This window comes from Ruditapes philippinarum, unplaced genomic scaffold (genome assembly GCF_026571515.1).
Source record: "Ruditapes philippinarum isolate M1 unplaced genomic scaffold, ASM2657151v2 ctg2584_1_1_1_1, whole genome shotgun sequence".
NCBI lineage: Eukaryota > Metazoa > Mollusca > Bivalvia > Venerida > Veneridae > Ruditapes > Ruditapes philippinarum.
In genome coordinates this window covers 5,871-77,959 of record NW_026857148.1, presented here as the reverse complement: position 1 = coordinate 77,959, position 72,089 = coordinate 5,871, and the positions used below count along the sequence as shown (strand labels likewise).

At 33.0% G+C, this 72,089-nt stretch overlaps 2 protein-coding genes across 2 annotated transcripts; both read right to left on the bottom strand.

Annotated features, from left to right (window-relative positions):
* Positions 1-13,451: 13,451 nt before the first annotated feature.
* LOC132748937 (lon protease homolog, mitochondrial-like) lies at positions 13,452-28,011 on the bottom strand. The gene is given in 9 exon segments (XM_060738608.1): positions 13,452-14,071; positions 17,627-17,791; positions 18,989-19,200; positions 19,593-19,758; positions 20,262-20,402; positions 20,716-20,832; positions 21,245-21,367; positions 25,683-25,859; positions 28,003-28,011. Coding segments are annotated over 9 exon segments (1,230 nt in total). The 3' UTR covers positions 13,452-13,951.
* Positions 25,994-55,766, bottom strand: LOC132748934 (lon protease homolog, mitochondrial-like). The gene is made up of 22 exons (XM_060738605.1): positions 55,208-55,766; positions 53,416-53,504; positions 49,529-49,648; positions 48,972-49,042; positions 48,267-48,371; positions 47,694-47,803; positions 47,277-47,338; positions 46,994-47,058; positions 44,778-44,836; positions 44,267-44,350; positions 43,826-43,957; positions 42,992-43,080; positions 38,350-38,488; positions 37,713-37,835; positions 37,016-37,159; positions 33,043-33,165; positions 32,514-32,630; positions 32,057-32,197; positions 31,385-31,550; positions 30,771-30,982; positions 29,421-29,585; positions 25,994-28,301 (listed from the first exon to the last, which is right to left on the bottom strand). The coding sequence occupies exons 1-22, from the start codon at positions 55,763-55,765 to the stop codon at positions 28,140-28,142; spliced, it is 3,036 nt and encodes a 1,011-aa protein (XP_060594588.1). The 5' UTR covers position 55,766; the 3' UTR covers positions 25,994-28,139.
* Positions 55,767-72,089: the final 16,323 nt, after the last annotated feature.

The following is a 72,089-nucleotide window of genomic DNA, read 5'->3' as shown; positions in this document are numbered from 1 at the left end:
TATATAAACACGCCGTAGGGGGTAATAAAAAGATGGGAAATTACTTTTATTCTTTTAATTATATTTTTAATTTTTGCATTTATATGACTATGTTTATAAACTAAATTAATATATACATTTAAAGTACCATAATATCATACATTTTAACACGGATTTACATTACTACATGTAATATAAATCCGTGATTTTAAAAGGATATATTAAACAGCTTTTTATACCTCTAAAGATATGCAAAAATTTGAATTAATGTTTTATGAAGAATTATGATGTTATGAGTTTTATCAAAATCTTTTGTTAGTGATATTTCAATAGAAAAATCTTGTAACGGAAAAAAAATGTATTTTCAAAAGCAATAATTGCAATTTGAATTAATATTAAATAAGTCAGCAGTGTTTTAACTTAATTAAATGTCGACAAAATTTTATACAATATATTGAATTTCGTACATTATAAAATGAATTAAAATTTCACGACAAAATATATTTTTTTCTATATTTCTAACTGGTCAGCAGTTTCCCTATATATCTAACTGGTCAGCAGATTCTACTACATGTGTATATGTTTAACTGGTCAGCATTTTTCTCGCCTGAATGTAAAAGAGCGTTAAATTTGCTAACCATATAGAATAAGAAGAGTTTTACGGCTTAAATCAATTTGAAATAACATTAAATTGGTAAGCAGTGTTTTTACTTAATTAAATGTCGACATAATTTTATAAAAATAAATTGAATTTGCATACATAATAAAAAATGAATTACAATTTCACGGGCAAAATATATTTTTCTCTATATATCTAACTGGTCAGCAGTTTCCCTATATATCTAACTGGTCAGCAGATTCTACTATATATGTTTAACTGGTCAGCATTTTCTCGCCTGAATGTAAAGAGCGTTAAATTTTGCTGACGCATATAGAATAAGAGAGTTTTACGGCTTAAATCAATTTGAATTAACATTAAATTGGTCAGCAGTGTTTTTACTTAATTAAATGTCGACAAAATTTTATACAATATATTGAATTTCGTACATTATAAAATGAATTAAAAATTTCACGACAAAATATATTTTTCTCTATATATCTAACTGGTCAGCAGTTTCCCTATATATCTAACTGGTCAGCAGATTCTACTGTATGTTTAACTGGTCAGCATTTTCTCGCCTGAATGTAAAGAGCGTTAAATTTGCTGACCATATAGAATAAGAAGAGTTTTACGGCTTAAATCAATTTGAATTAACATTAAATTGGTCAGCAGTGTTTTTACTTAATAAATTGTCGACATAATTTTATATAATATATAAAATTTGCATACATTATAAAATGAGTAACAATTTCACGGCAAAATATATTTTTCTCTATATATCTAACTGGTCAGCAGTTTCCCTATATATCTAACTACAACTACAACTACAAATATTTTATTGCATTAAAACAACATGTTCCATAGCAATACAATTTTTTATACAAAGACATGGTTTAAAGAAGAGCACAATAATATAATATATATATGTATCTGCATTAAAGATGACTAGTTATTTCGCAAGTTTGCATAGTATATATATTTTGCTAAATTATTAATTATTGCTTTTGATTTTGCACATATGAGATTAACAAATTTCTGTTTAGTAGGCCACGTATAATAATATCTCTTTATATATTTTGATCTTAAGTCCTGGAATTTAGAACATATTAATACAAAATGATACTCATTTTCTATAAGACCCGCATTACAATTACTACACAATCTTTCATTTCTTGGTATATTTCTATGCCGTCCACGTTCAATAGCCAAACTATGAGAAGATGAACGAAATTTGGATAAAGCTACCCTAAATTTCGGTTCAACGATAAAATCCAAATAGTTTTCAAATTCGAATGAATGTTTAAATAAACAATATGTATCTAATCTAGACGAGTTATTAATTGAGGAATACCAACTTTGATAGAATATGTCTAAAATTCGTTGTTTAATAATACTAAAATCTATATGTATAGTAAACTGATTTTCCCACATATAAAACAAGCCAGTCTGCTCTAAAATAGTCTTAACAGTACACTTAACAAATCTTATAAGTGTGCACCAGTTATGTCCTTATAACTTTTTCGTTTATCAATATATTTTTACAAAATTTTGTGTTCTGACTATTGGCTGCATTTCCACATTTTCCCTGTGCTCAAGCATGCCAATTTCAATTATAAGGTGGTTCAACCATGAATGAACAAGATTCACACAATGCACGAAATAATTGTGACAATTGGTGAAATAAAATTGCAAGTGATATTCTCGGATACGATAGAGATCCACATATCAGAAAAACACCACATGGGTCATAATCTATACAACAGCGTGACCCAGCCGTAGGACTGGTCAACACAGGGGTACACCAAACAGAGGTGGGTAACAAAATTTATTTGTTCGAATGACTTTTAATTCCTTTGCATTGTAAAAGCCGAATATCATTTAAATTCAGTTTCTACCTAAGACGAACATAAATGCATATTTATTTATTTACTTATTACATGTCTATATCATTTGTAGGTTGCGCTTCGCATGGGTGTACACCGAAATATTATAGAAAGGCTAATCATTGAGTACAGAGCAACTGGCATCGTTGGTAACCTTCCTCGCCGACACCCAAATTATCTACAACGTTTTGTAAGACACTGCCAGGCTGTAATACACAGTAAGTGTGGGTACATACGGTATTATGACATCCTTTTGCAACATCGACTTTCGACACGCAATTACATTTTTGAGAAATACATCTTAAATTTGTATTTTGAAGGAAAAATAAAGAAATAAAAATGATACCGTGTCTCTGTTCTGTATTTATTGAAAATTTCAGCATGATCGGGCAAATATTGACACATCTATGAAACAATTTATACATGCACACTTATAAGATTTGTTAAGTGTATATGCCCAGTTTTTACCACTATAAGTTACACCATTGTCGGCATCTGTTTTTAACATAATAAAAATTTTATACAATATAGTTCTTTCATTAAGTTTAAGAAGTTTTAACCAGTATTTGATCAATATTAGTTTTCTATGAATGGACATTGGTGTACACGACCAAGTTCACCATATAACACATCTACATTGGTTGATTGTTTTCACACATAACAATCTTCTACAAAACTTTGTATGTATAATTTCTAATGTTCGGACCAGCATGATGCCCCACACTTCTGCAGCATAATTTAATGTTGGTAAAACAATACTATCAAATAAACTTATCATTTGGGAAACTGGAAGTTCCAACTGGTTACATACAATAAAATAGATTGTGTAGTGAATATGACGCATGTTGCGCAATATATTTTTGAGTTCTGTTCCAGTTCCCATTTTTAAAAAGATACACACCTAAAATATTTTAAAAGATTCTACAATTTCAATTCTAGTGTTATACAAAAAGAAATCATAAGATGTATGTCTACCATTTTCAAAAATCATTACTTTTGTTTTAGATACATTTAATTTCAGATTCCACACATATTGCAATAATGTTCTATATCATTCAAGATTGTAATGAATTTGGATCATGTGTGAAAACTACAGCGTCGTCTGCAAAATAACAACAAAATACCTGTATATCATCAATGTTAACAATACCAGGAATGTTCCTATTTATATTATTTAATATATCATTGAGAAAAAAATAAACACAATATGCTACTTGCTGGATCTCCTTGTTTTACTCCAATCTTAGAATTAATTAGATCACAATGCATGTTTTTATATTTAACAAAAGATTTAACAATACCATACATTGACTTGATTGCAGTAACAAATTTTGTACTTATATTTTCATTCAGTAACTTTCTCCATAATAAAACCCTATCAATACGGTCAAACATTTTCTCCCAATCTAGAAATGCTACATAGAGTTTCTTCTTACTCGACAAAGTCTTTGTTATTATAGCATGTAGAACAAAAATACAGTCAATAGTTGACTTATTCCTTTGAAAACCATATTGATTATCAATAAATTTTTCATGTTTATCAGCCCATTTAATAAGTCTATCAACTAATAATTTTGAGTATATTTTGGACAAAATATTATTTAAGGTAATTCCGCGAAAGTGTTTTGCTTTATGAGCTCCACCTTTAAAAATTGGTACTATAATACCTTTCCCCAGCATTCAGGAAATACGCCATCATTAAATATTTTATTATAAAAGCGTGTGAGAAATGGACAAATTATATCAATTGAATTTTTAAATACTTCTGCAATCAGATGGTCAGTACCTGGGCATTTGAATTGTTTTGCGAAAATATTGCATTTTTTATCTCCATCGATGTAAATTCAACATCTAAAATCATTATCATATATGTAATCATTATGTACATCATTATTTTCATGATCATACAGTGGTGTAGAACCGTACAAACTATTAAAATGTATATACATATCATCAATACTTATGTTTCTATTTTCTATAGTAGGTTGCCTGTATTGTGTTCTCACATTTCTCCAAAAAGACTTTGGGTTACATTTTGCTAATTTTGACACTCGTTTCCCCTCTGTCTTTTTGAATAAACGTTTACATCTAAGTTTTATATTCTTATATACCTTTCTTTTATTTATGAAAATGCTTTTATTCTCGTTCGTTCTATTTCTCAAAAATACATTTCTTGCTCTATTTAATGCTTTTCTGGCCTCATAGCATTCTTTATCAAACCATTTTTCTTAGTTTTTAAATTTGTTTCTCGATTAGTATTTTTTGCATTTGCAAATACTTTTAAATGCATTATCTTGCATGTATGTCGTAAAAGATTTTATTGTTTCATTTACAGAAACATTATTTAATTATTGCTTATCTGTGTAAGCCGTTCTATATCGACTGATAAATAATTTCGGAATATATCAACTTTTGAGTCATCCCACGCTAAAAATAGTTCATGGGTTTGAACTTGGGTCACGTGGATTTTGTTGTGGGCGTATTCTCTCAATACAAAAATGAAGAGCATTTGTGATCAGATAAATCATTTGGTTTACATATTTCAAATTCTTTAATATATTGAAAATCTTCATTACTTAATAAGAGATAATCAACTACGCTCATTCCATTTATGACCAATAAATGTGTATTCACCTATAGATTTATCAAGGTGTAAACGACCGTTTGCTATTAATAGATTTGTCGCCTTACAAAATCAATTAAACGTGTCCCATGTGCGTCAAGCACGTGGTCTTTGTTTACCCTTGTACAATTGTAATCATTCGCTAATAATAATTACATTACTATCTAAATAACGATCAAATTCAATAAAATCTAATGCCAATGCCGTGCGACTATTCATGTCACCTGTAACAAGGACTTTTCCTAACATTTTATACTTTTCTATATCTATTTCTAATTGATTAAACATATCAATATCAAATCTGTTCAATACTTGTGAGTCACGTGGAAGGATATATGTGCAACAAAGATAAACGTCCTGTTAATCACAAGTAATCAATAGATTTACAAATTTTTAACCAGCATGTCTTATACCACTTTATTTTTTGCTTAATAATACTTAATTTTGTCTTCAAACTACATTATAATAATTAGAAATCCCACCAGAGTGTGCTCTTCCTTTCCTAGAATTTATTAGATTTGTATCCATATAATGTTTCCGTACAATAGCCTCGTATTTAAATTATAATGGGACAGTTGTTTTGACAGCAGTTTCGTTAAAAAACAATTAATTCATTATTTCCTTTAGGTTATTTCTATAAAGTCATGGATCACATAAGTTTTCGAAACCGTCCATTTATTATTCAATAAAATGTTGCAATTGCCTCTTCTTGACACCTCTTAAAGAAGTCGGCCTATGCTGGAAAACCACCTGTTGTAATCTACGTGTTATTCACGTATAATTTTCTCCCAACGATCGGAACATATTTTCCTTTCTTTTTTCACTCCTGGTAGACTGTACTAAGTTCTTTCCTCGCATCTCGCCACTCTTTGGGTATTTGTACTCCAACAACATATCTATGTTGCTTAAGGACATCCTTCATATGGAAAGCTGTATTCCTTACTACAGTGGAGCCTTGCTAATCCGAACCTTTCTAATCCGGAATCCTTTCTAATCCGAACGAAGTGTCCGGTCCCAATTTTATCCGTTCTATTTTTAATAGTAAAAAATCTTTCGGATCCGGAACCTGTCTACTCCGAATTCCGGACGATTTTTTCAATTTGTGTTCTTATTTTACTCTTAAATTTACCTCTCGGATCCGAACAGATTTGGCCAAATGTCACACCTTCATTCAAAATATCAAATTATCGCACATATTGCAGGTGTAAACATACACCAAACTGATAAGTGTCATTTCGCTTGATTAATGGGTGAAACGTATGATCTGCGAAGGTGTGAAAATTACACTTAGCTTGCCTTGATATCTCCTATAATTGCTTAATTGATTGTTTTTCGTCAGTTTTTCGTCAGCTTCTATTAATATTTTTGATATAATGCAATAGAAATATCTTTTAATCCTTTGTATTTGGATTCAATGATACGTGATTAAGTAATGAAAATTAATGTAAACTGTCAGTAAATTCGGATAGTCGCTGAATCGGATAAGAGTAAACAACAACTGACAAATGCTGGTACGAATATCTAATCATGTTCTCGGCCTCCTGTTTTAACATCGTAGGTTAACTTACCCTAGAGGACATAATATTTTTGCTTATTTATTTATTTTTATTTCTTTATTTTTGTATTCAGATGTATTAAAATGAACGATAAGAGACTGCAAAAATAAAATATCTAAATTGCAATTTCAAATACATTCCCGTTTTCTTTCCTTAAACTATTTTGCAAATAACATGAAAAAAAAAACATGTAAAAAAACCTTCTAATTAGGAAACCTTTCTAATCCGGAAACCTTTCTAATCCGAACTTTTCTTCTGGTCCGGACGAGTTCGGATTAGACAGGTTCCACTGTATTTCTCTGTGACTATACTTGTGAAATTTCACAACAATCGGTCTTGGATTTTCGGGTTTGGTTAGTGTACCAAGGCGATGGGCTCTATCAAACTCTATCTCAGTACTGATTTTTAATGTATTTTTAATAAATTCTTTTACAATAGAGGCACATGAATTAGGGTCTGTTGCTGTATCATATGTTTGTGGCGAAACATTAATATTTTGGTCAGTGTTACTTGTAGAGGAACTTGTTAATAACATGGATGCTTCGGTGAGGTGGTATGTACTTCGGTAAGCCATAAAATATTAGATTTGTCCTTCATATTTCTAAATTCGTTGTCCAAGATGCGTGTTCTAAGTTCTTCCTGGGTTTTACTTAATGTTTTGATTGTAGAATTTAACGTGTCACGTGATTTTTGCATGGTCTTTACACTATCTTTAGTTGACGCTAATTCTGTTGTTTGCTTATCATACTTTTCACTGATAAATGTACTGTTGTTTTCTACATCGCAAACTCGCGACTCTATACTTTTTTACCTTAATATATCTAGATCATTGATTTTCAAGCACATTGAGTTTACTACTTTTTCAATATTGTCAATTTTATCAAGTCGGGAGTCGATTTATCAAGACGGGAGTTTCATAGTTTCCATCATAGCTATTCAGCCATGGTGGAGTTTGGTTTGTGCCTTGATTCATCATTGGTGTACCTGGCGGGTAGTGGACCAAGATTTGTTGATTATACTGATACGGAGGTGACTGCAATAATTGGCCAGTAAATGATTGTTTGAAAAGTTCCATTAGTACTCATTTCACTATTTATTTTACTTACTGTTGGTGTATCGTATACAAATATGTCACTCACGTTGTTTCGTTTCGTTTGTTTTGATTGTTTACGTCATCACTATCTCTGTTAGTTAACACAGGTAAACTGGTAGGTAAACTGGCAAAACCGGTTTGTCCATTGTGTACACGCTCTGTGTTATGTGTACATGTCTGTTCTAACAAAGGCGAAAATCTCTTTACGTTTATTTTTTCTATTTTCCTTTTTATTTTTGTTGCTTTCCTTTCGGCGGCATGTGAAAAAAACACAATATCTTACTAATCCATCAAAAATTTAGTCCATACAACTTTTAATTTGCATTTTATTTCCACAAAAATTACTGACTGTAAAACCCATGTCTTCATACTTTAAGATCACGTGCATATATTTTTCTCTATATATCTACCTGGTCATCAGTTTCCCATATATATCTAACTGGTCAGCAGATTCTACTATATGTTTTAACTGGTCAGCATTTTCTCGCCTGAATGTAAAGATTAGCGTTAAATTTGCTGACCATATAGAATAAGAAGACTTTTACGGCTTAAATCAATTTGAAATAATATTAAATTGGTCAGCAGTGTTTTTTTACTTAATTAAATGTCGACATAATTTTATAAAGTATATTGAATTTATACTTATAAAATGAGTAACAATTTCACCAGGCAATATATATTTTTCTCTATATATCTAAATGGTCAGCAGTTCCCTAATTATCTAACTGGTAGCAGATTCTACTATTATGTTAACTGGTCAGCATTTTTCTCGCACTGAATGTGAAAGAGCGTTTAAATTTGCTGACCATATAGAATAAGAAGAGTTTTACGGCTTAAATTTCAATTTGAACATTAACATTAAATTGGTCAGCAGTGTTTTTTACTTAATTAAATGTCGACATGATTTCTATATAATATATAAAATTTTGCATACATTATAAAATGAGTAAACAATTTCACGGCAAAATATATATTTTTCTCTTATATTTCTAACTGGTCAGCAGTTTCCCTATATATCTAACTGGTCAGCAGATTCTACTATATGTTTAACTGGTCAGCATTTTCTCGCCTGAATGTAAAGAGCGTTAAATTTGCTGACCATATAGAATAAGAAAGACTTTTACGGCTTAATCAATTTGAAATAATATTAAATTGGTCAGCAGTGTTTTTACTTCATTAAATGTCGACATAATTTTATAAATATATTGAATTTGCATACATTATAAAATGAATTACAATTTCACGGCAAAATATATTTTTCTCTATATATCTAACTGGTCAGCAGTTTCCCTATATATCTAACTGGTCAGCAGATTCTACTATATGTTTAACTGTCAGCATTTTCTCGCCTTAATGTAAAGAGCGTTAAATTTGCTGACCATATAGAATAAGAGAGTTTTACGGCTTAAAATCAATTTGAATTAACATTAAATTGGTCAGCAGTGTTTTTACTTAATTAAATGTCGACATTATTTTATAAAATATATTAAATTTGCATAATGAGTAACAATTTCGTAGCATTTAAATATATTTTTCTCTATATATCTAACTTTTCAGCAGATTCTACAATATGGTCAGCATTTTTGATAACATATTTTTTGACTGTTTATTGTATTTTGTCATAGATAAATCAAGAATGACACGTCGCGTGTGAAATCGATTTTAATATGACCTTGGGGCATATCGATCTCGATAAATTATCAGTTTAATGGATATCTGTGGAAACATTTGTTTATAATGTAATAAAAGCTTATTAACTATAACAATTAGCACATTATTAATTTTTGTTCAATATTACTTATTACAATTATACGAACAACAAATAAGGAAACAGAAATCACTTTATTTCATATTTGCACTAAATACGACATAATATAATTATACATAAGTACCATAATTATATTTTGTTAAAATATACATTACGTATATGTACATGTATATATTTTAACCTATGATGCATAGTTTTATACATACTTGAAACAAATTATGATTTTTCGTACATCATATTTTGACTACATTTTTAAAATTTTAACCAATATATAACACATAGAAGAAAATCATTAAGGTACTTAAATAAAATATTATATCAAAATAAATTGAGAATATACAGTATATATCAATTGAATTTTTTATAATTAATATGTATCATTTGTAATATTGACATCTTGAAAAAAACATTTTATCAAGTATTTCTCGACCTCGCCTGTAATATCACCAACGGCAATTTGACACCTTCATTGTTTTCCCTTCTTTATCTAACTGGTCAGCAGTTTTCGATAATCCTTCTTTATTTAACTGGTCAGCAGTTTCCTATATATTCTATATTGTCAGCTAATTCGTCAGCAGTTTAAAGCGACCCCTTCCATGATCGCACCGTTTGTCGGTGAGTTAGTAAATTCTGACCAAGCGCCGGTAGACGCACGACAATGCGATACGATATTATTCCAATGTCGCTTCGCATTGTCAAGTGTCGCTTCGCGTTTGTCGAGTATCGCTTCGCGTTGTCGAGTGTCGCTTCGCAATTGTCGAGTGTCGCTTCGCAATGTTGAGCGTCGCGGTGTAAAAATCATAAAAATAACGCGACATTTTACTCGACATTTTAAAAATGTCGCTTCGCGATGTCGAGTGTCACTTCGCAATTGTCGAGCGTTGTATCGCATTGTCGCGTTGTCGTTTCGCATTGTCGAGTGTCGTGGTATGCACTTCTACCAACCTCGACACTCGACAATGCGAAGTGACAATGCGACAACGCGAAGTGACATCGCGACAACGCGAAGTGACATCGCGACAACGCGAAGCGACGCTCGACAATGCGAAGCGACACTCGAACAAACGCGAAGCGACATTTTCTTAAAATTGTCGCCCTTTTTTACCGCGACATTTCTAGGCGACAGTGCGACATATCGTTTGACACTGTCGAGCGTCGCTTCGCATTGTCGCATATCGCTTCGCGTTGTCGAGCGTCGCTTCGCATTGTCGCGATGTCACTTCGCATTGTCGTGTGTCTACCCTTAGACGCGACGGACGACATTCTAAATGGCACGATAAGGACACCGTAGGATCGCTATAGATCTCTTCTATTCTTAGTGCAAACTATCCAAGTTGCATAGAAATATTCATTTCTTTGGAAGGCATTATTTTCTGTCATATTCTATGATTACTGCTCAAAACTTTGCGATGTTTCGAGCACTTTGCCAGAAATACCATAAACCATCAATATTAGTCTGGTCTAGACTGCTTACCGATAGCAAAAAAGAAAATTAATTCATGCATTTTCATATATTCCAAAACCTTCAATTATGTATTCCAAGCACAAATGAAAAATATCACATCATAAAGCAGACAGCGAAAGACGTACGTTGTATTTCTAAACGAAATTTTCGTGAAATATAACTGGGGTATAAAATGTTCCCGACTATAAGCCTTACCGACATACGCCAAAAAACAAATGGATTTTTTTTATTGATTAGCATTAGAAATAATTGGTTTGTGTTTCGCAAAGCTTTTTAATTTTCATATTTAAATTGTATTTAGATGGGCTTTTTGGTGCTATAGTTGGTAGCGCAGGATTAAATGGCCTTGCTATAAATCATAAAATTCGGTTATATCTTTGTAAGTTATTCTTTTAGTAACTTATGAAATTGATAATTTTTCATTTGAGCGTCAGATTTATCATATAAGATAAATTTTTGAGGTACCTGTTGCCATGGAAACAGATAGCAATAAATAACATGAAAATTGTTAACTATTATCTATTTTTGATAAGTAATGCACAATATTTTATGTGAAATGAAAATTGGAGCATTTCCAGTATAATGTATTACGTCTATTGGATTCTGAAGGTATAAATCTTATGACAACCGTCATGACAAATAATATGAAATGGGTCCCATGTCAAAAATGTTTCTTTACATCTATGCAAAGTGTGGAGATTTTTTTTCAATTTTCCCTTTGTTATAATCGACTAGACTAAACTGTGCCAACTTGCCAATTCTATAAACATGTTTTAAAATAACTTATTCTTTTCTTTGAATGAGGACCAATTTCTTCAAACTAAATCATTTTCATGTCCCCTTCTGAACGAGCGACAAGATAGCAACCTCAATATGTTAAAGTGCAATGAGAATTATAAACTCTCCTCCACAGATCTTGTTAAAGCTAGTACATTTGTATTCTTTTTTATTTTCATTTAAACTTTGAGTGTTTCATTATTGATAACGATAAATCTGTTCCAGAGATTTTCAGAAGTAATTTCGAGACGATTCTTCGGTGAAATATGGGCATAATTATTTTAAAATTGAACTATCTCGCGTCACCTCACAGATCACGTGCATGTCATCTTGTAGTGTATACAAGTTTAAAGACATTTTGCATACTGGTTTAAGAGGTATTTACAAAAACATATTTAGTCAAAGTACCCAAAGAAAAAATTAGGTTTCATTGCAACTTTCAATGTTTGTCTCCAATCTCACCATCATACCAGATCTAAAGATAATGGTAGATACATGCCTGAAACAATTAACAAAGGAAAACGGTCTGCGAATTAAGGTCTGGCCCCGAGATTATCCGAGTAGCTAGCCAGACTGAACAGTGATACGGACCTGAAAATGAAATGATTTTCATTACAAAATATTTGAATAACTCATTTTTAACTTTCCACTTTCAAAGTTAAACTTAAAAAAACAACCTAATTGGGCTAGTATATACAATGTATTGCCAACCACTAGCCCGAATGACTGGTTGTTTTCTAGTCCTAAATGCTTTTAAAATAAATTCGACAGATCGCCTTCACTATTTTAATGCGACGTAAAACCAAACTGTGCTAAAAGAAACTCAATTTTGAACATTGCATAAGCTTGGAAAAGGAACCAAGTCATGAAACTTTGCTTAAAAATAGATCAGTATTTCTAAACCTTTGATTTTCAGATTCCTTCCCTCAACTATTTCTTGTTCATACTTTGTTTAATTGAAGAGAACAAGTGTTCCTTAGTATGTTTTCTTCATGAAATAAAGTGTTTATTATTATTAGTATTATTATTATTATTAGGATGCATGGCAATTTTTGCTCACCAGTAAAATCACTATTGATTAATATAGAAGATGAAAGGAATGACAAAGCAACACAGTTTTGAAAATCTTTATATTTCGATATTCAACCATTACATCTCTAAAACATTTCGACTAAACAACAAATAAACGTATATAAGTATCACATTATTAAAGTTATTTATGTGTAACACATGTCTAAAACTTGGTCCCATAGCTAGCTAAGATCTGTGCTACATAATTCTTGATTCTGATAGTAACAATATGCATCACATGGATCGTAAAAAAATGAAAACTATTTCAAAATTTCGCTATTAAATATGTAAATAGTTGAATAAATCCGCACATGAATAAATTCAACAAATTTGAGCAGATCCATCACTTATATCAAATATATCTTGACCTTTACTGATCTTAAGATCAATACATTTTAGGTAAAATACTAATGATTTTTGTTCAGAAACAAAACTGGGCACCACCCTCTTCCCCAACCCCTTTGTATAATCTATTCTGGTAAAACCCCCCCCAACCTTAATTTGTATAATCTATATTGGCAATACCATGTTCCTAAGTAATATCTTTAACTGTTTTTTATAACTGTATTTTCAAACTATGGCACTTAAACATAGCCTTGTACTAAACATATCATATTTCTCCATTTTGCGTTTTGAATCTTGAAATTTGCTGTCATTATGTGACAATTATCAACCTATTTGTGTGTATTCTGTATGAGTATAACTTGCCTGTATTCGTATTCGTATGTCAAGTCTTCTATTTTTAGCAAACCAAATCAATGACGGAAGAATTACATGTGTTATACTATCAAGATTCAAACTGTGATTGTAACACATACTGTACCAATACTGTGCCAAGCCTTATATTTATTTTAAATTCATGAACATGAGCACATAAAGACTTAATGCCCTTCCTACAGTGCTCACAAAACAGACCCAACTTGTCACTACCATTCTCTTGTTAAACTCACATACTCTCATCATCTCAGATCTCAACTAAAGGCATGACCCTTAAACATTACACTTAAAATCCAAGTTGGATTTCCCACACTTTACATTACACAAACAGTTTCATATATGTCTTTTTCACTCTTTCGTTGCCACTAGCAAATATCAACTTGGTGGTATGAGATCAGGAATGCAATTCTAAAAAACATCAGTGTAATTGTCTGCAAAATAAAAATTCTAAGTCCTTTGTGATACAGTCAGGTAGGTCTGCAAAGTCTTTACGGTTTTCTTCTGGCAGAATGACACATTTCATACCTGCTCTCCTTGCCTGCAACAATAAAATACAACTTTAATATAACTCTATATATACTACCCTTGTCTATATAAATCTGGAACAAGATTGCATTTGAGAAAAATGCTATGCCACCGCATTAATACAACACTAAATAGTAGTGTAGGAACAGATTTTTTTTGTTTCTATACAATTTTGAAGATTGTCATAATGCATAGATCCCTGACCTATCTTATTCTTATTATCAGATTAGTGGTTAAATCTGTTGTTAACTCAATAAAAGATCAGAGTAGGAATATATCAATGCACTCGAGTCTAGTGAATTTGGTGGTGAAGGTCATATTTCACACAGCCTAATTTCATGACTACATCAAAAAGGACAACACAGTAAGACACTTGTCAAAATCTAGGTCAGCTGAAAATCAAAGTTTCACTTTACATTTAATCTGTGCACATGGTTCAAATTTCATAGCTGTACATAAAGGACAAGAAAGTAGGTCACATCAATCAAAATCTAGGTCACCTGATATCAAAGTTCAAATTTTACAACTAAAACTGTGCCACATGGTCAAAATTCATTGCTGTACATCAAATGACAAAAAGGACCCAAGGGTTTAATTCAAAACAATTCTTGATACAGGTCCACCAAAACAACATTTCAAGCAATTATCTAAGCTGTAGCTTCTCTCCATTCAGAAAACATTTGTTTTTTTTCTGTTTTTACTATTGTACATGAATTGAGAATCACTGCCCCCCGGGCAAGGGCAATTTTAACACCAGGGGAAAAATTTGACAACTTTGTAGAAGGGATAATAGACTGATATTATATACTGAAAATCAAAGTCCTATGCCTGGTAATGTGCAGACAAAAATATTTTTTAGTTTTTTAACTAAATCTATGGTATAAAGAATCTAATTCAAGTGTATTGCCTTACCCAGGTAAGCATTAATGTCGATAAATTCTGACAGATCTTGTAAGTTCACTTCGCAAAGTTCAATATATATTTATACGCTCTAGCCTTCTGTCAACCTTCTAGAGAAGAGAATTTTCAATTCAAGAGAAGAATGAATTTTTCAAGGTTCTTTATCTTTATAATATAATACAGGAAAAATATGTGACCTACCATGAGGGCTAGGGAGACAAATTTTAACACCTTTAGGGCATATATTAAAACAACTTTAGTAGAGGACCCATAATGATGATTATTAAGGTAATATGTCAAACATATCAAAATAGCTCTAAGCCTTGTACCGTCAAAAATTCAGAAACGAGTAATTTTAATTTTTTACTATATGTACTTCAGTTAACAATCAATGACCCCTGGGGGTAGGGCAAAATTTTGACCCCCAGGGCTATAATTTGTACAATCTTGCTAGAGGTTCACTACAATTAATGATTCATTGCAAAATACATTTGTATCTTTAACTCTAGTCTTTGGTAAATTTAAAGAAGATGATTTTTTAAGTTTTTACTATATAACATATAAGCGAAACCTATGGGCCCCTGGGGCGGGCTAATTTTGACACTAGAGGCAAAATTTGAACAACTTTAGGTCAGATTCATATAGATGATATCATTTAACAAATATTAAAGCTCTAAGCCGTTGTACCTTTCAGACAAGATTTTTACTATATATATATTATATATTGAAAAACTCAATGACCCCCGGGGCGGGGCAATTTTGACCTCGCAGGGCTATAATTTGAACAATTTGCTAGCGGTTCACTTCACAATGTTTCATGAAAAATATCTAACCCTCTAGCATTTGTCAATTGCTTAGTAAGAATTTTTTTTTAAAGTTTTTACTAATATAACATATAGGGAAAAACCAATGACCCCCACGGGCGGGGCCGATTTTGACCCAAGGGCTATATTTGAACAATCCTGGGTAGAGGTCTACCAGACATGCCTTATGCAAAATATCTAAGCTCTAGCCTTTTGGTTCTTTTACAAGAAAGGTATTTAAGTTTTTACTATATGTACATATTGTGAAATCAATGACCCCGGGGGGGGCCCGATTTTGACCCAGGGCTAATAATTTGAACAATCTTGGTAGAGGTTTACCAGACAATGCCTTATGCAAAATATCTAAGCTCTAGGCCTTTTCAGTCTTTACAAGAAGGTATTTTTAAGTTTTTACTATGTACATATAGTGAAAAAAAAAAAAAAACAATGACCCCCGGGCGGGGCGATTTTTTGACCCCAGGCTATAATTTGAAACAATCTTGGTAGAGTTCTACCAGACAATGCTTATGCAAAATATCTAAGCTCTAGGCCTTTTGGGTCTATACAAGAAGATCTTTTAAAATTTATTCTTATAATTCCTTTTGGTTGCCATGGCAACCAGATTTCTGCATGGAATGAAATTCTTTCAACAACTTTGGAAGCCCTTCACCCAAGGAAACAATCCTGCCAAGTTGGTTGAAATTGGACTAGTGGTTTTTAACAAGAAGATTTTTAAGTTCACTATATAATCTATTAACACACACACACACAAACAAACAAACAAACACACACACACACATACACACAGGTGAATCGCTATATGCCACCGCATCGCAGATGCTGCGGTGGCATAAAAAACGTGATCACTCAGACGCAATGTAAACAAAAAATGTTATATGAAAATTGCAGACCTAGTGTCTACAATTAAAGCTATGGTCCAGTTTCAAGTTGCACTGACACTGATATGTTCATGTGACTTTGCAAAGTTCCAACAGAAGATATATACCTCAAATTTTGCTTCAAGCATTACTTAGACAAGGAAAGGCACAAGAGTAGTAAAATAAGAATTACAGGTACATAATTTCTTACATACATTGTCTAGTTGATAACAACACTCATTTTATGAATCAATCAACACTTCCTCATAAATGTTCATGGTTTCTTAACTAAGCCTTGTGGTTATAAAAGTTTTTCATGAGCTCTGCCTCTAACCCCCAGGATTTTCATTGGTCAGGGTACATTCTGTGCTTGTTTGTAACAATTCAAATACCTGAGATCTGAGTTTGAGCTTAGAAAAAATCTGTATAACCTTGTGCCCTGTACTTAACTGTTTATAACTTGGACCCTGTACTTAACTTTTTATAACTTGGACCCTGTACTTAACTGTTTATAACTTGGACCCTGTACTTAACTTTTTATAACTTGGACCCTGTACTTAACTGTTTTTAACTTGGACCCTGTACTTAACTTTTTATAACTTGGACCCTGTACTTTACTCTTTATAACTTAAACCTGTACTTAACTTTTTATAACTTGGAAACTGTACTTAACTTTTTATGACTTGGACCCTGTACTTAATTCTTTATAACTTGGACCCTGTACTTAACTGTTTTTGCCTGAATAGATGCCAACCTCTTTGAAACGGGGGATCAAGAACAAATCATTCTGTGTCATCGCCAAAGTTAAGTTTAAGCTTTACATATCAAACAACATTATGTTTGGCCATTAACCTTCTGAATTTCTTGATCAACTTACCAAATATGGGTGTATTAAGATGAAATTTGAAGTTAGTCAGTCAACAGTATAGAGCAGCAGAATAAAAGTAAGGTATAACAATGCAATCACTATGGCCAAATAAAACTTACTGCTAGAACTTTTTCTTTCACTCCACCTATAGCTAGAACTTTGCCTGTAAGAGAGATTTCTCCTGTCATAGCTAGATCTTGTCTACATGGCTTATCAAGACCTAGAGACAATAATGCTGTAACTATGGTAACACCAGCACTTGGTCCATCTTTTGGTGTGGCTCCCTAGGAGAGAAAAATAACTTGTATAAATGTGATGTGTTATTTATTCAAAATATATGTCTTTTTTGTGAATTTACATATTTCTATTACAGCTTTCACAAAACACAAAAATATTTCAAGGAATTGTCAAATACAATGTAACCATAGATCTATTTCTTGTAAAGTGAAACTTTTCTTTATTCCATGAACAATGAATTTTGACTCTTTTTCTTTCTTTTTTTTTACAAAACCTTGAGAGCAGAAAATTTATACCTAAAGCAATAGATGTTAACTATCAAGATCATTGCAATAATCATATATAAGTCTGCTACTCCTACACTAAGCACTGAAGAATAATAGGGACATTTAGTAAGATGGTTAAATCCTTCCCGCAATGCGAGTGGATTTAAGACATTAAAACAAAACAATCATAAAAGAGGTAAATACTTGTTTAAACCCTCTTTGTGTTACCATTGACTGATGCAGAGACTACATTTATATTGCAAAAGCCGAATTTATAACTAATTATCTTTATAATTTCATTGTCTATTGTATCAGGGGAGATAAATAAAATTTGACTGAGACTACAGAACATTATCAAAGAAATTTAACTAAAATTCTAAGACTAGGTAGCTTTCATTTTATTTCATGCAAATGTCAAAAGGTTGGTGTAATACAACTTGATAATTGAACAGAATTAATTGTTTTAATGCCTTTGAATGATTGCAGCTAGAAATACACAAGTATAGCCAGGTAAGTCTGTATATCTCTGCACACAGATTCTATTCTAATAGATTTATCATTTTGATACTGAAATCTCTTAAAATATCAAGCAACAAGGTAAGAATTAATTTTCTGTTCAATTCATCTTGTTCAATTAATTAAAAGTAAATCTTAACATATGTATTAGCCTTATGGTTAACATAAAATTATCAAACTAGAAATGTGCCCCCACGCTCCACTGTTTTGTCAGTCTACAGACAAACAGACGGAGAGAAGAACGGACAAGGGCAAACCTTTATGCATCCCTTCCAAAAGCAATAGGGGGATAAAAAGGCCCAACAAAGCAAAACTGTTAGGGTCAAATATGACTATGCCAGTGTTGCCGACATGTTAAACCAACTAAAATTACCAATTTTTTTAACATTTTATTTCTTTTTCTTGTTTTTTCTTTCTTTTTCATAAAAGATTGAAATTTTGAGGTTAATATGAATGGATTACCTCTGGTATATGAAGATGTAATTCGCCCTTTTCGAGTTGTTTGTTTCCTGGATCTAGTTTATCAAGTAACAACTTAGCCTGGGTGTATGCTATATGTACACTCTCTTCCATCACTTTACTAATGTTACCTGTAATCTCTAGAGAACCTTTCTTTTCCGGGTCATTGTCAACTGCTTTCTTAATGATTGTCTCTATATATAATGATGCTCCACCTAGCACAATAAATCCAGAGGAATGTGTTTTTATTGTTGTTTTTTACTGCACTACATTACGAAAACAGTATTGTCTGTCATAAAGACCACACAGAAAACTTGACCTACAGCATTTTATCAACCCATTTAAATAATTTAAATTTACAAATTACCTCTTTAAGAAAACTGCTTTAAAAAACCAACTGTAGACTAACATTTGTCAACATAAACAACTTTCCAGATCATTATTAGACGGTGCTGGCTGATCTTGGTCTGCTCTATATAGTACAGGTATTTTATGATGCCTCTAACAGTAAAGAACTGTCTAAATGAAATATGAAAAGTTGGCATTTATGAACATTCACTCAAAAGAAATGAACTATCTAATACAGTGATATTTTAAAACTATATACCCATGGACGTCCATGCCAGGCCTGTAACAACACCAGCAGGAGTTGACTGGTACATCCTATCCTTTGTAAACAGGGGCTTGCCAACAAAATCTTGTAGTTCATTTAAACCAACTATAACATTCGTGGCATCTCCAGATACTATTTTAAATGCAGCTTTCCTGTAAATCTGAAAGGAATATAAAGGAAAATTAAATTTTATTTTATTGCCATATTATAGGAAAGGCCAGTTATAGATTACTTGTGTCTGTTTTTTTAAAATTCAACATAAAAATGAAATGGTTGCAAAAATGATCTGATGTTAATGAGAACCCTGGTTCATCATTTTGATGAGTTTTTCTTGTGGTAAGTTTTGCAGTCTAAACCTCTACACAGACCCAACACACTGACCTTGCAATTATCATTGGACTAATGCTACATTTAGTAGCCTCGGGCACTTATTTTCTAGAATATATACTTGCACTTAAAAGTCTTTGCTAGTTCTATTTTGCTTTGTAAATCTTGGGGCTGTTGTTTAATCCTTGTTACTTTGTTATTGTTCTATTGATTCTTTACAAATATGAATAAATTCATACATTGTTTCAGTAACTCAAACAGAAATATTTCATAATCATTTCATAAAGCATAGCATATACATTCTGAAGCTAGAAGTTTCCATTTATTATCACATACCTTTTCTACATGTTTCTGTAGATTTCTCACACCACTCTCTCTACAATAATGGTGTATTAATTCCTGGAGGGCATTCTGGGATAGCGTCACCTGATCTGCCTTGATTCCCGAGTGTTCCTGAGCTTGAGGCACCAAATGTTTCTATCAAACAAAATTAAAGAAATATCTAGTAACATAAAAATAAAGCAAGGGAATTTTTTTCCAAGGCAAAAATACTGACCAAGAAAAAGCTTGACAAAATCACTTAGTTTTCAATTAAAGTATAGCACATTTTCTTACTCTCATAAAAGACTGTAACACAGAGGGAAAACTTATGTGTCAAATATCCTGCACAAATTTCAGATTGTGACAAAAGGAGTAGATAGCTGATTAAGTGTGTTTACAAAGATTACATATAAAATTACCGAGCGAACGCCAGTAAGTATATAAAATTACCATACATATATAATATTACCTCAGCTATAGCTAACTTCTCCTCAGCAACATAACCAGATAAATCTATAAGCTCCATCCTGTCTAACAATGGTCCGGGAATTCTCTCACGATTATTGGCAGTACAGATAAATAATACCTACAATATATTACAATTTATTTTCATATATCATTATAACAACACCTACAAACTATAAGCTAAGTTTTTCATAATTTCCAATCTTTCTCAGTATGTCTTCTGTTGTGTATATGTCAAAATTTCAGTCAACTTTGATGAACAAAACATAGGGAATTCAAAGTCATGGAACAGAAGCCTCAACCTTCAAGACCAGGAAAATCTATACTTACAGCTATTTTTGATTAAATACAGACAAAAAATTGTCCCCTTAAAGTGTTTTATCAGTTTCTCTTTATAACAAAATTTCCTGTACTAACCTAAGGTGTTCTAAGAAATTCTGTATCATCTCTAAATTTTGGAAGAAAAACAAGATATCATCAAGTTTTAATTTATCGTCATAATATAAATCAACAACTAACAAAGTGATAATTACTTTAGATAGATCAACATTGACATCAAGATAATGATCTAAGAAGTTGGCATTTTGTTCTGGATCTAATACTTCTAACAATGCTGATGTAGGGTCTCCTATATGTCCTCTGAAAATCTTATCAACCTAAAAAGTAACACAAAAACTATAATGACCATCTTCCTATGAAATAAACAAGAATCTGTGTTTGATTTGATAAACTCACTGTTGTCAATAATTTAACTTTAGAGAGTGAAGTAGCTAATTTGTATGTGTCTTCTCACCTGAGCATGTTTTACTCTATCCTTCAGTTTCTTTTCCATCTTAGCCTTTTCATCTTTATTATTTCTCTCAAAAGCCTTTAGCTATTAAACTCAGTAAGTAAATGCCTTCATTAATTGTTAACACTTTTTTAAATGATAAGAAAGAACAATTTGTTACTAAGAGATGCAAGCAAATTATCGCAGGTCATGAAGAAAACCAATCATGTGTAGAAATCTGTAATTGGCACCCTTGACCTTGACCAACTGACCCCTACCTCTATCAAAAGGAATAATATCATGCACGTTATTTTCCTACCAAATATGAAATAAATTTGTCAATAAATAAAGGCTGTATGGGCAAGTGTAAATAATCTATTTTTAGCACTGGTGACCTTGACCCAACTGACCCCTAACTCCATCCAAAGGAAGAATATCATGCAACTTATTTTCCTACCAAATATGAAATAAATCTGTCAATATATAAAGGCTGTATGGGCAAAAGTGTAAAAATCTATTTTTAGCACTGTTGACCTTGACCCAACTGACCCCTAACTCCATCCAAAGGAAGAATACCATGTAAGTTATCTTCCTACCAATTATAATACAAATCTGTCAATAAATAAAGGCTGTATGAGCAAAAGTGTAAAAATCTTTTTTAAGCACTGGTGACCTTGACCCAACTGACCCCTACCTCCATCCAAATGAGAATACCTCAATTTTATGTTCCTACAAAATATACAAGACATCTGTCGATAGAATAAGGTTAATACACCTGTAAAAGTGTAAAAAGTCTATTTTTGACATTGGTGACCTTGACCCAAATGACCCCTTACTAAAGGAAAAGGAAGAGGACCTCCCTTGGTATAACTATTATAAACATGAAAGACATTAACTTAAAAATAAAGGCTGTATGAGCAGAAATGTTTAAATTTATTTTTTTACACAAGTGACCTTGACCTTGACCTAGAGACGCCTAACCCCACAAAAAATTAGAGGACTGTTAAAGGTATCAACTTACCAAATATGAAAGATTTCATTTAATAAATTAAGTAATTAGGTGAAATTTTTTTTATAAATCCAACTTGGCGGAATAGGTTAACCATACAAGGCCCTATTTTCAAAGTGATAAAAGGGAAATTACTGGGGAAATGGATGGCACTTTTATATAACTTGGCAATATCATGTACATTGTATTGATAAGTAAGTGTGGAAATTATTAAGCCATTTCCAACTTGCCGGTTTAGGTTAACCAGATGAAATGTGCTTCTCAAGCAGACACTTGCCTACCTTCTTCATATAAGAAATTGCCCATTTTTTGTAATGAAATTTACTGGTGAAAAAATTCTTGTATTCATACATTATCACTGTTTCTTACATTTTTAATGGTTGTTGAATTGCAGTGTGCCACACAAGACAGGTACAAAAGTTACAAGAGCACCGCTTGGCGGAGCATTATATGCCCGAAAGTGTTGTTTGTTTTTTTTAGTAAGGATGAAGCATTTGTAAGACATGGCAATTAGCTGTTAATCCTATAAAATTTTACAGCTGTAGGTTGATTAATACTTAAGTTATTAATAATGACCTTGACCTTTGACCTTGTGACCCCAAAATCAATATGGGTCTTGTACCTTATATGGACAATCATCCTAAGAAGTTTGAATATTGTGGGCCAATTGGAACTTCAATTATGCTCTAGAAACTGTTTTCAGTAATAAAGTAAAAGTGACTTTGACCTTTGACCTAGTGACCCCAAAATCAATAGGGGTCTTCTACCCAATATGGACAATCATCCTATGAAGTTTGAATATAGTGGGCCAAATGGAACTTAATTTATGCTCCGGAAACTGTTAAAGGTAATTGTGACCTTGACCTTTGACCTAGTGACCCCAAAATCAAAAGGGATCTTTTGCCCAATATGGACAATCATCCTATGAAGTTTGAATATTGTAGGCCAAATGGAACTTAAGTTATGCTCCGGAAACTATTTTCAGTTTTAAGGATATAGTGACCTTGACCCTTGACCTTTTGACCCCAAAATAAATAGGGGTCTTCTACCCAATATGGACAATCATCCTATGAAGTTTGAACATTGTGGGCCAAATGGAACTTAAGTTATGCTCCGGAAACTGTTTTCAGTATCAAGGTAATAGTGACCTTGACCTTTGACCTTGTGACCCCAACATCAAAAGGGGTCTTCTACCCAATATGGACAATCATCCTATGAAGTTTGAACATTGTGGGTCAAATGGAACTTAGGTTATGCTCCGGAAACTGTTTTCAGTTTCAAGGTAATAGTGACCTTGACCTTTGACCTTTTGACCCCAAAATCAATAGGGATCTTTTGCCCAATATGGACAATCACCCTATGAAGTTTGAACATTGTGGGTCAAATGGAACTTAAGTTATGCTACGGAAACTGTTTTCAGTTTTAAGGTAATAGTGACCTTGACCTTTGACCTTTTGACCCCAAAATCAATAGGGGTCTTCTACCCAATATGGACAATCATCCTGTGAAATTTGAACATTGTGGGCCAATTGGAACTTAAGTTATGCTCCGGAAACTGTTTTCAGTTTTAAGGTAATAGTGACCTTGACCTTTGACCTTGTGACCCCAAAATCAATAGGGGTCTTCTACCTAATTTGGACAATCATCCTATGAAGTTTGAACATTGTGGGTCGAATGGAACTTAAGTTATGCTCCGGAAACTGTTTTCAGGTAATAGTGACCTTGACCTTTGACCTTTTGACTCCAAAATCAATAGGGGTCTTCTACCCAATATGGACAATCATCCTATGAAGTTTAAACGTTGTGGGCCAAATGAAACTTAAGTTATGCTCCGGAAACCAAATTGCTATTGGACAGAACTGTTTTCAGTTTTAGGGTAATAGTGACCTTGACTTTTGACCTTTTAACCCCAAAATCAATAGGGGTCTTCCACCTAATATGGACAATCATCCTATGAAGTTTGAACGTTGTGGGTCAAATGGAACTTAAGTTATGCTCCGGAAACTGTTTTTTCAGTTTCAAGGTAATAGTGACCTTGACCTTTGACCTTGTGACCCCAAAATCAATAGGGGTGGGTCTTCTACCCAATATGGACAATCATCCTATGAAGTTTGAACATTGTGGGTCGAATGGAACTGAAGTTATGCTCCGGAAACTGTTTTCAGTTTTAAGGTAATAGTGACCTTGACCTTTGACCTTTTGACCCCAAAATCAATAGGGGTCTTCTACCCAATATGGACAATCATCCTATTAAGTTTGAACATTGTGGGCCAATTGGAACTTAAGTTATGCTCCGGAAACTGTTTTCAGTATCAAGGTAATAGTGACCTTGACCTTTAACCTTGTGTCCCCAAAATCAATAGGGGTCTTCTACCTAAAATGGACAATCATCCTATGAAGTTTGAACATTGTGGGTCGAATGGAACTTAAGTTATGCTCCGGAAACTGTTTTCAGTTTTAAGGTAATAGTGACCTTGACCTTTGACCTTTTGACCCCAAAATCAATAGGGGTCTTCAACCCAATATGGACAATCATCCTATGAAGTTTAAACATTGTGGGCCAAATGAAACTTAAGTTATGCTCCGGAAACCAAATTGCTATTGGGCAGAACTGTTTTCAGTTTTAGGGTAATAGTGACCTTGACCTTTGACCTTTTGACCCCATAATCAATAGGGGTCTTCCACCTAATATGGACAATCATCCTATGAAGTTTGAACATTGTGGGCCAAATGGAACTAAAGTTATGCTCCGGAAACCAAATTGCTAACGGACGGAACTGTTTTCAGTTTTAGGGTAATAGTGACCTTGACCTTTGACCCCAAAATCAATAGGGGTCTTCTACCCAATATGGACAATCAGCCTATGAAGTTTGAACATTGTGGGCCAAATGGAACTTAAGTTATGCTCCGGAAACCAAATTGCTAACGGACGGACGTTCTAACAGGAGAGTAATAATGTGGCTACTCTATTGTTCTCTCTTTTGTTCTTTTTAGCCACGCAAAAGAAAATAGCCACATAAAAGCATTACGGGATGAATGACATCAAAGAGAAAGAACAGTTACCTATTGTCCCTCTAGCCACATAATTACTGTCCTGTGAGTGCTGACAGACAGACAGACGGACGCCAGGGTGTATAACATAATATGCCCTTTCGGGCATATAAAATAAAAGCAAAAATAAAATTATGATCACCTCATCTATTAGAACTAACGGATTCTCAGTCTGTGTTGCCTTCAAACACTGGATTAATTTTCCTGGCATGGAGCCAACATATGTACGACGATGACCTTTGATTTCTGCTACATCATAAATTCCTTCCCTCAACTATTTCTTGTTCATACTTTGTTTAATTGAAGAGAACACGTGTTCCTTAGTATGTTTTCTTCATGAAATAAAGTGTTTATTATTAGTAGTATTATTAGGATGCGTGGCAATTTTTGCTCACCAGTAAAATCGACCTATTGATTAATATAGAAGTTGAAAGGAAATGACAAAAGCCAACAAAAGTTTTGAAAATCTTTATGTCCCTTCTATTTAACAGTGGATATTCAACATTACATATCTATAACACATTTCGACCTATAACAACACAATCACAGTATATAACTGTATCACAATAACGGTATATTTGTAGCACATGTCTAAAACTTGGTCCCATAGCCTAGCTACAGATCTGTGCTACTATAATTCTGATTCTGATAGTAAAAATATGCATCCACAAGGATCGTAAAAAAGAGCTGTCGGTAGGACAGCACGCTCGACTATTCTAAGTGCTTGATAGTATAAGAGCCTTGATAATGTTAAAATTTTTAAGTTCACAAAAGGGCTAATTCATTTTTATAAATTCATGTTATAGGCCTTAGAGAGAGTCTAATTATACAGTATTGGCTTGACTTTTCGGAAGGTAATGTCACAAGGGTGTTTTATTGAGTATAATAATACTAATTACCTATGAATACATAAATTTGACAGAAAAGGTACAAAGGCTTGTTATTAAGATGTTTTATCAAGTAAATCACTGCTTTATTATTATGAATGCATAAAATTGTCCAAAAAAGGCACAAACCCTTCAGTAGTTATTGAGATAACAGCTTATAAGCAAAACTTTACGATGAATTTCTAGGTTGAAAAAGGGGAGAAAAATCAGCCTTAATGCAAGATAGAATTATGGATCTTTGTCAGTGACCTACAATTATGACCCTAAATGCATATGTGAACTTTTAAATAAATATCTTTAATAGTTATTGAGATATGTAAAAACATTAACCAAGAGACTAAGTAGAAAAGGGGATATGAATCAGCCTTAATGCAAGATAGAGTTATGGAACTTGGTCAGTGACATACAATTATAACCCTCCAATTATGACCCTAAATGCATGTGTAAAGTTTCAAGTAAATATCTTTGAAGACCTTTAACCTTTAACCAAAATTTCTAAGTTTCAAAGGGGCAAATAATTCTGCAAATATTGCAGGCAGAGTTATGCAATTTCGCAAACTGATGTACATTGTTACTATAAAATAGCATTTTAAATTTCAATTGAATATCTCAAGCAATAATTGAGATATTTGACTTTACAAAAAACTTTAACCAAAATTTCTAAGTTAAAAAGGGGCATAATTCTGTCAATATTGTAGGCAGAGTTATCCAACTTTTCAATCTGATGTACCTTGTTACTATAAATAAGTATTGTAAGTTTCAATTGAATATCTCAAGTAATAATTGAGATATTTGACTTTACAAAAAACTTTAACCAACGCAGACGCCGACGCGGACGCGGACGCCGGGGCGACTACAATAGCTCTCATATTCTTCGAATAGTCGAGCTAAAAATGAAAACTATTTCAAAATTTCATTAGATATGTAAATCGCTATAGTTGAATAAATCCGCACATGAATAAATTCAACAAATTTGAGCAGATCCATCACTTATATCAATATATCTTGACCTTTACTGATCCAAGATCAATACATTTTAGGTAAAATACTAATGATTTTTGTTCAGAAACAAACTAGGCACCACCCTCTTCCCCCAACCCCTTTGTATAATCTATTCTGGTAATAACCCCCCCCCACACCTTAATTTGTATAATCTATATTGGCAATACCATGTTCCTAACTGTATCTTTAACTGTATTTTCAAACTATGGCACTTAAACATAGCCTTGTACTAAACATACATATTTCTCCATTTTGCGGTTTTGAATCTTGAAATATAGCTGTCATTATGTGACAATTATCAAACTATTTGTGTGTATTCTGTATGAGTATTAACTTGCCTTTATTCGTATTCGTATGTCAAGTCTTCTATTTTTAGCAAACCAAATCAATGACGGAAGAATTACATGTGTTATACTATCAAGATTCAAACTGTGATTGTAACACATACTGTACCAAGCCTTATATTTATTTTAAACTCATGAACATGAGCACATAAAGACTTAATGCCCTTCCTACAGTGCTCACAAAATAGACCCAACTTGTCACTACCATTCTCTTGTTAAACTCACATACTCTCGTCATCTCAGATCTCAACTAAAGGCATGACCCTTAAACATTACACTTAAAATCCAAGTTGGATTTCCCACACTTTACATTACACAAACAGTTTCATATATGTCTTTTTCATCTTTCGTTGCCACTAGCAAATATCAACTTGGTGGTATGAGGTCAGGGAATGCAATTCTAAAAACATCAGTGTAATTGTCTGCAAAATAAAATTCTAAGTCCTTTGTGATACAGTCAGGTAGGTCGGCAAAGTCTTTACGGTTTTCTTCTGGCAGAATGACACATTTCATACCTGCTCTCCTTGCCTGCAACAATAAAATACAACTTTAATATAACTCTATATATACTACCCTTGTCTATATAAATCTGGAAAAAAACGTGATCACTCAGACGCAATGTAAACAAAAAATGTTATATGAAAATTGCAGACCTAGTGTCTACAATTAAAGCTATGCTCCAGTTTCAAGTTGCACTGACACTGATACGATATGTTCATGTGACTTTGCAAAGTTCCAACAGAAGATATATACCTCAAATTTTGCTTCAAGCATTACTTAGACAAGGAAAGGCACAAGAGTAGTAAAATAAGAATTACAGGTACATTATTTCTTACATACATTATCTAGTTGATAACAATCTGATTCAACACTCATTTTATGAATCAGTCAACACTTCCTCATAAATGCTCATGGTTTCTTAACTAAGCCTTGTGGTTATAAAAGTTTTTCATGAGCTCTGCCTCTAACCCCCAGGATTTTCATTGGTCAGGGTACATTCTGTGCTTGTTTGTAACAATTCAAATACCTGAGATCTGAGTTTGAGCTTAGAAAAAATCTGTATAACCTTGTGCCCTGTACTTAACTGTTTATAGCTTGGACCCTGTACTTAACTGTTTATAGATTGTGCCCTGTACTTAACTGTTTATAACTTGGACCCTGCAATTAACTGTTTATAACTTGGACCCTGTACTTAACTTTTATAACTTGGACCCTGTACTTAACTTTTTATAACTTGGACCCTGTACTTAACTCTTTATAACTTAGACCCTGTACTTAACTTTTTATAACTTGGACCCTGTACTTAACTTTTTATAACTTGGACCCTGTACTTAACTCTTTATAACTTGGACCCTGTACTTAACTCTTTATAACTTGGACCCTGTACTTAACTGTTTTTGCCTGAATAGATGCCAACTTCTTTGAAACGGGGGATCAAGAACAAATCGTTCTGTGTCGTCGCCAAAGTTAAGTTTAAGCTTTACATATCAAACAACATTATGTTTGGCCATTAACCTTCTGAATTTCTTGATCAACTTACCAAATATGGGTGTATCAAGATAAAAATTTGAAGTTAGTCAACAGTATAGAGCAGCAGAATAAAAGTAAGGTATAACAATGCAATCACTAAGGCCATATAAAACTTACTGCTAGAACTTTTTCTTTCACTCCACCTATAGCTAGAACTTTGCCTGTAAGAGAGATTTCTCCTGTCATAGCTAGATCTTGTCTACATGGCTTATCCAGACCTAGAGACAATAATGCTGTAACTATGGTAACACCAGCACTTGGTCCATCTTTTGGTGTGGCTCCCTAGGAGAAAAGTAACATGTATAAATGTGATGTGATTCAAAATATATGTCTTTTTGTGAATTTACAAATTTTTATTACAGCTTTCACAAAACACAAAAATATTTCAAGGAATTGTCAACTACAATGTAACCATAGATCTATTTCTTGTAAAAAGAAACTTTTCTTTATTCCATGAACAATGAATTTTGACTCTTTTTCTTTCTTTTTTTTTACAAAACCTTGAGAGCAGAAAATTTATACCTAAAGCACTAGATGTTAACTATCAAGATCATTGCAATAATCATATATAAGTCTGCTACTCCTACACTAAGCACTGAAGAATAATAGGGACATTTAGTAAGATGGTTAAATCCTTCCCGCAATGCGAGTGGATTTAAGACATTAAAACAATACAATCATAAAAGAGGTAAATACTTGTTTAAACCCTCTTTGTGTTACCATTGACTGATGCAGAGACTACATTTATATTGCAAAAGCCAAATTTATAACTAATTATCTTTATAATTTCATTGTCTATTGTATCAGGGGAGATAAATAAAATTTGACTGAGACTACAGAACATTATCAAAGAAATTTAACTAAAATTCTAGGACTAGGTAGCTTTCATTTTATTTCATGCAAATGTCAAAAGGTTGGTGTAATACAACTTGATAATTGAACAGAATTAATTGTTTTAATGCCTTTGAATGATTGCAGCTAGAAAAACACAAGTATAGCCAGGTAAGTGTGTATATCTCTGCACACAGATTCTATGCTAATAGATTTATCATTTTGATACTGAAATCTCTTAAAATATCAAGCAACAAGGTAAGAATTAATTTTCTATTCAATTCATCTTGTTTAATTAATTAAAGGTAAATCTTAACATATGTATTAAGTTTAACATAAAATAAAATAATCAAACTAGAAATGTGCCCCCAAGCTCCACTGTTTTGTCAGTCTACAGACAAACAGACGGAGAGAAGAACGGACAAGGGCAAACCTTTATGCATCCCTTCCCAAAGCAATAGGGGGATAAAAAGGCCCAACAAAGCAAAACTGTTAGGTTCAAATATGACTATGCCAGTGTTGCCGACATGTTAAACCAACTAAAATTACCAAGTTTTTTAACATTTTTATTTCTTTTTCTTGTTTTTTCTTTCTTTTTCATAAAAGATTGAAATTTTGAGGTTATGAATGGATTACCTCTGGTATATGAAGATGTAATTCGCCCTTTTCGAGTTGTTTGTTTCCTGGCTCTAGTTTATCAAGTAACAACTTAGCCTGGGTGTATGCTATATGTACACTCTCTTCCATCACTTTACTAATGTTACCAGTAATCTCTAGAGAACCTTTCTTCTCCGGGTCATTGTCAACTGCTTTCTTAATGATTGTCTCTATATATAATGATGCTCCACCTAGCACAATAAATCCAGAGGAATGTGTTTTTATTGTTGTTTTTTTACTGCACTACATTACGAAAACAGTATTGTCTGTCATAAAGACCACACAGAAAACTTGACCAACAGCATTTTATCAACCCATTTAAATAATTTAAATTTACAAATTACCTCTTTAAGAAAACTGCTTTAAAAAACCAACTGTAGACTAACATTTGTCAACATAAACAACTTTCCAGATCATTATTAGACGGTGCAGATGTGCTGGCTGATCTTGGTCTGCACTATATAGTACAGGTATTTTATGATGCCTCTAACAGTAAAGAACTGTCTATATGAAATATGAAAACTTGGCACTTGTGAACATTCACTCAAAAGAAAAGAACTATCTTAATACAGTGATATTTTAAAACTAAATACCCATGGACGTCCATGCCAGGCCTGTAACAACACCAGCAGGAGTTGACTGGTACATCCTATCCTTTGTAAACAGGGGCTTGCCAACAAAATCTTGTAGTTCATTTAAACCAACTATAACATTCGTGGCATCTCCAGATACTATTTTAAATGCAGCTTTCCTGTAAATCTGAAAGGAATATAAAGGAAAATTAAATTTTATTTTATTGCCATATTATAGGAAAGGCCAGTTATAGATTACTTGTGTCTGTTTTTTTAAAATTCAACATAAAAATGAAAATGGTTGCAAAAATGATCTGATGTTAATGAGAACCCTGGTTCATCATTTTGATGAGTTTTTTCTTGTGGTAAGTTTTTGCAGTCTAAACCTCTACACAGACCCAACACACTGACCTTGCAATTATCATTGGACTAATGCTACATTTAGTAGCCTCGGGCACTTATTTTCTAGAATATATACTTGCACTTAAAAGTCTTTGCTAGTTCTATTTTGCTTTGTAAATCTTGGGGCTGTTGTTTAATCCTTGTTACTTTGTTATTGTTCTATTGATTCTTTACAAATATGAATAAATTCATACATTGTTTCAGTAACTCAAACAGAAATATTTCATAATCATTTCATAAAGCATAGCATATACATTCTGAAGCTAGAAGTTTCCATTTATTATCACATACCTTTTCTACATGTTTCTGTAGATTTCTCACACCACTCTCTCTACAATAATGGTGTATTAATTCTTGGAGGGCATTCTGGGATAGCGTCACCTGATCTGCCTTGATTCCCGAGTGTTCCTGAGCTTGAGGCACCAAATGTTTCTATCAAACAAAATTAAAGAAATATCTAGTAACATAAAAATAAAGCAAGGGAATTTTTTTTCCAAGGCAAAAATACTGACCAAGAAAAAGCTTGACAAAAATCACTTAGTTTTCAATTAAAGTATAGCACATTTTCTTACTCTCATAAAAGACTGTAACACAGAGGGAAAACTTATGTGTCAAATATCCTGCACAAATTTCAGATTGTGACAAAAGGAGTAGATAGCTGATTAAGTGTGTTTACAAAAGATTACATATAAAATTACCGAGCGAACGCCAGTAAGTATATAAAATTACCATACATATATAATATTACCTCAGCTATAGCTAACTTCTCCTCAGCAACATAACCAGATAAATCTATAAGCTCCATCCTGTCTAACAATGGTCCGGGAATTCTCTCAAGATTATTGGCAGTACAGATAAATAATACCTACAATATATTACAATTTATTTTCATATATCATTATAACAACACCTACAAACTATAAGCTAAGTTTTTCATAATTTCCAATCTTTCTCAGTATGTCTTCTGTTGTGTATATGTCAAAATTTCAGTCAACTTTGATGAACAAAACATAGGAATTCAAAGTCATGGAACAGAAGCCTCAACCTTCAAGACCAGGAAAATCTATACTTACAGCTATTTTTGATTAAATACAGACAAAAAATTGTCCCCTTAAAGTGTTTTATATCAGTTTCTCTTATAACAAAATTTCCTGTACTAACCTAAGGTGTTCTAAGAAATTCTGTATCATCTCTAAATTTTGGAAGAAAAACAAGATATCATCAAGTTTTAATTTATCGTCATAATATAAATCAACAACTAACAAAGTGATAATTACTTTAGATAGATCAACATTGACATCAAGATAATGATCTAAGAAGTTGGCATTTTGTTCTGGATCTAATACTTCTAACAATGCTGATGTAGGGTCTCCTATATGTCCTCTGAAAATCTTATCAACCTAAAAAAGTAACACAAATTATAATGACATCTTCCTATGAAATAAACAAGAATCTGTGTTTGATTTGATAAACTCACTGTTGTCAATAATTTAACTTTAGAGAGTGAAGTAGCTAATTTGTATGTGTCTTCTCACCTGAGCATGTTTTACTCTATCCTTCAGTTTCTTTTTCCATCTTAGCCTTTTCATCTTTATTATTTCTCTCAAAAGCCTTAAGCTATTAAACTCGTAAGTAAATGCCTTCATTAATTGTTAACACTTTTTTAAATGATAAGAAAGAACAATTTGTTACTAAGAGATGCAAGCAAATTATCGCAGTTCATGAAGAAAACCAAATCATGTGTAGAAATCTGTAATTGGCACCCTTGACCTTGACCAACTGACCCCTACCTCTATCAAAAGGAATAATATCATGCACGTTATTTTCCTACCAAATATGAAATAAATTTGTCAATAAATAAAGGCTGTATGGGCAAGTGTAAATAATCTATTTTTAGCACTGGTGACCTTGACCCAACTGACCCCTAACTCCATCCAAAGGAAGAATATCATGCAACTTATTTTCCTACCAAATATGAAATAAATCTGTCAATATATAAAGGCTGTATGGGCAAAAGTGTAAAAAATCTATTTTTAGCACTGTTGACCTTGACCCAACTGACCCCTAACTCCATCCAAAGGAAGAATACCATGTAAGTTATCTTCCTACCAATTATAATACAAATCTGTCAATAAATAAAGGCTGTATGAGCAAAAGTGTAAAAATCTTTTTTAAGCACTGGTGACCTTGACCCAACTGACCCTACCTCCATCCAAATGAGAATACCTCAATTTTATATTCCTACAAAATATACAAGACATCTGTCGATAGAATAAGTTAATACACCTGTAAAAGTGTAAAAAGTCTATTTTTGACATTGGTGACCTTGACCCAAATGACCCCTTACTAAAGGAAAAGGAAGAGGACCTCCCTTGGTATAACTATTATAAACATGAAAGACATTAACTTAAAAATAAAGGCTGTATGAGCAGAAATGTTTAGATTTATTTTTTTACACAAGTGACCTTGACCTTGACCTAGAGACGCCTAACCCCACAAAAAATTAGAGGACTGTTAAAGGTATCAACTACCAAATATGAAAGATTTCATTTAATAAATTAAGTAATTAGGTGAAATTTTTTTTATAAATCCAACTTGGCGGAATAGGTTAACCATACAAGGCCCTATTTTCAAAGTGATAAAAGGGAAATTACTGGGGAAATGGATGGCACATTTATATAACTTGGCAATATCATGTACATTGTATTGATAAGTAAGTGTGGAAATTATTAAGCCATTTCCAACTTGCCGGTTTAGGTTAACCAGATGAAATGTGCTTCTCAAGCAGACACCTTGCCTACCTTCTTCATATAAGAAATTGCCCATTTTTTGTAATGAAATTTACTGGTGAAAAAATTCTTGTATTCATACATTATCACTGTTTCTTACATTTTTAATGGTTGTTGAATTGCAGTGTGCCACACAAGACAGGTACAAAAGTTACAAGAGCACCGCTTGGCGGAGCATTATATGCCCGAAAGTGTTGTTGTTTTTTTTTTAGTAAGGATGAAGCATTTGTAAGACATGGGAATTAGCTGTTCATCCTATAAAATTTTACAGCTGTAGGTTGATTAATACTTAAATTATTAATAATGACCTTGACCTTTGACCTTGTGACCCCAAAATCAATAGGGGTCTTCTACCTTATATGGACAATCATCCTAAGAAGTTTAAATATAGTGGGCCAATTGGAACTTTAATTATGCTCTAGAAACTGTTTTCAGTAATAAAGTAAAAGTGACTTTGACCTAGTGACCCCAAAATCAATAGGGGTCTTCTACCCAATATGGACAATCATCCTATGAAGTTTGAATATAGTGGGCCAAATGGAACTTAATTTATGCTCCGGAAACTGTTTTTGGTTTTAAGGTAATTGTGACCTTGACCTTTGTCCTAGTGACCCCAAAATCAATAGGGATCTTTTGCCCAATATGGACAATCATCCTATGAAGTTTGAATATTGTAGGCCAAATGGAACTTAAGTTATGCTCCGGAAACTATTTTCAGTTTTAAGGATATAGTGACCTTGACCCTTGACCTTTTGACCCCAAAATCAATAGGGGTCTTCTACCTAATATGGACAATCATCCTATGAAGTTTGAACATTGTGGGCCAAATGGAACTTAAGTTATGCTCCGGAAACTGTTTTCAGTATCAAGGTAATAGTGACCTTGACCTTTGACCTTGTGACCCCAACATCAATAGGGGTCTTCTACCCAATATGGACAATCATCCTATGAAGTTTGAACATTGTGGGTCAAATGGAACTTAAGTAATGCTCCGGAAACTGTTTTCAGTTTCAAGGTAATAGTGACCTTGACCTTTGACCTTGTGACCCCAAAATCAATATGGGTTTTCTACCAAATATGGACAATCACCCTAGGAAGATTGAACGTTGTGGGTCAAATGGAACTTAAGTTATGCTACGGAAACTGTTTTCAGTTTTAAGGTAATAGTGACCTTGACCTTTTGACCCCAAAATCAATAGGGGTCTTCTACCTAATATGGACAATCATCCTTTGAAGTTTGAACATTGTGGGTCGAATGGAACTTAAGTTATGCTCCGGAAACTGTTTTCAGTTTTAAGGTTATAGTGACCTTGACCTTTGACCTTTTGACCCCAAAATCAATAGGGGTCTTCTACCCAATATGGACAATCACCCTCTGAAGTTTGAACATTGTGGGTCAAATGGAACTTAAGTTATGCTACGGAAACTGTTTTCAGTTTTAAGGTAATAGTGACCTTGACCTTTGACCTTTTGACCCCAAAATCAATAGGGGTCTTCTACCCAATATGGACAATCATCCTGTGAAATTTGAACATTGTGGGCCAATTGGAACTTAAGTTATGCTCTGGAAACTGTTTTCAGTTTTAAGGTAATAGTGACCTTGACCTTTGACCTTGTGACCCCAAAATCAATAGGGGTCTTCTACCTAATTTGGACAATCATCCTATGAAGTTTGAACATTGTGGGTCGAATGGAACTTAAGTTATGCTCCGGAAACTGTTTTCAGGTAATAGTGACCTTGACCTTTGACCTTTTGACCCCAAAATCAATAGGGGTCTTCTACCCAATATGGACAATCATCCTATGAAGTTTAAACATTGTGGGCCAAATGAAACTTAAGTTATGCTCCAGAAACCAAATTGCTATTGGACAGAACTGTTTTCAGTTTTAGGGTAATAGTGACCTTGACCTTTGACCTTTTGACCCCAAAATCAATAGGGGTCTTCCACCCAATATGGACAATAATCCTATGAAGTTTGAACATTGTGGGTCAAATGGAACTAAAGTTATGCTCCGGAAACCAAATTGCTAACGGACGGAACTGTTTTCAGTTTTAGGGTAATAGTGACCTTGACCTTTGACCCCAAAATCAATAGGGGTCTTCTACCCAATATGGACAATCAGCCTATGAAGTTTGAACATTGTGGGCCAAATGGAACTTAAGTTATGCTCCGGAAACCAAATTGCTAACGGACGGACGGACGTTCTAACAGGAGAGTAATAATGTGGCTACTCTATTGTTCTCTCTTTTGTTCTTTTTAGCCACGCAAAAGAAAATAGCCACATAAAAGCATTACGGGATGAATGACATCAAAGAGAAAGAACAGTTACCTATTGTCCCTCTAGCCACATAATTACTGTCCTGTGAGTGTGGACAGACAGACAGACGGACGCCAGGGGGTATAACATAATATGCCCTTTCGGGCATATAAAATAAAAGCAAAAATAAAATTATGATCACCTCATCTATTAGAACTAACGGATTCTCAGTCTGTGTTGCCTTCAAACACTGGATTAATTTTCCTGGCATGGAGCCAACATATGTACGACGATGACCTTTGATTTCTGCTACATCATAAATTCCACCTACACTAAATCTGTAATACTGATGAAGTAGCTCTCATTAGGACATTTGCACAAATTTTGCTAAAAATATTTTACCATTAAACATAAAATTTAAATAAAATGAATTTTTCTTGAACAATTTTAAAAATGTACGCCTTCTGCGTAACATGTTTGTTTGGGTTTTATGTTACACCAACACAGTATAGGTCTTTTTGTGACGTTCCAGCTTTACTGGAGGAGGAAGACCTCCGGTGCGCTTCTGTGCAATATTTCAGGCACGAACAGGCACCTGAGTAGAACCACCAACATTTCTTAAGCTAGATGGATAGCTATTTCACATGAAAGAATCCAAAGTCTCTGTCGGGATTCGAACCCACAGCGGTGAGGGGCAAGTGGTTTGAAGTCAAGGACCTTAACCACTTGGCCACAGACGCCCCTCTGCGTAATATAGATGTTCTTTTAAACAAAGAGTTACAAAGTAATACACAATCTAAAATGAATTATTCTTTTAAACTTTACAAATTTCGAAACAAAATTGAAAATGTATAGAATTTTTCAGTAGGAAATGAATAAATTAATCACTCAGAACATACCTTTCTATTTAATGCCCTGGCTATAGATTTTGCTATACTAGTTTTACCTACACCTGGGGGACCATGGAAACATAGAATCTTGCCTTGTTTACTACCTTTAAGTTGACTCACAGCTATAAATTCCTACACAATACAGAAATATATTTTAAAAACATTTCTGCAATCACCAAACAATTTTCAGTATCAAAGCAATATACATGTTAAATTCAATTCCTTTTACAGCTGGTCTATTTGTATCATTTTAACTAAAATTCAGTTTTTTTTTTTTAATTTTTTAAACAAACTGTTTGCAAAGCAATGTATCTCAGATTAATACCTCATACCTATTTCCAGAATATACTGTAGTGCATATTGATGCTTTCTAATATAACTTCAAGACTGGTTCAAAATACATGTATATTTTGTATTTTAAAAGCTATCCTTTTCATATAACAAGTAAACTAAAACCTTGATAATATATTTTACTAGACTTTTTATATTTTCTTTTTAGATTTGAAACGGTCCAATCTGGCAGGCAGCTGGCTCTTAATAACAACCCTGTAGAACAAGTTAAATAAACCCTATCAATATATTTTTTTAAACAATCAAAACAAAATTTCATCACCACATTTTACTTCCAGATCAAATAAAATCTCACCAATATTCTCTTTTTAACATCTTCCATACCATAGTGGTCTTCTTCTAATATTTCCTCAGCTAGTTTTATATCTATATTTTCCTCACTGTATTTTCCCCATGGTAGGTTGGTCAACCAGTCTAGGTAATTCTTGGTTACACTATAATATATTTCAGATATAACATTTCAAATCCCTATTGTCAAGTATAACTTGTATTGTATAGCGAATGAACTCCACATTTTTTATCATAACTTATATACGAGATAAATCCCTATTTTCTACAAAAATGTGTATTCTAGAATATTGTATAGGAATAAAATCCCAATTTTCTGAAATAACTTATATAATACAGTGAAAGTTGAGAAAAATCCATGGCTTTCAGACCGAGGGTTTTGTCTGGTTTTCTCAATGTCCCTTTTAGGATCCTATGTACTGAGCATTGACTTACAATGGATGTTGTATATTTGCATTTTCATGATCATATGTACTTATATTGCTAAATAAAGAAATGATGAATTAACAAGTAACACGTTTTATTTATTTTTGTCACATTATTGCATCTAAATACAACAAGAATTTGTAACAGAGTAACCAACGTCCCCCGCCTCAGGGAATTTTTATACAAAGCATAAAATTGTGCTATTTCAAAAGATTGAGGTATGGATCTCAGGACTTTCAGTCCAAAATTATGATCAATGCTAGATCTGCAAATGCAACAATAAATTTATTAAAGAAATAAAATGAAACACAGTATCTAAAAATTTATCATGTAAAGCTTTGACCTCTAAGTGTGACCTTGACCTTGGAGGTAGTGTTGCAGGTGTTATGCATGACATATCGTCTTATTATTGTAACTATTTGTGCCAAGTATTTTCAAAATCCCTTGAACTATAAAGAAGTTATAGATCGGACACAAAATATACCCTATAACCGACTATGTAAATCTTTGACCTCTAAGTGTGACCTTGACCTTGGAGGTAGGGACACAGGTGTTACACATGACATATCATCTTATCATTGTGACTATTTGTGCCAAGTATTGTCAAAATCCCTTAATCTATGAAGAAGTTATGGACAGGACACAAAATATACCATATAACAGACAGTTAACCTTTGACCTCTAAGTGTGACCTTGAACTTGGAGGTAGGGGTGCAGGTGTTGTACTTGACATATCGTCTTCTTATTATGACTATTTGTGCCTAATTATTTTTAAATCCTGAAAAAGTTTTTGATCGGACACAAAATATACCCTAAAACAGACTATGTTAATTTTTTACCTCTAACTGTGACCTTGAAGTTGGAGGTAGAGATGCAGGTGTTCTGCATGACACATTGTCTTATTATAGTGACTATTTGTGGCAAGTATTTACAAAGTCTTTCGATCTATGAAAAAGTTATGGACCGGACACAAAAAATACCCTATAACAGACTTTGTTAATCTTTGACCTCCAAGTGTGACCTTGACCTTGGAGGTAGGTGACCAGTTGTTTTGCATGACACATCCTCTCATTATTGTGAACAAATGTGGCAAGTATTTACAAAATCCCTTCAAAGATAATAAAGTTATGGACGGGACACAACATATACCCTCAAATAGACAATGTTGACCTTGAATGAGCAAGTGCGACCTTGACCTTGGAGGTAGAGGTCTGGTTGTTGCGCATGACACATCGTCTTATTATAACAAACATTTGTGCCAAGTTATTTCAGATTCCTTTGATAAATGACAAAGTTATGGACCGGACACGAAAGTGTGACGGACGGACAGACGGGACAGACGGACAGACAGACGGACGGACCGACAGACAGACAGACAGATGGACGGAGCCTATTTCTATATCCCTTTTTTTTTCTTCGAAAAGGCGGGGGACAATAAAATTTTGATTTAAAATGAACACCAGTTACCTCATAACGATAAGTCCTATTATATCCGCACATGTTTACATTTGGGTACTTGATAATGATTTAACGATCATAGTTTACTTTGTTTTATTTTTAATAATGCCCCTCACTGTAAATTTTTTTGATGTCATATTTGCCAGATAAAGATTCTGAAGTTCTTGGCAAAGTTTCACTGTCTTTAATTCATTCAACTTGGTCACTTATAGATAGCTCTCGTTGAATTCTTTTTGACGATAGAATATAACTTGGGCCGATAACTGTCTTTTCCATTGCGTTGATGTTTTGGGAAATGAATATACTGTAAAATCATTATTATTCGTGGGGCACGAATTTTCGTGGTTTTCGTGGGTAGGTCAATCCACGAATTTAAGGTCCCACGAACTTTTATCCCAACAAATACTTCTTCCCCAGTCTTTGTTTTATGTATAACAAACAAGCGTCGGCTCTGTTCCGGCCGATATTTCGTGAAATGGATGTATATACAGACAGATAATCAGGTTAGTGACATATTAAATCCGTTTACAATATTTAAGACACTTGAAAGAAAACTCGATTATATGTCCTCAATTTACTGTCACAAATGTCGCATATAGTACTTGATCGTTGTAGTCTACTAGGACTTGATTGTGTCAACAAGAATACTTGACATAATCGAGTAAATATGGGAACCCAGGCAGTCTTTGATATTAATGTCGTTAGTACACAAAACTATAAAAAAAATGCGATCGCTAAAACAGACTTATTGTACATTCTTTTGTCGTTTTAAATGATCAAGTTTATATGAATTTTAATCTGTATTTGTGCGAATGCTATTCCGTCAACATCAAAGACACCACCGATTTTTACAAGATATAAAAAAAAATACAAGATCCACACATACTCGTCTTATTTACCGAGATAAATTTTTATGCATGTAAATTTACACAGTCGCTGTGACGTTGCGTGTAGTTAAGTACTGTCAAATATGTTAAGACCAATTAAGGGTGTAAACTTAACCTGTCAGGTGTCGTATAAATCATGCGATGTTTACACCGGCGAATTACAGGGGCAGTGTGTATATCATGTCACATAAATGTGTTAATTGCAGTCAATTATCGGCAATAACTGTGCTATATAAGTTATGCCAAGAGGCAAGGATTAAATTTATTGACAAGCGCTGTGTGACAAGTAAAGATATGTACATGTTGTAAGTAAAAATGTTTGGCGATTAAGTTTAAGATTATTTTGCTAGGTAACTGAATTTTTTTTAACAAGAAAACGAAAATCCACGAATTTAAGAACCAACGAAAATGCCCTTTTTGATTAAACCACGAAATTTCATGCCCATGAATTTAAGTGAATTCGCAGTACAAAAGCAACGCAGTATAAAAATACTCTATTTTTTATTCATACTGATTTTAACTTACCAATTCCTCGTGCATTTTAGCATTGATATAAAACTGTAATATCTATGTTTTACTTCATTATAAATCAAAGAGTGAAAAGAGACATAATAAACAAATCAGACAATCAGTGTTCCATAACCGCTCAGTTAGCGTATTAGACACAACCAATTGACAAGTACACAAGGTTATTCACCCAGTATTGTCAGGGTAATTATCTCTAAAATAGCCTTCATAGTCCCCTATCAGCCATCCGATATTCGGTTTTTACAGATTCCGGTACTGTCAATGTTTAATGCAATAGTTTAACGGACTGAATTAATCGTCCGGTATTTAGAGAGTTCAGATTTTCTCAGAGTCCGTTTTTTCCACTTTCACTGTATACATTATGAAAACTTTTTTAAAAACTTGTTATATACTCAATTATACTTTTTTCTAGATTAATTTGGTATTTTGTACTCTATAAAATCCCTATTTTCTAGAATAACTTATAATATATACTAGGGATGGCAACGAATACCAAAATCAATACTCGAGTACTCGGTCATTTTTCCGATCGAGTACTCGGCTTCTCGGATGATTGCCAGTGATCTTCAAAGTTTATCACACAATATCAACACCGTCCGCATGCTACTTTCGTTTTCTATTTAAATTCATAGAATTCTGTAGATAGTAAATAGGACTGCACGGGAGACAAATTAATTATAATTAAATCAACAACATAATATTTTACAACGTTTTAATTAATGCAATATCAAGTTTTAAACATGTATAACAGTTCATATATCTTTTTTCTTCTTGAAATAATATAGACTGATCGGCGGCAACAAAAGTTTAACCTGGTCTAAATACTAGTTACCTTTATTCTTACATTCATGATAGCAATCGGCCCTTTGTTGTTTTCAAAACAGTTACTTTGGCTACACAATTAAAGGTAATTAAATATCATAAAAGGCTGGATGACATAAGCGACACAGGTGCGCGTGTCAAACTGTTGATCGCCTTGTTAAATTTATGATATCATTTTTGCACCTCTGCAAGGATGTTTTGATTGCATTTAACGTGTATTTATGAAGATACATGCTAATCTCCGAATTTCTGAACTAATTGGATATACCAATCTTTCTAAATCGCAAAAAAATAGAAAATATATATTTTTCCGAGTAATCGAATATCAATTTTGTTAACCGATATTCGGACGTTTGATCGAGTACTCGGTTAACCGGTAACTTGTTGCCATCCCTAATATATACCAAATATAATTGCTATTTTCTAGAATAACTTGTATTTTATATGTTATAAAATCCCAATTTTGTAAAATAACTTATTTTGTTTATGTAATAAAAGTGCCAATTTTCTGGATTAACATGTACTTACTTGTACTCTGAGGAATGGCTATCAAGGCTACACAACTTTTTAAACTCTTCATCTATCACTTTCTGTACATGGTCTGGAATAATTAGATCCTGAAATAAAACAAGACAGGCCAGTCCTGTTAAAACTCTAGCTCCATTTTAAGACCTGCATAAACATATACATTTGCAAGTTAATCCATTTTATCATACACTCTACAAACAAGGCAGCCAACAGCATACCAGACGGTCACACAGCAAGGATTTGATGGCAAGCCTGACTCTACGCTTGCTGGTAAATGTCATTTATTATTATCACTAACACTTAAAGGGTTTAAGGTCCCAGGCCATATGATACAATTCTGGTAATATCATGAAAAAGAGATAACTGCCATTATATCAATTCAAACTATTTCATCGAATTTTACTGGTTTACTGCTGGAGGAAGACATCAGGTGCCACTCCCTTTGTGCATTATTTCAAGCACAAACAGGCTTTTAAGCAGAAAGACCAACTTTCCGTAAGCTAGCTAGATAGCTTTCTCACATGAAACAATACCAAGATGCTGGTGCAGCTTGAACCTACAACGTTGAAAGGAAAGGGTTTGAAGTCAATGACCTTAACCACTCAACCACAGAGGCCCAGATGAGAGCTTGACTTTAATATTTGCTTGATTACTTGAGATGTGGTTAACAAGCAATAGTATTGTCAATGAACTGAGAAAAGGATTTGGTGGTTTTCTGTAGTAAATGCTCGAACATGTATTGAATTCTAAAAACAAATATCTATACATAAATTTTTTGTTCACTCTACAATAGCTTTAATAATCTATGAAAAGAAATCAAAATAATGTACAAACCTTAGTCCTCTTTTTCATTTTTTCCTCAAAACCCTCAGCATCATCTTTCTCGATACCCAGTTCTTTCCTCACTGTTTTCATTTGTTCACGTAACATATATTCTCTATGTTGTTTCTTCACCTTCTCTTCCACCTAAATATTAACAACAAGATACGCAAGATTAACTCTTTATCAACTTGAAAGAGCAGATAAATTTAACCTATTCTGATAGGGCTTTGTAATGCCAACCTAGTAATATGGCGATACATTTTACGATACAGACATTGGTTTTAAAAAGGGTTTGCACATTCTGATAAAATGAAACAGGAATATGTTGTCATCAGCCTCACAATTAAACATATCACATAATGCAAAATTGTAAATATGCAGGTTATCATTAGGCAATTCTTCATAATTTTGCAACGACCTACCTAGGACAGTTTTTTAAAAAGAAAAGCTTACTTCTTTCCCAATTTTTAATTGTAATTTACTAACAGCCAGTTCCTTTTTCACCAAGTCTAATGTCAGAGATAATCTTTTAGGAATCTAGAAAAGTAAACATGGCTTCAATTAGTCAGTAAGTACATGATAAAACAAATTATAAGAAGCAAACTCAACATAAGAAAATTTACAAGAACAGAAGAAAAAAACCTCAAAATAATAAGAAAAAAATCTTAGTTTTCTGAAGTACATAAATCAAGAGATAAGAATAAATTGTAGGAAAACTCGAAAAAAAAACAACCTTTTTAGGATTCAACATGTTGGATCATATAAACCATGAGAAAATTTTATTAAAAAAAACCCAAAAACTTACCAACTTTTATCAAAATTTGCAGTCAACATTATATTTACATTGTATGCAGCAGAATAATCAATTCTATTTAATGAACAATATCTTTCAGTAAAAAAAGATTTTATCAGGAGTTTTCAGCAATGATGTAAATGTCGAAAATGTATAAACAAGGCATCTTACATTTGTTTCTTCCATGACTTTCTGTATTTCTTCAGAATCAGCTGTTGACAATGCAGCTCCTAAAACAACATTCACAATCTGTATTACAATAATAGTGATCCTGTAAAAAGTTACCAGTATATTTTTAGTTACTTTGCTTTTATCTTTTTACTTTGTCAAACAAGTAGGGTGGAGAAAAATTTCAAACACCCATTTCTGCTTTAGTACACTTTTAATAAGCTAGATTATAGCCTTATCACATAGCAGAATTATCAGAATTTGAACACATCATTCTGAAGCAAAGTATTCAAAGTCAGTAACCTGAATCAGTTTCATATACAGTGCACTCTGGATACGAGATCATCGGGACTTCACATAATTCCTCGTTATAACCGGGTCTCATTATAACTGGGACATAACAAATTGTAGAATCCGAAACCGTCAAGCATCATTAAAGAGTACATAATGGGAGGTAACTCTTTGCACTCAGAAGCATTTGTTTTATTTAAATAAACATGTATATAAATATATCTAGCTATCATAGAATTTAAACAAAACATATAAAAACACATAATACTACGTTCAACCACATGGGTTTTTATTAATATGTACATTTTAAAGTTCGTTTTCAAAAGTCATGCAGTATATTTCTCATGAACATCAAATAACACTGAAAGAAATTAATCGCTTCCTTTGTGCTAATCACTCAATAAAATTGTTTTGTTAAGACATTTCATCGCTAAAAGGACAATTTAGCCCGGAGCGCTGACAAAACACAAGGCGCTAATTACTCAAAAATTTCAATTTCTTCCTTAATTGTCCTTTGTTTTTGGTCACCATTGCTTTTCTCAAGGTGTCAAACTGATGCAGACATGACCTCGCTAAAATTCTGAAAAATATGCATGGGACGTCGAATATAAATATACGTTGTAACCGGTATCTTGCTAAAACCGATTTCGTTATAAACGATATAAAATGAAAGGAAAATAGAAGGAAAAAGGCAGGGACACAGTAGAATGTACGTTATAAGCAGTATCTCATTAAAACCAATCTCGTTGTAAGTGGATTAGACTGTATTATAGTCACTGTAGTGTATAACAGTATTTGATTATTCTAAAATGATACTATTATCATAAAAATATACATACCATATAGAAAAGTTGAACAACAAAAATTCATTGATAAATACTTAGACATTGTGAGTAAGGCTTTATTAATGACATGTATATACTATAAATGAATGAAAATTGTCAAAAATAGTACAAGTATCATATGTCTATAAAAGAGTACAAATTTAATACTATAATACCAGTTGTTTAGAGTTAGAATATAATTTTGACTAAAGACAAACTTGCAATTATGGAATGATAGAAGCTTACAGCATAACTTCAGAATGATCGTAAGCCGAAAACTTTAAGATACATAAATGCTGATAATTATAACAATTATAAAATCAAAGTTTATTTGGATTGGGCAACCATATTAGATAATACAGCAAACAAGTTCGAAGGTAATACACAAACAATAAGTTATGGATACCATTCAGATAACACAGAACAAGTTTAAGTCAAACAAAGGAGCACTAATTATTTGCAAAAGAGCAATATATGGGACTTGCTGCCAATCATGTGTTAGATAATCAAAGAGAACAAGTGTGTGAAGTTTCAATCCATTCCCTTCAGTAGTTATCGAGATACCAGCTTACATGCAAAAACTTAAAAAAGAATTTATAAGCCGAAAAAGGGGCATAATTATGCAAAAGGCAATCAGAGTTATGGGACTTGTGCCAATCATGTTAGACAATCTTAGAGAACAAGTGTGTGAAGTTTCAATCCATTCCCTTCAGTGGTTATAGAGATACCAGCTTACACGCAAAAACTTAAAAAAGAATTTCTAGGTCGAAAAATGGGCATAATTAAGCAAAAAAGCAAATCAATCAGAGTTATGGGACTTGTGCCAATAATGTTAGATAATCACAGAGAACAAATGTGTCAAGTTTCAATCCATTCCCTTCAGTAGTTATGGAGATACCAGCTTACACGCAAAAACTTAACCACAGGGACGCCAACGCTGACGCCAACAAATTGATGACTGCATTAGCTCGATTATTCTGCAAATAGTCGAGCTAAAAACAAATGCTTATTCAAACGAAAAACTACTAAGCACCATAATGATCCATTTTTTGCCCAAGGTCTGTTATGGATACAAGGAATAGCAAGGGGTGTTGATGTTCTTACCTAAATCACTTAAATATGATGGATTCTCATACATCTTTGAGCCGACTTCTAACTGTATATGTGCTCTAAAATAGTCAAACAATTTCGTGAATCTTACCATGGTTCAGTTTTATCAGTGAAGTTAACTAAAATGCCTTCGCCAAATTTTATTGAAAACAGTAAATAAATAAGCAACATGATAGCAAGTGAAAATAACTTTCAATTTGTATTTGAAAAAGCACTAGTCAATAATTCTCAAATGAACAGAAAAGTTAGAGCACTAACAATGAAAGGAGATGTTTACCTGAAGTAGGGGTTGAGAACAATAATCTCTTTGATTGTCTTTAAGATCTCACCAACTAATGACTGCAACATAAATATTTAATGGTTAGGTAACATTGTAACAAAAATTTTATGAAAATTTCTAGAATGTTTCTTGCAAATTTATTTGGGAATTAAGTAATGCCAGCAAAAAAAGAAAATTTCAATGTCATGTACAAATATCATGAGTTTCCATATTGACTAACACTTGTTCTAAGATTAAAAATATTTACACTTATACATTTGGAATTGCAGTACTCGGTAGCACATTTTTTCATGAGACATAATCAGTAACTGTATAGTACAAGCTTAAAATCTACCATTTTTACACCTTAAATGTAAAATTTTCAAAACTATTTGTTTATGTAAAGAATGCAACTCCTCATAATATACTGCTTACCTTCATTTCCTCATCTTTAATGAAATGTTCATCTTTCAAGTTTTCAGTTTCCACCATGATCACTCCATGCTGTACAGCCCTAAGCATCTCACCTCTGTGTGAGAATACATCTTAAAAAATAACAAAATTTATACCAGATTAAATCAAGGCATGTCAGCAAACTATTAAACATTTCTTTTAACATTTCAACCTATACTGCCAGTGATTTTTGTAATACTGAACATAACCAATTATATGGCTTGACAATTAACCAAATATCTTACTGGCATTATAGGCTTGATAATTAATCTTACTGCACTATGTGTCTATAACTTTGCTGTCAGTAACAGATTTTACCCTTGCAATTGAATAAATCTGTGTCATCTGATCATTTCTCAAATTTTAAAATCTTTCCATTTCTCTTCAAAATGAACTTGCATGAATGACATTTGAAATATAGTCTTTAAAAGACAAGACTGGACCAAAATCCTGTTAAACTTACATGTCATTTTTCTATAAAAAGAAGATCCAACAAGAATTCAAATCCTGTTTACTTAACACTGTCTCACTTGTTACAAGATATATTATATCTACCTCTAACACCACTAAGACATTTCGGTGTGTCATCCTTCTTTAAACGACCTAATCTTCTCTGTCTCCTGGTAATTCTCGCAGGTTGTTGTTTATCTAATCGTTGAACTGGTAAATAGAATAAAAAACACTGTAAAAATATCAACAATTATAATTCTAAATGAATGCAAAGTTAGCGGACTTGTAAGATTGTTTTCAATCAATCCTTCAAGGACTGTCTTCCAACATGACTGGTATATCATGTTACAAGTATGAAGTATGACCTTGCAAATTTACTTACTTTTATTATATTGATAAAAAACTCTCTTGCAATTATAATTATGCAGACAATTTTAGTTTCAAAGCATAACTTGTTGCTTGGAAATAAATATTACACAGTAAGAGTTAACTAAACATATGATAAATAATTTCGAGTAACAGTTAGATCTACAATAGTTTGGTACTTTGTGTGGTCAAAATACTGCTCTGTTTTCATGTTGTTACTTTTATAAAAAATAATTTTATATTAAGCACCACTTTCTTCAGGTTCAAAAATCTTACATGCTCTAAAACTATTATTTAAACACTGTTAAACTAATGTTTGCCCTTTCTAAAGAAGTAAACATTTATTCCTTTCTGTGCCTTTCATGACAAATACATTGGTCATCCAAGTATTTTTAGGCAATCATTCAAAAATTAAACTTTGGAAATAATGGTAAAACATCATACCTAAATGTTTAGCAACTGCTTCTAAATCATCACCAATATCTGGCTCATGGAGTTCTTGTATCAAAGATATCCTGCAAATAATTCATAATAGTGCACACTGAATCCTTAGCATTCATATTTTTCATGATATATTTTTAACAACTTATTTCTTTCAGTCTAATCAGTATTGTAAAGATCAAGAATATTGAGTTTCCACTTAAATGAAGCTATTACATGTCCATAGCACATATCTATTTCAAGACATATGCATGCTCTACATTGAATAACTGGCCATTCATACAACAGCTTGTATAGAGAATTTCATGTCCAGCCCCAAGTCAGATTAAAATCCAAACAACTAATAAAATGATAAGAACCAAAACCTTGAAACCTCTGTTTCTTGTCCGCAGAAGCATCTCTTGTCTGTGAGTATGACAAGTTTCAGACTGACGTTTTTATCACCATTATAATATGAAACTTTCTGATTGAAAATTTCGAAATAAAAAGACAGAAATTTTCTGTGTTTTTTTACTAAAGATACAGACATGGGTGAAAAAATAAAATTAGGAATTACTTACCTTCTAATACTCTTTACAGTCATTCTTAGCTTATTTTCAAATGTTTGCATTCCAGTGATCTCGACAAAACTTCCAACACTGTAAATATCTGACAGCTTTTCTACAACATCGTTCTCATTACTGCAATTCAAAAAAAAAACTGTTAGTTTTCACTACATTTAATACATTAATTTTTGATGAATTTTTGCAGTTTGCAAAGTGTTTGATATTTTCCTACGGTTTGTAAATCAAGTAACAGTATATCAACAAGAGCCATGTCAACATGGCCATCCCCCGCCGAATGTGTTTGCTCATTTGAAGAATGTATATGTAGTAGAACAGAAAAATTCTATTTTAAGAGGTCTTTTGGTAATGAAAACTGATGGCTATAGTGATTACAGATTTGAAACCTATGTGAATACTGATGAATGAAAATAACAAAGGGCAATAACTGAAAAATAATGCAGGGTAGGTTATCATTCTTGTGTGCTGCATCCCTCCTCAGTAAAATCTATCCACCTATGAAGTTTCAAGTTGATACCTCAAATACTTTTTGAGAAAAAAATTGAATTGAAAAATTAAGTATGAAAAAAACAAAACAAAGGGCAATAACTCAAAAATTATAAAAGGTAGAGTTATCATTCTTGTGCAGTGCACACCTCCTGAGTTAGATCTATGCACCTATGAAGTTTCATTTTGATATCTCAAAGGCTTTTTGAGTTATGCTCTGGACAAAAATTAATTTTGAAAAATAACAAAGGGCAATAACTCAAAAATAATGCAGGGTAGAGTTATCATTCTTAAGCACTGCACTCCTCCTCAATGAGATCCATCCACCTTTGAAGTTTCAAGTTGATACCTCAAATACTTTTTGAGATAAGCTCTGGACAAAATAGCATAAAAAAACAAAGGGCAATAACTCAAAAAATGTAAAGGGAAGAGTTATCATTCTTGCGCACAACATTCCTCCTCAATAAGATCTATCCACCTATGACATTTCATGTTGATATCTCAAACACTTTTTGAGTTATGCTCCACTCAGGTGAAAAATTAGGTATGAAAAATAACAAAGGGCAATAACTCAAAAATTATGAAAGGTAGAGTTATCATTCTTGTGCACTGCACACCTCCTGAGTGAGATCTATGCACCTATGAAGTTTCATGTTAATATCTCATAGGATTTTGGAGTTATGCTCTGGACAAAAATCAATTTTGAAAAATAACAAAGGGCAATAACTCAAAAATCATGCAAGGTAGAGTTATCATTCTTGTGCACTGCACTCCTCCTCAATGAGGTCTATCCACATAAAACATTCCTCCTCAATAAGATCTATCCACCTATGACATTTCATGTTGATATCTCAAACACTTTTTGAGTTATGATCCACTCAGGTGAAAAATTAGGTATGAAAAATAACAAAGGGCAATAACTCAAAAATTATGAAAGGTAGAGTTATCATTCATGTGCACTGCACACCTCCTGAGTGAGATCTATGCACCTATGAAGTTTCATGTTAATATCTCATAGGCTTTTGGAGTTATGCTCTGGACAAAAATCAATTTTGAAAAATAACAAAGGGCAATAACTCAAAAATCATGCAAGGTAGAGTTATCATTCTTGTGCACTGCACTCCTCCTCAATGAGGTCTATCCACCTATGAAGTTTCAAGTTGATAACTCAAATACTTTTAGAGATATGCTCCGGACAAAAATGTCGGACGGAAGGACGGACGGACGGAAGGACGGACGGTCGGACGGACGGAGACTATTTCTATATCCTCCGCCGAAAATTTTCGGCGGGGGATAAAAACAACAAGAATTTGTAACAGAGTTACCAACATCCCCGTCTCGGGGAAGTTTTATATGAAGCATAAAATTGTGTTATTTCAAAAGATTGAGGTATGGATCTCAGGACTTTCTGCTAGATCTGCAAATGTAACAATAAATTTATTAAAGAAATCAAATGAAACACAAAAATTAAAAATCTATCATGTTAAGCTTTGACCTCTAAGTGTCACTTTGACCTTGGAGGGTAGGGGTGCAGGTGTGCTTGACATATTGTCTTATTATTGTAATTTTTTGTGCCAAGTATTTTCAAAATCCCTCTAATTATGAAGAAGTTATAGATGGGACACAAAATATACCCTATAACAAACTTATGTTAATCTTTGAGTTTCTACGTGTGACCTTAGAGGTAAGGACCAATGTTTTGAGCCTGACATATCGTCTTATTATATTGATAATTTGTGCAAAGTATTTTTAATATCCCTTGATCAAGTTATGGACTGGACACAAAATATACCCTATAACAGACTATGTAAATCTTTGACCTCTATGTATGACCTTAACCTTGGAGGTAGGGACACAGGTGTTATGCATGACATATCATCTTATCATTGTGACTATTAGTGCCAAGTTTTTTCAAAATCACTTGATCTATGAAGAAGTTATGGACAGGACACAAAATATACCATATAACAGACTGTTAACCTTTGACCTCTAAGTGTGACCTTGGCCTTGGAGGTAGGGGTGCAGGTGTTGTATTTGACATATTGTCTTATTATTGTGACTATTTGTGCAAAGTTATTTCAAAATCCCTTGAATTATGAAGAAGTTCTAGATCGAACACAAAATATACACTATAACAGACTATGTAAATTTTTTCCCTCTAAGTGTGACCTTGACCTTGGAGGAAGGGATGCAGGTGTTGTGCATGACACATTGTCTTATTATAGTGACTATTTGTGCCAAATATTTTCAAAATCCTTTCATCTATGAAAAAGTTATGGACTGGACACAAAATATACCCTATAACTAGTGATGTTCCGATTGTCGCAAGTCGCCGATAATCAGTTATGTAAAGCGACAATAATCGATTCACAAAAATATTTTTTACGGATGTCGTCGAAAATGTTTCAAGTATCAAAGGGTATTAATTCTGACGGTAATTTCCTTTTAGTAACACCTTGCCGACTGCAAAAAAAAATCATCTCAGAGACAATTTGGAGTTGAACAGGATCTAAACGTGATGTAATAGTAATAAAATGTGATGTGAATGTTATTATTTCACATCCATTGAAAAATAAAATCTATTTCGTAAAATTATGACTATATAAGGTTAAAACTGTTTTGAAAAGTGGTAAATGAAGTTCATGTTACTGAATATAATCAAGTGCCTTGGGAAGAAATATACTTCCCTATTTCTTTTGAACGCGACTTTATTCGAAAAGTTATCCATTATGTCCCATCCGATTGAACCGATGATCGAATTGGACAAATTTCATCTGATTTTCATCACTACCTATAACAGACTATGTTAATCTTTGACCTCCATGTGTGACCTTCAAGGTAGGTGACCAGTTGTTGCACATGACACATCATCTCATTATTGTAAACAATTGTGGCAAGTATTTTAAAATCCCTTTATAGTTAAGAAAGTTATGGACTGGACACGCCAATGTTGACCTTGAAAGAGCAAATACGACCTTGACCTTGGAGGTAGGAGTCTGGTTGTTGCGCATGACATATCGTCTTATTATAACAAACATTTGTGCCAAGTTATTTCAAATTCCTTTGATAAATGACAAAGTTATGGACCGGACACGAAAGTGTGACAGACGGATGGACGGACGTACTCACAAAATGGTACTTATGTGACTTTTCCTTTGATCTTTTTGGCCATTTTTAGTCACACAAGGCTTAAAAAAAGACACACAAGTAAAAACGGAATGAATAGGATCAAAGAGAATTTACTGTTACCCATTGTTCTCCAAGTCACACAAGTACCTCTGGGTTCATACGGACAGACGGACGGAGCCTATTTCTATATCCCCCTTTTTTCTTCGAAAAGGTGGGGGACAAAAAAAACTGACAAAATATATTAACACATATGGTTGGAGAATGGTTACCTTTCATCTTTTTTTAAGAATACTCCTGCATATGGCAAGTTAAGCCGTGCTTTACGCTGGATTATATCAATTAATCTTTGATCATTAACCTGAAATATACAAGTTTTTTGTTGATATTAAAACAATTGGTTTCCTTCAATGCATGAAAACAAATATGTATTTAATATACAATATTAAATATATGCAATATACAATATATGTGACAATTCAAATGAGATTTCGGAGCAAGATTTATCCAAAATAATACATTAGTATCAGTAATATAATATCAAATTAGGCAAAGCCTACATGAACGGGGAAGTCTGCTAAAAAATAATTCATTTTTCCAATTTAAAGGTGCCATTCTGTATTTCATGCACCGCTTAACTTGACGATCATTATTAATCCGAAAAGTTGTGATTGTTTCGTTATAGGAATACCCTGCCAAGTATCATTGAGTTACACTGAAAATGATGGCGCCCAACTAAGTGTCAGTGACACTGAAAATTTCATTGATAGGTATAGAATTCTATATTTTCAGTAATTTTTCTTTATTTGGTTTCCTTTTAAATATAAACGTGTAGTCTATAGCCAGGCAAGCCAAAGCCCGGCCAGCTTCACAGTCCCGACATAATAATTGCATCAATTTAAATTGTTATACGGGGAAGTAAAAGTCCGGGCCCGCGAAGCGTGCCCGGGCTTTGGCTTGCCCGGCTATAGACTACACGTGTATATTTAAAAGAACATTCATATAAAAAACAATTAAAAAATATATAGAATTCTATACCTATCAATGAAATTTTCAGTGTCAGTTCTAGTTAGGCGCCGCCGTTTACAATGTAACTCAATGATAAAAGGCGGTGTATTCCGATAACGGAACAAATCTCAACTTTTCGGATTAATAATAAACGTCGAGTGTTCCGAGTGAAAACGGAAGTTGGTACATATAATACCGAATGACACCTTTAAAACGGAAAAATGAAAGGATTTTTTACCGACTTCCCCGTTCATAGGCTTTGCCTAATTTCATATTATTACAAGATAGTTTAATTGTTATCACAAGGATATATTCATAAATACTATTTTTATTTATACGCGTAAAGTTCGAGCGGTGCCGAAGGCCCCGCGAGGGCTGTAGCGCTCTAAGATAACATGTATGACGCATATCAATTCAAATGAAACCAAATTAAAAGTAAATGAAAATTTCAAAAAAATATATATCCTATACCTAATGAGCTGTGAAAAAATCCTTAGTTAACTGGGCGCCGCCATTTTGAAATCTTTTTTAGCTAAATATAGATATCACAGCGCTTTTGATGAGCATCTACATAATTCAGACTATTGCTAGCAGACGCATGCTAAATAACACTTCCGATGAAGAATGATGTACAAAATCAGAAAATAAACATTTATTTCATTCATAAGAACTATAGTAACGATGATAAATGTAAAAAGTTTCTTTTAAATCCTTTTTGATAAAATTAGCACATTAAAAATAACGTAAAAACAACATTATGTGATTAGAGATTAACAGAAAATGGCGGACGGGATTTTCCATGCACAGTGGTCCCTCTTCCGGTGATAGGTTGAACACCACCAATTTATTTGTTTCTGTTTACAGTACAAAATACCTGCATTTACTTTTTAACGAATTGCATGAAATATCTGGTTAACATGTTATGCTTAAATCATAAATCATAAGAGCTTTCCGTGCCATAGGTAGTACCTAATTTCATATTAATATCGTTTAAAGTCTCATTTATCAAAGTTCAAAATAGATTTGGGGATTCCAAGATATTGCTATTATACTCACAACAATTTGTTTCATAAATTTTGGGAATAGTGGAGTACGACTAATTGCAATCACTGGCACATTTGGGAATACATCTGGGGGTGACATGGTCGTGAGGGTATTCATCGGGTATTCAATCACTTGCCCATCATCATCACCATCATCGTTGTCATCATTAAAATCGTCTCCATTTACCCCTTCATTTCCATGTACTCCGCTGCTAAATTGAGCAAATTGACTGTAATTTGAAAACCCGCTTCCTCTCACATTTAAAACTGTATTAGGTATTTTAGAGTGTGAATCATTAAAACTATCAAAATTAGTAACGGAATAAACTTGATTGTGAACTGTGTCTTTGCACTTCTTAGTGTTAGACTTAGGTTTCAATGTCAAACTAGGTTTATGAGGTATTTTATAGCATTTTGACGTTTCAACGTCAAAGCAACAACTACAAGAAGAGAGAATCTTAACATAGTTAGCCTCTGTTAATGTTGCACTCAGATTACTTTTACGTAAAGAACTAGAAAAAGCACTTAATTTATACGGAGTTGGGAAACACGTTCGCATGGAGGCAGACATGTTGATCTGTGTGAGTAAACGCTTTTATCTCAAGGGAAAAGAGTCAACTCGGCCCTATACCAACTCGGCATGGGTCAACTCGGCACGGGTCAACTCGGCCCACTTTAAAAAAATATATTTAAAGTAGTAATATTAAAAAAAATATCAAACAAAAACATGTTTACTTAATAAATATATCATAATTAAGCTTCTAATTAATTGCAGGTGGTCAGTAATCAATTTTAAATGAATGCGTCACTCATAATTATCACCTAATTAATCGGTATCCTTACGAACACACTGATTGATAATAACAGCCTGTGACAATAAGAGTCCCTTTAATGTCTTTAACCAATTTCATTTAATTTGTTTGTAATTGTCAAAAGCTGAAAATTAAGTCCGTGTATTTTACATAATTACAAATATTACAAAAAATAGTGATTACACAAACCTAAATATAAATAATTGAAAAGTGGGCCGAGTTGACCCGTGCCGAGTTGGTATAGGGCCGAGCTGACTCAGGGGCCAAGTACGTTTTAGGGCCGAGCTGACCCGGAATCATCTCAAGTACCCAAAGGCTAAAAAAATAACAAGAAGGACGGAAAACTGACACAATGTCTTTCCTCTTAGTTTGAATTTACATAGACAGTATTAAATATTGATTTATGATTATTAAAACTATTTTTAAAGAATTTAAAAAAAACAACCATTTACTGTATAGAATAAACCGAATTTCAAAACTGGTCACAAAATTCCCTTGGTCCATTTAATTGGTAATTTTACTGAAGGGTGCTTTAAATAGTATAATTTTGCTGTTATTTCTTTTTCTTTCTTCACACCACACTGATAATGTTAATCTATAGCTTTCACATTGGCACAAGATGCCAAAGTTCCCCTTGCCTATTTGGAAAAAAATCACTTTTGTTTCGTAAACTTGCTGAAAAGTGTGTTCACATCTAATAATTCATCTTATCAAAAATTTTAAATCCATGCGATTTAAACAAACTAAAACTTACCATGACAAAAACAGCCAGAATAATATTCCAGATAAAAATTAATTATCATTTCATCAATATATTTCAAGAGTAATCTATAGCCATTTGCTCGATGAATAAAGATTTTGTTAGACAGTCAAACAAATTTAAAGAAATATATAGCTTGCAAGGAATTTGAATCATTTTATATATAATTTATATAGTCTTTGTATACCTAATGTATACATGTATACATAATGGATCAATTGTAAATCACAAAACAGGTTTTAAATTGCTGGAAAGATTCAGTCTTTGAAAAGTGAACTGGTCTATAATTAGTATTAAAAATAACATCAAAACATGGAAGAATTGTATTTGTCAAAAACTTGATAATATAGATCCTACATTGCATATATTTATGCAGCAGATATTATATTGTTCTGGAACAAAATACCATTATTCATCATTTTAATGTACATATTAAATCACTTAAAACTTTGTCATCCCCCCACTTTTATTCAAGCAATATTTTGTAACAATATCCAAATTGTACATTTTTATTTTATCAATATTTGAAAAACTTGCCCATTCTAGACCACTCCACATTAAAATGATCGCACAAACTCACCTGAAAACTCATGCACACATGGAGAAATGTAATTGTAATTTGTTATAATAAAATTAGGGATTTAAACATTTTGAATTTATGTATTTAATGTTTATAATTTCCATAGGGATTTAAACATTTTGAATTTCTGTATTTAATGTATATATTTTCCATAGGGATTTAAACATTTTGAATTTATGTATTTAATGTTTATAATTTCCTTAGGGATTTAAACATTTTGAATTTCTGTATTTAATGTTTATATTTTCCATAGGGATTTAAACATATTGAATTTCTGTATTTAATGTTTATATTTTCCATAGGGATTTAAACATTTTGAATTTTCGTATTTAATGTTTATATTTTCCATAGCGATTTAAACATATTGAATTTCTGTATTTAATGTTTATATTTTCCATAGGGATTTAAACATTTTGAATTTCTGTATAGTATGTGTCTATACATGCATGTCTCTCTCATTATCCAATATATAAAAGTAGCAAAGGTGGCCTTTGCTTATAGAATGGTTTCTTCAAAAAGTAATAATTGACATTAAAAAAAGAAATTATTGCATTTATTAAGTTTTATTTGTTTTAGTACATTTTCAATTAGTTAATTTTCCAGGGAAGTGTGGCAGAAATAAAATTATCAGTGTTAACTTACATCTGTTCCTGCACTGCAAGGTTTTGTTTTCGCATAAATATAGCAAAATTACGTCCAATTTGCAATACTTGGGCATTTGGTGTGGTTTTTAATCCAAACCGAGCAAAGTCTTTTCCAGGGTTCAATAGTACTGAAGTTCTTGGTATTAAGTTACTGCTGACTAGTGCTTTACCGTGACATGAATTTACTTCAGGTTTGATGTAAATATAACTTCTTAATCTGTCTAAAGAATGTGCATTAAGTGATACAAGCAGAATAAAAAGTAAAACAGCAATGATTTTAAACATTTTAATATGACAATGATATATGAATTAAACATAGATCTATCTATCCTCTCTCTTTGTAATCTTTAATACATATTGTAATATGATGATGAAAATTATAAGTGACCATTTGTTCAATTCACAAGATGACAGAAATTCTATCTTAACCTGCTAGATTCCTTAAATAGAATTGTCCATTTTTCAATTTTTGAAACTATCCATTATTAATTTTGGGTATATCTAGATGCCAATAGTATACAGCCTGGTCAGATTGCATTAATTGGCATGTGCCGCCAAAGCTGGCTTGATTCTATGTGACTACTGTAGACCAAAACATTTGAAAAACTGATTCCATATTTCATCTTTTTCATTAAATAGTTAAAAAGAAAAAGACAGAATGAGTATCCCAGTTATTTAAAGCATCTCATCATATATTAACATTATAAAACATTCCCTAACAAAATAAATATTCATAGCTCTGCTTAGCAATGATCATGCCCATGTACAGCCAGCTTTCATACACTCTTAATAGATCATACTACATGTAATAAAATGTGAACACTCCTTCGAAAGTCGAAATTTTTGATAAAATTCAACTTCTGACAGAAAATGTAGTGGGACTATCTCTATCGCTAGATATCTGTTTTTCAACATTTATTTTCTGAAATACTGCCAGTTCCTGTATATGATGCACTTAAATGTACATGTATATGGGACCAAAATAATTCAAAACTAAATGGTATTCAGTATTATTTTATTGAGGACACCTCAAGGTAGCCCCCTCCTAATCTCACAAATTCTCAACTTACCTTAGTTTACTCGAAAATGACTGTATCACGGGGATGGACAAATCTTACCTCCAAACGATGCTTAACATTCAAACAAACATTTATTGAAACATTTATTGAGATCGGTCTCAAAATAAAGGAATTGCTGGTCAAAATTTCATCCGAGCTCCATATGTGCTAAAGAGATCCATAGGTGATATAGGAACTACGGATCACTTTCATATAGTAATTGAATAGCAAATCTAAAGGACCAATTAAAGTTCCGTAGCTTTGGCTGTGAATCTCAAAATTGAGCATCGGTAAAAACTATATGTGAATTTCCGCTGCTCCAGATGTGCGCTTTAAATAACTCGATATGTGGAGGAGAAAATAGTTAAATCACAGAGTAAGTTTTCAATATTTTAAACATATAAAATTCAAAGCATTTTTAAGAAAATCGAAATGTGATTCTGAAAGCACATTAGGTCGTGTGTTTGGTAATTTAATATCACTACCTCAATAGGCTAACTATCTGGTGCTAGCAATATACATAAATGCTAAAATTCTAAAACAATACCGAGTATATAAAAAATTTGACACAGCGAATACTACTAGTATGATAAATAATTCACCATCGAGAAAACGTACATGTAACTTGGACAAGATTAAACAGCTGACAAATGAAATGGGCCATATCTCTGTAAAGCTATTGTTTCATATACTAGTAAACCTTTCCCTAAATTATTTAAATTCGTATAAATAAAACGTCACTTCAAGATTCCGCAAGTGTATTTAATAGATTTTCATTCACATGTACAAGTATTTTGTTATTGATTGCCATGCAGAGAATTGCAAGTAAACTTCTTCATAAAAACTGATAAATACTGTTTTGAATTAATAAAATTTTATTTCATCCAAAAATTATAGCGCCGATACAAGCGCTGGATACAAGCGAACCCTGATGAAAAATAACGAATAAAAAACAGCCACAAAATAATTAAATGTGAATTACGATGTAATAATATCTGCTATATGTCCCTGGGAGGCGAGAACCCAGTAAGTAACACAGCGTATGTTTTATACGTTTATGACTATTCATTGTACACTACTTGGTAGTACATAAGAGGCTGATACAGAGTGCCTATGTAACATGATACATATATCTACATCATCATAATTATATTATATGGATACTACATACGGTACGTTTCATTTGTAGTTTAATGAGATGATAACCAAGAAAACTATATGAACATGTACATCATTCTTTCTTTCGCCTTTTCGTTTTACTTTGCCTGACTTTTACATTAAAAGATTATTATGCGGAGATAAGATCGACAATGTTAATTAAAGCAATAAATTTATTTAAGAAAATAATGTGACAAACAAAGTTCTAATACAAATCTTATTGACGGTTTGTGTGTTGTAGAGCTGCTGTCATAAGAGGTGTCTCAAATATGGTGAAATAACAAACAGTTAACATGCTATCAAGAAAGGTAATTTATTTAGATTCATTTCAGACTTGTAATTGAGTTACTTCCCCTTAATTGTTATGTTAATTGTTGTGTTATACATGTAGCAGTTTCACCCGAGCTCTTAGTCTGGTCTTAACAACATGTGTTTAAGTATTCACAAATAAAATAAATGTAAAGGTTAGAATCTTGTTATCATCCATGCAACATAGCAAAGCCATTGCTTCTTATTGATATGTTATATCGGGGTATTAAACTTATTAAATACCACACATTTGAAGTAATGTAGCTGTACATTTTAAACAAATAACACTACTTTATGAAACTCACGGTGCATATCCATATCGGTACCCTCTTTGCGAAATCTGCTGAAACGGTACCCTCTCTGAACATGCACAGGTCATTCTCTGCTAAAAACAAACCAGCGATGGATACCAATCCAGTAAAATTTCATTGTAATAAGGAAAGGAGGTATGTCACGTAGAAAAGATGTATACCACGGAACACTAGGATGTTTTATTTATGTGCTGATTTGTCATGTCCCCGATTTTCATGTACTGCAACTTAACAATAAGCTACAAAAAATCGACATGTCTTGCTTCGCCCATCACCTCGACATATTTTTCGGGCTGAAATGAACCTGTGGCTTGATTATATATGCATCTTACATATTTAATATGTTCATATACATATCATCTTCGGACAAATGGCAGTATATTGTCAAAAATAAATGTAAAATTCATAAAAACACCCTACTTTCGGTTTTGCAGCGGCACGGGCTACCTCTCTTCATTTGAATTTTTATATCACAGGTACCCTCTCATTTTTCAACACATGGGTACCCTCAAAGCACGACATATGCTTTTATTTGCGTTAATCGTTAAGAATGTAATAGACCTATCAGGCCCGTCGTCACGATTTTGTGATTGGTGCGGCCAATTTGGTAGATTTTAGCCAGAATCTAGGGGGGTACGGGGGCATGCTCCCCCGGAAAATTTTTTATTCTAGGATGTTCTTAGGGGCGTTTTCCCATATATTTGGCACATTTTACAGCCTGTCGCTAGAACATGTTATAGTAAAATGTCAACGATTTTTTTACAGATTTAAGTGCGTCGTTAGTTTTAAGGGTGAAATTTAAGGTTTGCATAACGGACGGACAGGTGAACATAAAAGATGAATACATGTAATTGATATTTGGCGAATGAAAAATAAACATTCTAACACTATCGGAATTTTTTCTTTATAAACAAAGAAGGCCCGAAGCGTGCATTATTCTACAACAATGCACTCGCCGTTCTTATTATCTCCCAGTGTATTTTTACATTTATTCTTCTGAGCTCCGAGAATGTCCTTTCACTGGTAGCATTAGCAGCAGGCATTACTAACAAATTCTTTAACAAAACAATGACCTCTGTTCTTGCACCGATTGTTTTGACACAAATTTCAAAGCATCAGGTAGAGTAACAGTACTATTTTCTGATTTGTCAAAATGTGAACGAAGCAGCTGAAGCTGCACCTCTAAGATGTCTCGGTTAATATCGTTGCCATATAAATCACAAGCAAAACCCAAGTTTTCTAGTGAACGGTCTTCAAAGGCTGTGCGGCCTTAATAAATAAATCCTACACGTTCTGAAGTACGCGATATCTCGGTTGGTCAAATCTTTCTTTAACACTGGCCATGGCAAGATCGATTGCTTCAAAATACGTAGGCCGGAACACGTCCTTCACTGTAATAATGTAATAGAGTAATTGAATGAGTTTATTACTGAATTTATGTAAATATATTATGCGAGCCTCTGGCGAGTATAATATTTTATTCAACGAGTTCAATAAATTCAGTAATGAACTTACACGAATTCAATATTCTGTTTATTACATACCAAAAATAAGTACTTTTTGAAGTGAAAAACAACCATTTTTCATTGACACCCATAGAAAAACGCTAACATTTAGTGTGTATAACGCAAATGACGTCAAAATATATGCTCGGCCGTGCAATACCATTTTCAAGGAGTCGCAAAAACAGCACGGATATGTGATAAAAATATGACTTTTAAACGGTTGCCGTGTATATTCAATAAAATATTATCAAGTTCTCGGAGAATTCAAGCATATTCATAATGCACATATATATACATGTATATACGGTGAACTGTCCGAAGCCACGTCGATGTCAATTAACTTCACATTTAACTTCGTAGGACCCCTACATACACCGTCAATTAACAGTGTCCATTTGTTTCTTCGCGTCATGTTTGTATGTTACCGCGTATTGCATTTAGGGGCCAGTTAAGTGTCAAATTGCTAATCAGCGATGCGTGTTTTTGTTTTTTTGTTTTTTACTCATTTTTGGCCAAAATATTGGTCCGGCCAAGGCCGGACCGGCCGGACCATCGACGACGGCCTTGCCTATTTACATAAAAGTAAAAAGTATTACATACACACTTAACGAATAACGCAAATAAAAGTATGTGTCGTGATTTGATGGTTCCTATGTGTTCAATAATGAGAGGGTACCTGTGATTTAAAAATTCAAATGAAGAGAGGTAGCCCGTGCCGCTGCAAAACCGAAAGTAGGGTGTTTTTATGAATCTTATATTTATTTTTGACAATATACTGCCATTTGTCCGAAGATGATATGTAAATGAACATATTAAATATGTATGATGCATATATAATCAAGCCATAGGTTCATTTCAGCCCGAAAAATATGTCGAGGTGATGGGCGAAGCAAGACATGTCGATTTTTTGTAGCTTATTGTGAAGTTGCAGTACATAAAAATCGGGCACATGACAAATCAGCACATAAATAAAACATCCTAGTGTTCCGTGGTATACATCTTTTCTACGTGACATACCTCCTTTCCTTATTACAATGAAATTTTACTGGATTGGTATCCGTCGCTGGTTTGTTTTTAGCAGAGAATGACCTGTGCATGTTCAGAGAGGGTACCGTTTCAGCAGATTTCGCAAAGAGGGTACCGATATGGATATGCACCGTGTATACGTTGCCACGAGATAATTAAGTCTTGCGCACGATATACTCTGTCGTGGTCACGGGTTACTAATTCGTGGTCACGAGATAATTAAGTCGTGCGCACGTGATATTTTGTCTTGGCCACGGGTTACTAAGTCGTGCGCACGAGATAACTAAGTCTTGCGCACGAGATACTCTGTCGTGGCCACGGGTTACTAAGTCGTGGCCACGAGATAATTAAGTCTTGCTTACGAAATACTCTGTCGTAGCCACAGGTTACTAGCGCACGACAAAATCAACCAATCAGATAGTATTCATGAAGATTATATATATGCTATACTTCTCGAGTAATGATATGCAATATTTTGTAATGGTTATATAAGTCCAAATTTACAACATATGAATGAAACATACTTTATTCATAATTATTTACTTTCTATTTAAAAAAAAATGAAATCCTGTCCATCCAAGAGTGTATAGTGAGTACGCAATGTAAAAAAAAAGTTAATATTTTGTGCCATAATTCCCATCCATTCAATTTTATTTACTTGGCGCTCACGTGACATGGAGCAAGCGGAATGTACCTCACGGGGGAGAAAGTGTTACACGAAGGATGGAGTTCTTATGATAACTTGTCAAGGAGTTCTTGTGATAACTGTCACGGAGTTCGTCGGAAAACTATTGTAAATACTGCAAAGACACTCGTCAAAAATGGTAATTTACATCTTTAAAAAGTGAGTTTTAGGTGCTAAATTAAACTTTAATGATTAAGCTTGTCTTACGTTTTGTATTATGTGTCAAGAACTAATTCATAGTCCATTTTTCATCGCCTCTTGCTTAAAAACTGGTAGTTTTGAGTAAAATTTCCAAATTATTTGCCAATTCGCAAATATTGACCTGTTTATTTCAAATCTTCATCCTTGCAATACATAATTACTAAATTATAATGCAACAGTGCAAACATAAAGCCCCGGCTAACAAATTTTTACCCGATTTTTCAAACATCCCGGAGTTCTTGTGATAACTCAAAAATATGTCCTGGAGTTCTTATGATAACTTTTGTTACAGCCAATGTGTTTCTTGTGCTAAATTACGGCACGTTTTAGCCTTTTTTATTATACAATAAGGTTGTCAATACTTATGAAATATAATACGCTCATCCTTTGCACAAAAATGTGGATAAAATGTTGGTCTTGAGTGTCTGCAAAGGATAAACAGGTGATAGGCTATCATCTACAGTAAAGATTGAATCAGCGACAGTATCATGGCCTAAACCACAAAACAATTATGTCTAACACGTTGATCTCAACCATATTTCTTAAGCAGATAATATATAGTTGTGCATCGCTTATGTAAGGGCTAAGTAATTTGTATCATATTTTATACCATAATAAACAAGTACATGTATAAAACCAGGATAATTTCTTCAAACCTATGTTTCCAAAAAGTACGACAATATGATAAAAAAAACTCATCAACTGCGGTTGGTTCTATAACTACCGATCTCTCGGTCCCTCTGGGTTCGAGCGAAATAAGTTTGACTAAAATATATTTTTGTTATCAATTACAGCAAAATTAACAGAGTTTCCTCCGCTAAGATTACAAAGGGGAAATACCCATCAAACATCGGCAGAAATATATACATAAAGACACCATACTTGAGCGCATTTTATCATGAAAGTCAATGCCCTACATCAATCTTTTTTCAGTCTACGAAATCTGCGTCAGCAAAAAAAAAACGTAAAAAAGAAACGGGGATAGGATATCTCAGTAATATCTCTTTAACTAAAATATACTCAAAAAGAACATTATATATCCTCATTATTGTGCAAAAAACACTCTAAAACGTGCCGTAATTTAGCACAAGAAACACATTGGCAGTACATAAGTTATCATAAGAACTCCAGGACATATTTTGAGTTATCACAAGAACTCCGGGACATTTGAAAAATCGGGTATAAATGGGTAAGTCGGGGCTTTATGTTTGCAATTTTGCATGATAATTAGGTAATTATGTATGGCAAGGATGAAGACTAGAAATAAACAGGCCAATATTTGCGAATTGGCAAATAATTTGAAAATTACTCAAAACTACCAGATTTTAAACAAGAGGCGATGAAAATGGACTATGAATTAGTTCTTGACACATAATACAAAACGTAAGGCAAGCTTAATCATGGAAGTTTAATTTAGCACCTAAACTCACGTTTTAAAGATGAAAATTGCCATTATTGTCGAGTGTTTTTTATAGTATATACACAAGTTTTCCGACGAACTCCTTGACATTTATCATAAGAACTCCTGACAAGTCATCATTAAACTCCATCCCTCGTGTTACAGTACCTCCCCCGTGTACCTGTAACGTTCAATTTATTTTAAGTAGTAATAGGACAATCTTTTTGTAGATTTTATTATCTTGACCATTAACAAGATCAACTTTTGGTCGATCACCAAATTCATTATAACAGTCAATCTTATATTTAAGTCAGCTCAACTTGAAAATGAAAAAATGACTACACTGCCAGACCGATATACTGCACGAAAATATCGTGCACTCATGTCATGCTTTACTAAATAGCTTGACGATGACACCGTTATCTTAAGGAAAATAATTTCCTTCTAATTTGTATTTCAAACGGAAGAAGTTATTATATTTTACTTCGGAATCTGATTCTGTCTCATTCTGAATTGATGTTTTTTAAAATCTTGTTTTTCATTGGTTGAGGCACTGCTACGCTTGGCTGTGCACGTTTTAATTTGGAGGGGTTCTGAAGTGCGTTGATAAAGATATATTTATTACTTTTTCTGTTTGTTCATCAAATTGTTTATGGATTAAATATTTGTAATAAGGTATGTTTTTGATTAACTTTTGGCAGCAATTCATTTGTAGTTCATTCGTTATGATTTCATTAACGTTTGGCTGTATAGAGTCATAAAAGAAATACATACAAAATGGCGGTAAAATACTAAAAGGAGTCTAAAAGGACATAAAAAATCCAAATAAAAATCTGAATATCACTCTATATCTTTAATATCTTGACAAAGTATTTATAACCTCTTTATCTACAGTTTCATATCTTGACAATGTATTTATAACCTCTTTATTTACAGTTTCTACGGATGTCACAGGTATCTGAAATTCGTGCATTTTGTTGTTGTTGTGGAAGTGCCGTGCATAGGTACGTTATTTTCATTGACACGTATATTATGAATGTAGGACAAAACCCCACACGCCAAAACACCAGACATCAAAATTTATAGAGTGAACAAACCCCCACACATCAAAATACCAGACCTTAAAATTTTATAGTGAACAAACCCCCACACATCAAAACACCAGACCTAAAGATTTTACAGAGTGGACAAACCCCCACACGTCAAAACACCAGACCTCAAAATTTATAGAGTGAACAAACCCCCCACACATCAAAACACCAGACCTTAAAATTTTATAGTGAACAAACACCCACACATCAAAACACCAGACCTCAAGATTTTATAGAGTGGACAAACCCCCACACATCAAAATACCAGACCTCAAGATTTTATAGAGTGAACAAATCCCCACACATCAAAACACCAGAACTGAAAATTTTATAGAGTTGACAAACCTCCACACGTCAAACGTAGGACAAACCCCCACACGTCAAAACACCAGACCTCAAGATTTTATAGAGTGGACAAACCCTCACACATCAAAACACCACATCAAAATTTGATAGTGGACAAAACGCCACACATGAATTTTCTAGAGAATTTTCAAAACCCCACACCTTTAATTTTATAGTGGACATAACCCCACACTTACAAATTATTTGTTCAATTTATATGATTTTGATCTTGTAAGAAAAGAACAAAACAGAGTATTTACTAAAGTTTGACACATTAGTATAGTTACTTTCATTATTTTACACAGTTCCTTTGATCATGATGGTATGTTATATTTCATTTCAATACAAAAATGATATTTCAAACTGTTGAATCAAAATCAAAGGGTACACATTCAAATATTACAAACTGTTAAATAAATTAATAAATTAAATTAATTGTCAAATAAAGTCCTTGGTTAAATTTGCTTTGCTGATACAATTGTTAAGTGATCTAACATTATTGTACTAATGACTAAGTCACAAATGTCAATGGCCGCCAGGCGGCATCAATTTATCCTTAAGGTACTTTAAATTCTTAAAAAAATGGGCCATTTTTAAAAAAAAATATGCACAGGTTAAAATAAAAACTACCCACTCTAAATTTGTTCTTGAAATTTTGCATATCAACTAAAAGGAAGGTTACAAGCTTCATGAAAGTAAGAAAGAAAAATTGTATTGTTTCCATTCATTGTAAATTATCTGCCCTTGAATTAACAAAAAAGTCAAATTCAAGGGCAGATAACTCAAAAAATGAGAATGGTGACCGCAATTTTTTTTTTCACTTAAAATGTTTCTGTTATCATTTTCTAACAACATGCCAAGTTTAAAAAAATTCTATTGAACAGTTTTAATTTTACCTATATGTCCATATATGAAAACTTCCGAAAACGTCTTTAACACTATAGTGGCAACATTTTTGATCCAAATATACTGGAAATTGGTCTGAAAGTTTGTTTTGATGATTTCTAGGTCAAGTTCGAATATAGGTCACCTGGGGTCAAAAACTAGGTCACACTGCCCAAATATGGAAAAACCTTGTTAACATTCTAGTGGTCACATTTTTGACTCAATTATCATCAAACTTGGTCAGGATGCTTGTGTAGGTAATTGTGCAGATGAGTTTGACATGGGTCATCTCAGATGAAAAACTGGGTCACAGGAGCTAAAAATAGAAAAATCTTATTAACACTTTAGTGGCTACTGTTTTGATCCAAGTATCCTGGAAATTAGTCTGAAAGTTTGTTTTGATGATTTCTAGGTCAAGTTCGAATATAGGTCACCTCAGGAAAAAACTAGGTCAGACTGCTCAAATATGGATAATCCTTGTTAACATTTCGACTCACCTGTCATGAAACTTGGTAAGAATGCATGTAATTGTTCGGATGTGTTCGATGGGTCAGGTGAGCGATCTAGGGCCATCTTGGCCCTCTTGTTTGATATTTTAGGCCTTACCTTATCAGCAACAGAAATTAGTTAAACTTCCCAAAATGAATAACATACAATTAGGGATAGAACTTTTGAGATTCAAGGTAATTTTTTTATTTTAATTTTCTATCTTAAGATCTGCTTGAACCGTTTATTTGTTTGCATTTAGAAAAAGTAAAAAAAGTTGAATGTTGCCCCCACACGGCTCTTGTTCTTTTCTGTTGCCAGCTACATAGAAGCTTGTCTGGACTACTCCGGTGCAATTTCATCCAAACTTTACAGGAATGATCATTACCAACAGGGTCTTTAAAATAGAAATATTTGAAAGACCCTGTTACCAAGTATAGTTGTGCATAATATTGGCATATGATGTTCAATGATATTTTTCAGAATTATGGCCCTTTAATAATTATTATTTTTTACAATTTGTACGGACTACTCCTCTTATACCACTAACATACATGCCATATTTCCAGCCACCCAGATAAGGGGGTTTGGTTTTAAAAAGCAGGGGATTTGGACCAAAAGTAGGGGGATTTTTAAGCAAGCACAAACCAGTCTTAATCTTAAAATGCTGCAAACATATAATTTAATTTCCCCCATTTTATTATGAAAATGAGCATTTCTACAACATCATTTGATATTTTCAAGTTTTAAACAAAAATAAATAACTACATTGTGAAACATGTATTTGAAATGTGGTACATCCGAAATCACATACTTTCTCATAAAATAGCATGACATTGTTGATTCTTTCAGCAATATACAGTATATAGAGACTGTCATATGTGACTTTCCAAGGGACCTTCAAAAAGGTCACATATGACAGGGAGTCTCTTAATACAGTCTTAAAGAAAATTGAAATACCATCTTTATACCATTGTGACCTAACATACATAACTGTGTGAAGGAATAATATGTAACCAATTGCAAATAAACATAGGTACTTAAAAATATTTGATGTAAATTAAAATAATAATCCGTGTAAAACAAATATAATTAATTGCATGTGTGTCATGTAAAATTGCATTTTTGGCTTGCAGCCACGGCAGCCATCTGTTTTGGAAAAGTTGTTCCGGTTAGGTGGTTTCGTGTTTACATTTGTTAGTGCATGATTGAACGGGAAACCAGCTGCAATCGTGCCAATCGCAACTTTTCGGCCCTTTCCGTCACTCTTCGGATTAATGATAATAGCCGATGTAGTTCCGATTGAAATCGTGACAATTCGGGCGATTCCGTCATACTGCGGAATCAGACGAAGTAATATTACGGAAATCTAAGCTATTTTAGTTACTTCGGTAATCCCAGTTTGTTTTCTATTTTTACTTGATTTATCGGTTTAAACCGTAATAAATTATAAACGAATTTGTTCGGTTTCAATTCCTTTTCAAGACGCAAAAGTTAGTTTCTTTTATAATTGTTTTTTGTCTGTATTAGTTTTATACAATAGAAAATGGTTACTGTAGTAGTATTCCGTCTCCAAAGGGTGGTCCTGCTTACCAAAATCACATAGAATATTAGTGCATGATCGAGTTGTATTTAGATCTAATGAACGCAATTCAATGTCTTGGTGAGGTAATCTAAAAACAGCCCATGCATATCATTAACCTTACCACGTGCTGATCTACAGATAGCGCATCGTATCTGTGATCGTGTAACATAGTTGATACATGGTTATTAATTGGTACCACGTAACGAAGTATTTTAGTGCATTTACTTGTCTATAAAGCTGCTATATAAATGAAATTAGCAACTGCCAAAACGAATGATTTCTCTGCGAAAAAAGTGGAAATGAAATGTGCACACTTGTTTCCCTTCAGTATGATAGATAGATCTCCACGTTAGTATTTTTACAATTGATTATTTTCTTTATTAGTTTTATACAATAGAGAATAGATTTAAATCGTTTTGACAAAAAATATTCGTTTTTACAAAAAAAAAAACTAAGTAAACCCTTTATGATATACAAATACCATAATTCAAAAAAAATTGTGATAATAAATTGAAACAAAAAAAAACAATTTTAAAGGGTTGGGATGAAGGCACAACTGAGCAAGCCTTTCCTTTTAAAAGGAAACTTTATTATTTTTGTATTAGATTTATATTGAATCATTTCTGTACAAATAAACTTGAATTTGATGCATTCAAAATCCTTAAAATAAATAGCATACTTTTAACAGTCAAAGTTTTTTCTCTTTAAATGAAATGTCTATCAACATTTTCACGGAGAATTTATGTAGCCATAGAAAGGTGAAAAAAAAATGCTGCCTTAAAAATCTTTCTTTGGCACTCCATATAAGCAGTAAAAAAAATCTGACACAAATCTTAATCCAGTTTGCTCAGGTCATTATGTACTTCACACATCAATTTGTTAACACACATCGATTGCATCATGCTTACCATATTTGGCAGTAGACGCTACGTCACTTGATACCTGTATATACATGTTAACTGTAATTGATGCAGAGTTGTGTAGAGGTTGTTTGAAGTGTACTGACTACTGACTTAATTATTTTGGCCCTTTGAGTGTTAAAACAGGTATTATTTATTTAATTTAATTTATCTGGTTGAAACGGATTTTCACCTCTTTCAATCCCTCCTCGGTGTTCGTGGGTTACCGTGAGACAAAGCTAGTTTCAAACATTGCAAATCTGTCATTCTTTTAGTTTCTATTGCCTGATCATTATTTTTTATCTGCATCATTCCCTACTTGAATTATCAACTTCAAGGGGTTACATGTCCCAACAACAATTGATACGCGACGCATTCAGTATCGGATGCTGTCATTAGTTAAGCACTTGCAATACTGACACTGATTGACAGGTTTATCAAAGGAGAATAATTGTCATATTCCATGTCAGAGTAACCAACAATGCAAATATTCTTTAGACCCCTGCTGTTTAATGGGGAGATATTACTTCAGGCATGTATAGTTGTAAAAGTTCTTTAAGTCTATTGTTAAATTATGTTTATTGATAAAAATGATGCTTTATTTTTTTTTTGTTGGTTGAATTTTTGAAAAGCGGGGGATTTCTATCCCACGGCGGGAGATCGGGAGACACGGTCGAAAATCGGGGTTTTTTTGTCCCCTGGTGGGGGATATGGCATGTATGCACTAATGCAATTACAATGAACCTTTATAAGATTGGTTGGTAGCTCAAGTTTTTGTGCATATTACACAGGTTTTCTGCTGAATGATTTTGGGCTGAGTAATGGTCCTTGAATAAAAACTTTTTTTTAACCTTTAAATGATTTTTGTGTCTCCTGCTACACAGTTGCTGCAACATGCAATTGGCTATCATGAGGCAACACATGTGATCACTGATTGCCCTTGTTAATTATAGTTGGTAGAGCAGGGACTCGAACTTGTAACCCCTTGATTTGTAGTAAACAATGTTACCATTGAATTATTGTATCCATTCTATAAATATTTGTTTAAACTTTATGGCAGCTGCTTAATTTTTTAAATTGACTCAGCTATCATTTCAATAACTGTCTTTATTAAATATTTTGGGATATCAAGATAAAAATTAAAGTTTAATAAAGC

Bases quoted from the DNA above. Each gene is read 5' to 3' on its own strand.
- LOC132748934 (XM_060738605.1), bottom strand. From the start codon at position 55,765: ATGTCTGCCTCCATGCGAACGTGTTTCCCAACTCCGTATAAATTAAGT. The intron at 43,081-43,825 runs GTTTGTACATTA...GTTTTATTTCAG, and splicing joins AAATGAAAAAGAGGACTAAG to GATCTAATTATTCCAGACCA. The intron at 37,160-37,712 runs GTATGTTCTGAG...CTACTTCATCAG, and splicing joins CCAGGGCATTAAATAGAAAG to TATTACAGATTTAGTGTAGG.